The sequence below is a fragment of the Apium graveolens genome, chromosome 7 (genome assembly GCF_009905375.1).
Source record: "Apium graveolens cultivar Ventura chromosome 7, ASM990537v1, whole genome shotgun sequence".
Classification (NCBI taxonomy): Eukaryota; Viridiplantae; Streptophyta; class Magnoliopsida; order Apiales; family Apiaceae; genus Apium; species Apium graveolens.
Window position 1 is genome coordinate 228,340,471 of NC_133653.1, and position 72,089 is coordinate 228,412,559.

General features: G+C 34.7%; 2 protein-coding genes across 3 annotated transcripts; both read right to left on the minus strand.

Annotated features, from left to right (window-relative positions):
- Positions 1 to 13,880: 13,880 nt before the first annotated feature.
- LOC141673000 (putative glycosyltransferase At5g11130) lies at positions 13,881 to 18,788 on the minus strand. 2 transcript variants are annotated; one of them, XM_074479730.1, is made up of 4 exons: positions 18,534 to 18,788; positions 18,299 to 18,450; positions 14,808 to 15,168; positions 13,881 to 14,610 (listed from the first exon to the last, which is right to left on the minus strand). In XM_074479730.1, exons 1-4 carry the CDS (start codon positions 18,723 to 18,725, stop codon positions 13,942 to 13,944), a joined length of 1,374 nt encoding a protein of 457 aa, XP_074335831.1. In that variant the 5' UTR covers positions 18,726 to 18,788; the 3' UTR covers positions 13,881 to 13,941. The 2 variants fall into 2 exon arrangements, with proteins under 2 accessions (XP_074335831.1, XP_074335832.1); XM_074479731.1 differs by lacking the exons at positions 18,299 to 18,450; positions 18,534 to 18,788 and adding an exon at positions 15,507 to 15,675.
- A 103-nt stretch (positions 18,789 to 18,891) lies between these two features.
- Positions 18,892 to 19,410, minus strand: LOC141674525 (uncharacterized). The gene has a single exon (XM_074481231.1). The coding sequence runs from the start codon at positions 19,408 to 19,410 to the stop codon at positions 18,892 to 18,894; it is 519 nt and encodes a 172-aa protein (XP_074337332.1).
- Positions 19,411 to 72,089: the final 52,679 nt, after the last annotated feature.

Genomic DNA, 72,089 nt, shown 5'->3' on the forward strand with positions numbered 1-72,089 from the left:
ATCATCTCGCTTAACATAACACCACCATCCTATTCTACCCATACGATTTCGTAACCCAACTCATATTTTTATGTATTATTGAAATACACATAGCAGTTATGGTTCACATCTTCGAAACTCGGTTCGGTATTTACTTTCGGAAAATAAGTATACTCGTCGTTTTGAAAAACAGGCAATCGATTATTTATAAATTATTTTGTCTCAACCGCAATTAATTTCATATATATATAATATACTTATATATGGTTATTCGACGTCTCCAGTAATTATAGGTTACGTTCCCGTATTTTCGGAATTAATTTCCTGAAAATCGGGCAGCGTCTCCTTTGTTTATCGGCCTACCCATCGAAACAATTCGACGTCAATCACAACCAACAATCACATCCAATCCAATTTCCAATCCCAAACACCAGTACAACTTCGTTTATTTATTATTATTATCCGTACTTTTATGTTTTCATTTGTATTTTTCGTTTCAAAATTAATTTTTACCGAACTAATTTTATTAAATTAAAAAACATGGGACTCAGATAATAATCATCATCGCCCACCATCGGCTCGATGAGGCTCATCGCCGACAGCGATAAAATTTGCGGGTACAATTTATCGGCACACGAATTTTTATTATATTTTTTTTCTTAATTTTGGTAGTTGAAAATTATTTTTGAAATATGTAACATATTCGCAATTAATGATTTAACAAATGAACTTACAAGTTCAAAAAAGCCAGAAAATTACCAGAATAAATTTTAAAATTTTCAAAATATTTAAAAGTTAATGGAATAAAATTTTCATGATTTTTGAAATATTCTGGAATTAATTACTTATTTTAAAATTAAATGAAATCAGAAAATCATTTAAAAATAAATAATCAATAAAACATTAATTTCTAAATTTTATAAATTCCTAAAAATAATAAATAAAATTATAAATCAACAAAAAATTTTTAGAGGCAATTTTGGCATTTATAAGAATAATTATTCCATAAAATTACTTTAAAATGAATTACGTTCATACAACTCGATAATTGATTACAAAATTAATCTTCGCATCCAACAAATCACAAACAATAAGTAATACAGCAACACATAGCTGACAGAACCATCACATATTTTATTTACTTAATAATTTCATACTTATATTTACATATCAGATCCAAAAATAGGCTACTTAGCCGCCAAGTAACTAAAAAGACGATATGATTTTAATACCAAACTTGGGTAATTATCAAAACGGAACTTCCTATAAAACATTTTATACGAAAACAAGGTAATAATATCTCGGCTTCTGAGGATACGAATTTTTATCGGACTATAAATTGATTTGCGTATCAAAAATTTCACACCGGGACTCGTACAGGTCAAACCGTACCCCGGATCGAAAAAGTCAAAACACGAAAAGTGTTCAGAATTATCAGATTAGGTTAGAAAGGAGTTTTCGGAAGCGTTTCGGGTTGTAAAAACGCAAAAATGGTTGAAGTGGGATGATTTTTGATTCTAAAAAGTAATTTTATAATCACGTAAAAATAATCATTATTGACTCTATAAATTCTTATAAAATCATACAATAATCCAAAAATTACCAGAAAAATACCAAAATTATTTACATTTAATTCTGGATAATTAAAAATTAAAATATCTAAATTTTATCAGAAATAAACATCCAAATATTTTTATCCATCATCAAATAATTCACCAAAAATTCACATAAAAATCACATAATAATTATTTATTGATAAAAATAATTACATAATATTTCCCAGACGTTACATCCTTTCCCCCTTAAAAGGATTTTGTCCTCAGAATCATGCTAAGGAACATGCCATGATATTTTTCGGGTATCTTACTTAAAATTTCTCGAAACTCATCACTTTAATCACTATTCAACGGTCCCGTACCGTCATCAAATTTATCATCAAATTTATCAGTTGCTCATGCAACCCCTAACTTAATCTTTACTTCATACATTTGGAGCTAAATTACTCTTCATAGTCATACACACATGAATGTATTATGAACTCGTTATATCTGTGACAACAAGATCAACTCATTCATAATCTTTCTATCTATCTTACTATTTCAAAGGACTAACTTAATTTACACTAACTTTTTTTTCTTTGATTCTAATAGTTCGTGTTCATGAACTTTCTATTTTCACTGACTATCCTACTTTACTTTTCATGTCTCCTTCTGTTCGGTTAGTCTGGCCTATGATCATTTTCTAATCAAATTCGAGAACTTTTAATCGGTTTCTTGCACTTTCCATCCGTCTGCGCCCGATATACTAAGCTCAAGGCGTTTGATGCTTCAAAATGTTCTAAATCTATTCAAAAACTAAAAATTAAAGGAAAATCTTGGCAATTGCATTTAACTCACCACTTTGTGGTATATTTCAATTTCTTTTCAATTACTATCAAGTATATTCATCGAGCGAGAATCTCTTACTATCTGAAAGAAAATATATTAATTTGGGAATGGAATGAATCATAACTTCATTTAAAAACCCGGTCTCTTGGCACTAGTACTCATTTTGTTGTCATATCAAATTAGATATCAATACGAACTTTGATGCTCACAACGTCCCATATTGAAGTCAACATCAATCAGCTGTATTAATACCTCCTTTGATATCTAACAACAAAGTAAGTATCAACATAACCCAGAAGACGGATCAAAGCCTATTCTTTAATTTCTAACTTTTCCAATTCCTTTATCCACTTTCCAGTAATCTTAGTAACATTCACTCTTTCTTTTCTACTCTAGACATCTGTATCTAAATGGATCTTTCTTGGTTGGTAATTAACCATACTTCTGTAGCTCATAATCTATTATGACCAGAGTTTATACCTTTGAAGCTTATAATACAGTTGCTACTTTTCAACCCTCCGCAGGCATATCTTCCAACGCTTAACTTGGTCTTCCTTAGTCCTTGAATGGGCGAGGATGTTATCAATAAATACAATTACACTATCCAAATACTCCCGATACACTATGTTCATTTAATTCCCAGACTTACCACTTCCGATAATCAATGCGTAACTTCATACCTCTATTCCCTTTTTCCCATGATCACTTTTGTGCATAGCGCGAAACACTCTTTATCCTATTATTCTTTCATTTTATATTCCTGAAGTTTCCTTCACTCATTATTTCATTCCTACTGGGTCATATGATACATGGCTTTTGACACCAGCTCGACTCTATGCAGTAACCAATGAGAAATTTCACCGTATGTTTTGAGGTAACCTTGGTAAATCATTCGTTAGAATCTTTGAGGCTTTTTTTAATTCTAAATAATTCCGATATGAGATTCATTTTAACGTTCTTCTCTAACAGTTCACCGCCAATGCCTTTGTTTAATCTTCCCTGTTTACACGCATTCTTGGAAAGAATTCATATCTCCAATTATCGGCGTTTTACTTCATTCCCCTATCAGTTCTGGCACAACTGGCTTATATCCTGGATCATTTTATAAAATTTCTTTATCATCCTTTTGATTTCATTTCTTGTCTTAATTAGTTCTCCTTTCTCGTTGTTCATTATCTCTTTTAAACATAAGGAATTTCTTTTCTTTTTCTTGATGACAATAATATGTTCATTATTAGATAAGCCATTTTTGAAGTTAACACTGGAATGAAGGCTTTTATTTATAATATTAAATTCTTACTAACAGAATTATCAAATTTCATCCGTAGCTATTTTCTTAGCATTGCTTAACTCATCACGGATCGCGTATTTGACTTCTCTTCATTGACCAACATTTCTTTTCCCTCAGTTCACATGCGGAGTTCATCAGTCTCCGTCTTACATTAGATGCTTGAATTTGCAAGCTTTCGGTTATTTTACAGCAACTTCCATTCAATCGTCATTCAAAAGAAGTGTACATTCAAATCCTTCCTGGAAAGTCATTACGAATGATAACATCTCTTTGTTTTGTCTTACACCTTCAGTTCTTGAAAATATTCTTCTCATTCGCATGTACCAACAACTTTCTGTTCCTCTTATTTATCGAAAAGGGCGTATTCTTCTGGATAAAACCTTGCACATGTTTGCAGGAACATCTCGCTAATTCTACTAAACTTTCAATTTATGTTAATGCCATTACTTCCTCCAAATTACTAATCGCTTTCATTTCGGATCTGAAAATCATGTTATAGCTTGACTCAATCTAATTGGAATCAATCTCCATTTAACTAACCGTTAGTTGGTAAAGTTGATCAATTAACTCCTTTAACTGATCAGTTAAACCAAGTGTTGACTAGCTAACTAGAATCAAAGACCAATTATATAAAGTCGGTTTGGTCATAACAACTTTCTCAAGAACCGAGATCGCAATCATTTGGAGTACTGGCGAGAACGTTAATATACTTCTTTATCCTTAATTATAGGGTAATTTCTAAAAATTTGGGCAGCACTTCCCCTACACCATTGACTACCAGTCGGACTCAAGCCGACACCATCAATCAACCAAATCATCCACAATCATATCCACCCACTTCCATCAACCAAAATCATCAATTCACCACAATTCACATTTTATCATTTTGATCAGCATCGGACTGGCATAGCATATATCTTTTTAATTGGAATTGGGTCTTACACTAACAATGATTAATTTAACCATACATTTCTCAGTTCTTTCAAAATATTACGAATTATTATTAATGAACTTAAAATTTGATTTCGTGATTGTTTTAATTTATTTATGCCCATTATTAATCGATTTATCTTTTAATAACCACGCATGGTCTTCATTATTGTCGTCGTAATCTGGTGGAAACTTAATCATTATATCATAATTTCTTAAAAGGTTTCACAGTCGAGTCACCATTGCTTCATCTCCACTTATGGTTCCGTATCAAACTTTCGTCACTGGTCCAGTTATGGATATCCAATTCACCATAACTTATTTACTCAAATTGGAGAACCTCACAGTTCCTTGAAGAACACGTTCGAAATTTGGTTGCAATTAAGATTCCTTCTATCTTGAATCTTCACAACAAATATCTTCCTGCGAAGAAGGGATGCTTCACATATTAATTTCATATCTGAATTATTGTTCAGAATTTCCTTGATCTTTGACTGTCGTCCGATACTCGTTTGCTTTATCTGACGCACACAACTTTACTTCCTTATTTTTTAATTAATTTATTTGTTAAGGTTCACTAACGATTCATTTTTCGTCGAAATCTTCTGATTTGAAATGCATCGCGTTAACGCAATCTACCGTACTGATGAGATCCTCGTAACATGAACAACTATCTGATTTGATATCTTTACCACGACCGCGTTGTCGGTGTATCCATTCTTTCTCTACTCGCAATTGTCCACTATTTATCGGTTTGCAGTCGTATCTATGTTCATTGTATGATTCCACGTGCCACCCTATTTCATTTCCTTTGAAATCGTCCGAGAACAGACTCTACGCAGGAGGAGAGTTTGTGAATATGACTTTGATTGAAAACTGAATAAGGAATAACAATGCCACTAACGATTGGGAGAATTTATAATTCAGGAAATTGAAGGAAGAAAAATGAGTGAAGAATGAGACAACCATATTCGTACTCAAGATGGCCAGTTTTTCATACTATATGGCATACATCACATGATTAGGTGGCGTCCCACCCGACTCTTCATCATTTTGACAAAGCGTCACACCACAACACTGTTTGTCTCAATCATAAAACAATATTTTGGGAAGAGAAATAATTTGGAAGAAGTACAATAAGTTTCCTTTCGTTCTTGCATCTTATAATTTATCAACAGAAAAAGCTCATACGTATTCAAGAATCAAGAAAAACATATACTATCGTATTAGAAGAAAGAATGTCAGTGCTGATCACCTTCCATGCTTCGCCAACATATGCCTTCAGGATCGTTCGAATACAGGTTCACGATTCAAATCACATCATTGCTTCGAAATGTTGTGTGGAAATGCCTTCACATCAAATGCTTCAATAATTTGATCTTAATCGCGTCCTTTTAAAATTTATAATCACTGCTTCCGATTTCATTTATGCCGCGTAGAATAATTATTGATCACGAAATGCCACAACTTTATCGATAGGAAGACGATTCTTTTCCAATCATCCGGAAGATTCTTTCATTTCCTTCAATCATTCTCCGTCGGTTCGAATCATGAATCTTGTTAAATTTTAATAATTTTATAAATTGGGTAAATAATATTTTAACATGTTGATTCAATCATTGATATTATTAAACAAAGTTTACTTTTGTCTTTCACAACAACTTTAAACCGGACCAACAACACTAAGTCTATATCCATTCTTCTTTTTAGGCCATTTTCTGTTTATAATAACAAGAACTTAAGTAGTAAATTGACAACCAAATTGTGAAATTTATTTATGCAAAAATCTTCTAAAAGTTGATTAAGAAAATCTTTTTCAACATCTCATTCTAAAATTTTTGAAAGTCAAATATTTGGTCGTCAATACTATATAAGTTACTTGCTATTTTTATGATTTACCAATAAAATGTCTAATTAAAAGAATTCCCATATAAGGGTCTCTCCACTTTGGTACCTCTTCTACTTTTCCTTGGATTCTACTCGCACTATTAGTCGACGAAACTTCATTTACCGTCGTATATCATTTTATTCGCAATTCTACCGCAACGCTGACATTTAGTACTGTTTTTGACATTCTTGTCGTCGTCCTTGACGTTATAATTGAAACCACGCATGTGATTCGACGTTTGGTCTATAGATGGGGTCGCATTTTCTTGCTAGTCTTACATTTACCTAGTAAGGTAGATATCATTCCTTGCGCAGCTCCCGATAAGTGATAAAAATCTTCCCGCAACGGTGGTGCCTTCGAAACGTAGAACGTTGGTTCTTCATCAGCTTCCATCAACTGGTTGCCTCCGACGTGGAACTCGTCCTAAAACCTAAGTTAAATCGTACTAATACTCACTTAGCTTCCCTTACACAAGTCCTCACCAGAATCAATCACATTTTCTTCAAAACCACATGAACAATAGGGTATCCTACCCAGTCTCCGTCGATCCGTCAATTCCTCATTATTGTAAGATCAATTACCTATAGCGTTGCGATATTCGCCTTACGCTTACCTTAATAATCCTGGCTTACCAACTCCGTATCGGATCTGTTAACCCTAATCCGCACTCAAATCCACTTAACATGAATATGCCTAGGGTCTTTCCTATCTTGTACGGCCTACCACTCTCATCTTACCCTCACCTATTCTTATTTCAGTGACCAATAACCTGTAGCTCTGATACCAAGCTGTAACAACCCAAATCCGGGGTCGAGATTTAGTGTCACTAAACAATATTTACATAAAATAAAAGAATTATTACATTAACCCCCTTGAATTCGGATCGTTTACAGGTTATGGTATGAAACAAGAATCTAATCTTCTATAACTTACAACAACTAAAATACAAATGTAAATACCTTTGTACTAATGCTCTTGTCATATTCTTCTAACATCTTCGACCTCTCGCAGCGGAAATTTCTCTAACTTCTGTTGTCTATCAAAGCTATTCACTTTCAACCTTATATGTTTCTGGAAGAAATAAGAATTTACAAAGCAAGAGTGAGCCAAAAAAGCCCAACAAGTATATAATTTGAGTTTCAAACATCAATATCAAAGAAAAATTCCCGGACAATATCTTTAAACAATTTTAACAATTCTATTTGTTTGAGGGAGTTGAGCGACTAAACCTTGGCTGTTATCAGCCTCTAATTTAAATCCAAAAGTGACAAGCGATTCCCCGATCCATCTCCTGAATCAGGGTTTTGTCCGGTTTTTGGAATCATAAAACCTTTCGAGAGAGAATGCCGTTAATGGCGATCAACAACAAATTAGACTGGACACTAGTTCACACTTATACCCTGCTAATCAGTCATGATACAGTGTAGATATATACCCAACCGTATAGATCCCTTCAGGTACCTAGGCTCTATCGCCCAAGGGTCCGGTTCATCCCCGGCCCATAGGATCCAGTTCATCACTGGCCCTTACAGTAAACATCCTGCCCGTAGAGTGTTTTGATGTCAAATCATTTTGAATTCAAAACATCCCAATTCAGGGTTCGCAAATAACCCGAAAGAATGGGTATTTGCTCAAGAGAGCAATCGAATTATAGGAACAATAATGAAAAGGACATGCATAACAAGAGTAATTGCAACGAAATATAAAACATTTAACTATTCTGAACTTAGAATAGGAACGAAGAAATAATTGCAGTATTTTAAAAGAAAAATCAGGAATACTTGCCTCGATAAGCTTTAACCACTATTATCGGTTGACTTTTGGATTTCCTTGAACATTTGGCTTTATCGTCAGACCACTATCCTATTCTGGCTACGATCTCAACACACAGGTCCTTCGATTGAAACTTCGTTGATCTCGTCGTCTAATCACTAGATCGTTCCTAGTCCAACGTCAAATCTCGGGTCTTCCGACTACGATCTACAGGGTTTGAAAAACCCTAATTCAGATAATCATCTCGCTTAACATAAAACCACCATCCTATTTTACCCATACGATTTCGTAACCCAACTCGTATTTATATGTATTATTGAAATACACATAGCAGTTATGGTTCACATCTTCGAAACTCGGTTCGGTATTTACTTTTGGAAAATAAGTATACTCGTTGTTTTGAAAAACAGGCAATCGATTATTTATAAATTATTTTGTCTCAACCAAAATTAAATTCATATATATATAATATAATTATATATGGTTATTCGACGTCTCCGATAATTATAGGTTACGTTCCCGTATTTTTAGAATTAATTTCCCGAAAATCGGGCAGCGTCTCCTTTGTTTATTGGCCTACCCGTCGAAACAATTCGGCGTCAAGCACAACCAACAATCACATCCAATCCAATTTGAAATCCCAAACACCAGTACAACTTTGATTATTAATTATTATTATCCGTACTTTTATGTTTTCATTTGTATTTTTCGTTTCGCAATTAATTTTTACCGAACTAATTTTATTTAATTAATAAATGTGGGACTCAGATAATAATCATCATCGCCCAGTGTCGGCTCGTCGAGTCTCATCGCAGACGGTGGTAAAATTCGCGGGTACCCAATTAATTCGGGTTTCCAACGCGTATTTCACTGATTAAATATATAATTTCCCGCACGAAATTCATTTTTATTTCATGAATATTTATTCAATAATTTCCTGCAAAGAAACAAAATAATAAATAAATAAAAATTTCCGAAAACCAGCACAGCAACACGCGCATACGCGCAGCACAACCAGAAACAGAACACAGGCAACAGTCGGACAACCTCACACCACCAACACGCGCCACACGCGCGGGCCGCGGTGATTGTCACCGGAAGCCGAAAAGGACCGGCAACAACAAGGACAACAGGGGCAAATACACAGACATATTTCATACACACATAACACATCATATATATACCTATATATATATATATATATAGGTGAAACCAACAGAAACGTCAAGAAGCCCGAAAACAGCGAGAAGCCGGAAAAACGCCGGTAGGGAAAAGGACTTACCCAAAACAGGAGAACAAAGATGGGGAAGTAGAAGGAGAGAAAGGACACGGGAGAAGGGAAATGTAACAGGGGAGAGATCGGAATATAGTTGAGAGAAATCGAACAGAGAGGAAAGGGATGAAAATTTGAGAGAGAAGAGAAGAGGCGGCGGTACAAGGACCGGGGGGTAGAATTAGGTTTTTATTATTATTTTTTCTTTCTTTATTCTACTTCCGTTGTTATTTCTTTATGATCATCTAATCACGAATTTATCGGCACACGTAGCGGGCAAAAACTCGTTAAGATAATATCAAAATAATTTTTAAAATTTATATTTATTTCGGAGCAAATAAAACATGAATTTTTGTAGTTGAAAATTATTTTTGAAAAATGTAACATATTCGCAATTAATGATTTAACAAATGCACTTACAAGTTCATAAAAGCAAGAAAATTACCGGAATAAATTTTAAAATTTTCAAAATATTTAAAAGTTAATAGAATAAAATTTTCATGATTTTTGAAATATTCTGGAATTCATTACTGATTTTACAATTAAATGAAATAAAAAATTATTTAAAAATAAATAATCAATTAAACATTAATTTCTAAATTTTATAAATTCCTAAAAATATTAAATAAAATTATAAAGCAACAAAAATAATTTTAGAGATAATTTTGGCATTTATAAGAATAAATATTCTATAAAATTAATTTAAAATGAATTACGTTCATACAGCTCGATAATTATTTACAAAATTATCTCCGCATCCAACAAATCACAAATAATAAGTAATACAGCAACACATAGCTAATGGAACCATCACATATTTTATTTACTTAATAATTTCATACTTACCTTTACATATCGGATCCAAAATAGGCTACTTAGCCGCTAAGTAACTAAAAAAATAATATGATTTTAATACCAAACTTGGGTAATTATCAAAACGGAACTTCCTATAAAATATTTTATACGAAAACAAGGTAATAATATCTCGCCTTCTGAGGATACGAATTTTTATCGGACTATAAAATGATTTGTGGTATCGAAAATTGCATACCAGAGCTCGTACAGGTCAAACTGTACCCCGGATCGAAAAAGTCAAAACACGAAAAGTGTTTAGAATTATCATATTAAGCTAAAAGAAGTATTCGGAAGAGTTTCGGGTTGTAAAAACGCAAAAAAGGTTGAAGTGAGACGATTTCTGATTCTAAAAAGTAATTTTATAATCACGTAAAAATAATCATTATTGACTCTATAAATTCTTATAAAATCATACAATAATCCAAAAATTACCAGAAAAATATCAAAATTATTTACATTTAATTCTGGATAATTAAAAATAAAAATATCTAAAATTTTATCAAAAATAAACATCCAAATATTATTATCCATCATCAAATAATTCACCAAAAATTCACATAAAAATCACATAATAATTATTTATTGATAAAAATAATTACATAATCTTGAAAAGTAAGAGTGTTAAAACTCTGAATGGGATCAAGTCATTTGACGAGATAGAAGCAATATATCTCTGGAGATGTCCAGCTAAGCGAATGTAATTGTGTGGTCGTAATTAGAGGAAAGGATTATTCCTTGAAGCATTCGACAAACAGGATCGAGCAAGACCATTAATGTCTCAAGATTGGCACCGTAGCCGTTGGCTTGTCGTCTATGGAACATGGTTATACTAATCAGATTAAGATTCAAGGTGTAACATTCCATCTGAACCCGGTAGCCATTGAAGTAGAGGACTTAGGAGGGTTCAAACCCGAAAGGGTACTGACTCTGAAAAAAGGTCTTGATGAAAATCCTGATCGCATTTATGTATGAATTTGTGGGGGATTGTTAGAAAAAATGGATTTTAGATCATAATTTTTATTATATTCTTGATGATAATCCTAAAACCTAATGATTGGAAGTTGTTCCATGACATGTGAACTTAAATTTTTATATATGGATCTAAGTATTTTCTTAGTGAAATCCATAGAGAAATAGAGTTGAAACTAGTAGCTTGTAAAAGTTTGAAATGGAGAATGTGTCATTTGTCCCGTATTGAAAATAAATAAAGTGAGGATTTTATTTATTTATGATTTATTTTTTTAATTAAAATTAATTTATCAGTCAGGCTGGGTTATTGTTTCTATTGGGTTTGGTCACTTTATAAGTGGGCTGAGTCAGATTCAATGTATCTGGACATGTAACTGATAATATATATTCATAACTGAGAACATTACAACTGATTTAATGTGTGGATTAAATACAAAAACTGTTATATTTTATTTAAATTCAAAAATAACAGTTTTGATTTATCTATTAAATGAGCAGTTTTGATTTCTGATATTAAAGTTTATTAATGTCAGGGTGGCCTGTTACACTTAGGCTCTACTATAAATAGAGGCATAAGTTGTTGATGAAAAAAATACCACACCTACATTCTCTTCTTCTCTCTACTTTCTATTCTCTCCCAAACACAATTCCGAGCTGCTGATTTTTTCGGCGACTGAGGTGCTAGTCGAAGTAGGATTTGTTGTTTTTATGAACATCAAGTCCGGAGCTGTTTTATCCTGGAGGAGGCATTGCAAGCAACCCAACGCAGTAGGTGGGGGTAATTATCTCTTCAAGAGCAGTCAATGTTTCGAGTAAGGCCTGGCGACTCAGCTAATTTTTTTTGTTTCTTGTTGCATTGTACATGTTGGCTACCATTACTTCTCTGCTTGTTTATCACTGTGTTAAAATTATGATTACTGGTACGTTTTTTTTCTTTCTTCATTATTACGGTTACTGATATACATACTTTTTATCTACAATTTTTTATTTTGTTAATTGTTATATTGGCCTTGGCTTGTTAAATATGTTATATAAATGCCTCTATGTTATTGTAATAGTTATTATTTCCGGTAGCGTCGACATTAACATTTTAAATCCTCCTCATTTCTATAATGTCAACATGCCGGACTCTGGTAGGTTCCATGAGTGTTTATTAATGTTGACAGACTGAGCAATAGCAATAATATAACTACGAAACATTTGAATCAAGGGAGTGTTACTAACCCTAGGATCTTGCCAAAAAGAAACATTGGAATGGCCTCCTACTTCAAAAGAAATATAATTGAGAGCTTCTTCTCTTGCATTGAGCAGCTGCTTCAGACTCCAGATTGAACATGATAAGCCTCAAATATTAATAATATATACTAGCCTATAACCCGTACGATATACGGATTATTTTTAACATTCGATAGATTTTAATAATATATTTTATAATATAATTTTCAATAGTTGAAAAATAAATTGAAGAATATAATAAATTATAAAAATATATGTTTTATAATAATTTGAGACTTGACTGATAATAAATAATATAATATAATATATTGTTTAAATAAAGAATATAAAAGTTTAAATATAATAAACTGTTGAAATCGGCAGAGTGTAACTAAGATCTCTTTCAGTTAAAAACTGAGTAGTGGAAAGAACAGAATGGAGCTGAGATTGAAAACGAAGCAGATCATCTCTGGCAGCTACAACTTTATAGGTAATATTACCAACCTCTTTATGCAAACTTCTCAAAACTTATTTGGCTCTATTTTAATTTCATAGCAAGCACAAACCAAGGATTACCTGTGATATAATTGAGAATTTTATAATCCAAAATTCATTAACAAGACATGTATCAAGTTTTGTAAAAGTAGGAACAGGAATGCAACTATCTCGCCAAGTAAAGGACTGTCCAGAGCTCCTCAAATCTGTGAGCCCCTTCTGATCAACAAAGCCCCTCATTCCCATATTCCAGTCTCTGTTAGTACTTGTTCTCTCCAGATCAAGATAGGTATTAAAATCTCCAGCAAGGCACCAAGGAGCATCCTTCTCAAACGTTTCTTGTAAAGAATTCAACTCAGAAATAAGTATTGAATGCACATATGAAATGAAAGATACATAAAAAAACTTCTCCTGCAGGGTAGCTTTTTAACTAGACAAATGATTTGCTGAGCAGACTTAAATAAAACTGTACAGTTTCTTTCAGTAGGATCAAAACCTACCCAAATTCTTCCATTCTGATGAGACTCATAGTTAAAAATCCAAGACAATCTTAGAGAGATATATCTGGATACAGAAAGAGAGTTCTTCTGCTAAGAGACTTTAGCTTCTGTTTCTTCCCAAGGGTTAATGAAATTAGATTTGAGGGTAAAAAACACTATTGTCATTTTTTTTACAACTAATTTGAATATTAATTCTATTTTTTGTTGGAAAGTTGATCTTGAATATTGTTTTTCTGAATGAAAAGTTTAATAGAACTGCTGGTGTTCCTATTAAACCTCAACTTAACTTCAAAAAAAAAATGAATGTTGGATTTCGAATCTTCCATGTTGATAATAAACGAACGTTTTCTTGTTGATTCAGATATTTACACTGAAAAATAAAATAGTCAAGTTCCTAATATTTTAAAATTCAGCCTGCGGAGCCAGATGGAATGGAAAACCATGTCCAATAGATCGAATGGTTGAGCTGGTCGATGGATCGTAAAATGCCGTTGTACCTCCTTCAGTAGCTTCTGTTTTTGCAAGTACTCGTTAAATGTAACATTTTTCAGGATTTTCTTGATATGGGGCATATCAGCCACCGGAATATGAATAGAAAACCTCGTCCAATCAAGAACATCACTAAATGGCAAGATATAGTTATCAGAAATAATGACAGGAACACAACCAGCATATATGGATTCGATCACTCTAGGGCTTGCTACTTCCCATCCACTAGGGCACAAGCAAAACTTTGCACTACCCATTAACTCATAGTAATCTAAATTTTCAGGAAGGTAACTGTGAACTTGGATTTCTGTATCTTTCTTGTCGTACCAGTATTCAAAGAGTATGGATCTTACATCTCCATGATTGCCTCCAGCAAAGAAAGCAAAGATGGAACGGTTGCTAGGGCTTTGTCCAAGGGAAGGTATATCTAGAGATTGTACTGGAATTTTGATTTCTGGCAATGTTGCATCTCTTGTTGGATTGAATCCCTCTGAAGTGTTGGCATTGCAAAGTACTCTAATTACGTTTTTGTATAGTAGAGGGCTTGCTGCTGAAACATCTGGTCCCTGAAAATTCACAAGACATGGAAATGACTAAGGCACACTGAAATAAAAAAAAACATAACGATGATAGATAATGAAAGTTTTACAAACCAGCATTACAGATTAACTAGTAATTTCTATCTTAACTAAACAATGAACAATAAAAAATATGATCTTGAACAGCAGGTTTGTGAAACTGCAATTAAATAGATTCAAGTTACCCAATCATGGCAGCCAATAAAAAAATGATCAGCTCCGCTGCTTCTATTCCAATACGGATACTTGTGGGAAATTATAGAAATGTAATCAGTAACCACATTTTGGAGGTGATACCGATGATAGTGAGCACGAGGGATTGGGTAAAGATAGAGAACAGCTTTGGTGACACTAAAAGGGAGGAAAAAAACAGTGGCTTCATCGGGATGAGCAGCCGAATAAGGGCTCTTCCCACTGGTATCAAGTTCATCAATTACTTGTCCTTCAATGGAGTAGATGTCTTTCATGGGTCCGTTATGGAAGATAGGATCATCTCCTTCCCTGTATACCCATACCTTGAAGCTCTTTCTCATCTCTATGTGGCTCCTGCATGCATCATTCTTGTTTATTATACAAGAGAGAAGTAGGAGGTTGTACTACATTCATACATAAATAAAATGCAGTATATTGAATACTATCATAGGATATTAGCATTCAATAAAAAAAACAAAGATTTGTAATTACTTATTTAAGTAGTTTTTATTATAAAGATTTACCTAGTATCTTGAGATAATTAATATTCCTTTAATTATGTCCGTACAACACCCTAACAAGCTACTCCTCGGGTTACAAAACATAGTTTATACGTAGATTATGATACATATCCACATGTACTGCACGGAAGTGATACAAGTACTTTTCTAATAGTGATAAAATTTATGAACCTTTTGTAGTCGAATGCAAAAGGAGATCTGAGGTTAAAATATCTATGTTTTGGTGGCACTCTGTGAATCTGTAAAATATTCTTGATCCCTTCAGAAAGACATATATGTTACTAGCTCACCTCTTGATACCTGTCCAAAGGCCATTCCAAACCAAACCTTGTGAAAGCATAAGGTAGTATAATTAAAAAAAAAACTGTCTATTTCGGATTAGATTGTTGATCCAATCGAAGGTTTAGTCTTCTAATTTATAAACATCTAATAATAAGTGTAGTTGATACATATGGAGAAATATACAATATCTGGTACGCTCATAAGTTTCAGGTCTCAAGTTTCTAGTAGCTAAAAATGTAGCTCACTCTATATTACTTCTGACAAGTCTCTTCCACCATTCTCTATAAACCATTTGCATATCTGCATTCAATCCCTCACGGGTGTGACAATCTTAAAAATTACAATGTTCTGCTGTCCATATAATGGAAGAAAGTGTTTGTCGCAGGCTCAATTAGAATTACAAGTTCAAATAGATTTTCTCCACAATAGCCAAAGGTAGTTCGATAATTTAATATTTATTAACTAAACAAAATTTGTAAACTATTAGCCATACTCTTACGATGCTGATGTATAATTGTGAAACAGGGACAGTCAAATATAAATTTATAGGCAATGAGAAGAGCAAAGTTTAGGTTTTAGATATTTAACACTATTTGTATGGAGACAAAAATTGGTTTCTATAATCAAATTTTTCATATGGTGCGTGTACAAGTTGTAGTTTTACATAGCTTGTTGGCTTTAACGATTTTAAATTTGGGTTTTCATGTTAAAAAATAATAATTTGAAAAAAACTTTTATGTGTATCCAACAATACAAAATTTGAATTGCTTTTAATGTAAATTTATTGAAGAAAGTTCAGAAAGTTGTATTGTCCTTTCCTTCTCCTGTAAGTGAATTCAAGCTTCTAAAGGTTCTGAAGACTGATTCAAGTCAGCAGTTAAGGTTTTGTCCTTAGACATTGTAAGTGCTTCTGCAACAGACCCCTCTTCTCATAAATTGGACGATTAAAGGAAATAATAAGTATTAATGATCAGAGATTTATTAGTTAAATTAGAAAAATCCCAAGAGAGCTTAACTTTAAAGTAGAAGAATCCAAGTAATCAAACTGTGACAAAAACTATGTGTCTCTCCCTACTTTACATCCTAATAATGAAATGAACACATGATAAAGCAATTAAGAGAAAAAATCAACAATTGCCTGCAAGAGGTACATATTAGTCCACATCACCCCTGAAATTGATTCAAAAAGACAGACCACAAATCATATATATTTTCAATCAAAAGGCATGAATTCCACAAAACAAGTAGACACAATCAGATGTTGTACAAAGCAAAAAAAAATGCAGAAGATGCATGTGAAATAATATAAACAAGCAAGCTACAGAGATCTTAAAAATAGAAAATAAGCTTAGAATAGGTACACGTCATACGCTTTCTCAGGAGTGAGTCTTTATGAATTTTAACTTAGCCTAAATATCGATACTGGATATAACTTGGACAAAGTTTACACTTTTGGCGGTCTTTTGTGTTTGTTGTTGAAAGATTATGAGTAGACCCCCAGCCAGCAATTCTCGTTAACGTTATGTTTTCCTCATTAAGTTAAATTAAACTAACTTCAATTCCTGAGCATTATAGTCATTAAACATCTTATCTGCTAATATAACTCTAAACGAAACCGAAATACGTAAAAAATTGTAGTCTCAACCTCAATACCGCCTCATAGCTTTAAACAGAACACTTTATGCACTGGGAGTTCGATCAGAAAGGGAACAGGAACCAAGAAAAAATGAATGCCATAAGTTTGAGCTTCCAAACAAAATAGTGCAACCCTTAAAATTACACTTCAATTTTTCTTTAAGAGAAAAAAACATGTCAAATACAGGGCAGAGCTGTGCACAAAGTAAAGACTGCCAACTAGTATAAAATAAAAGAATTGTAAACTGACCAGAAAGTAATAACCTATGCAACTACCGTAAAAGTCAAAATTCATAAAGCCAAAACAACTTGAAATCCATTGGAATTTCTACCTTTTTTTCTAGAGCTAGAAGTTTTTCTCAGAGAAGAACATTTAATGAACATTTAACAAACATAGTTGTTTGAGCAACGGATTGGACCTATTAGTATTCACATGTTCCGCTGTGTTGCAAGGCATGGACACAAGGATCTCCACAAAAAAGACAATGGATTTGAGAAAAAGCTCTCTGATAACATTTTTTTGTTTGTTCAGCTGGCGCCTAAGATGGAAGGATGTTCAGACTCCTATAAGTATAGCCTATATAATGGCCAGGGAATTCAACGGTCTAGAGGTTTCAATTCAAAAGATAATGCCAACTTAACTCCTTCCAACATCAACCAAACAATTTCATCAGTAGACTCGATAGTTCTTGTCACAAACACGTTATCAGGGAATGCTAACAGTCAGACAGAGGCCGGTGAGGAGTGGTGCACATATTGTGGTGAGGGCTCGTAGGGGTTCTGGAATCCCAAAAGAATAGCTTTTAATTATTTTTATGCATATCTGAAAAAGATATGCAGGGATAACAGTGTAATTTTTAATCTTCTACAAGACGGTCTGTTAAATGTTGGCCAGATTTCCTAGGTATAACTTGTTCGATCAAATGTAGATTAATGAGAATTAATTGTTTACAGGAACTAAAATGTGTAAATTAAACATGCGCAACATTGGTAGCAAGTAAATTCAATTGTATACGAATATAAGAAGAAGTAACAAGGATCTTAACTGATGAAAAGCATAAACATTTCTGTAAATGGATCCTCTTGGAACAAAGCTCTCATTCTCGTTGGATAAATATCTTCGGGTTCGGACAGCTTCGCGTATGGCTGCTCGAGCTCTTGCCAATTTTTGTTCCACTCTTTCAACATTGCCTTCTCCCTAAACACATAAACAAACATAACCAAGAACCAAATATGAAAAGTACACATAAATATTTAAACATTACTAATTAAACAACTCACTTTTGTATCGGTAGAAATGTTGAATGTTGAGTCATCTTGAAGATTAATAGAAAGAGTATTAGTAGATGAAGATGATGACAAGGAAAAGAGACCAAAATGGCAGGGAGTGTTGGGGCAAGAAAATATGAGAAAGAAAAGTAGGTATCTGATATTTAACAGAAATGGAGGTTCGGAAGCTGCATGAATAATCATGTCTGTTGCAGTTCAATATTTTTTTAGGGTTTGAAGACGATGACTTATTCAGGAGAAGATATAGTAAAAGCTTTTCAACTGTTTTGGACTCCCTCCAAATGCTGCAGTTAGCTCAACTATTGATTTTTTTTTTTTTTTTTTTTTTGTCACAAAGGGAAGCATTTTATTAAACTTTCAAATCAGTCACAAGTACATGTGAAAATTCAGGGTGAGTATCTTCCTTTTTCCACATACAATCAGCTATAAAACTAGAATGTCTCGCTAAATAGTGAGCAACCTGGTTCGCGGATCGTTTCACAAAGTTCAAGACTATATTCCTCTCCTTTAATTGACTTAAGAGCTCCTTGCACTCTTCGAGAACACGACCATAATATGATAGTGTGATACTTGAGCACCTAATTGCTTGTATGACAGCAAGACAATCAGTCTCCACCACAGCTTCATACCATCCTTTGTTTTTCACCCAACTCAGGGCTTCTCTCACGCCCATTGCTTCTGCAAGAATTGGGTCGATGTTACCTTGCTTACAACTGGATCTAGCTTCCACGAGTTCCCCCTTGTGATCACGAGCGACTAATGAGTAGCTATATTTATTTGAATCTGAGAAAATTGCAGCATCAGTATTGACTTTCAATGCTCCTTCTACTGGACGTTCCCAGCGCTCCTTACCATCCGCTTGAGTCATAAAACCAAGAAAATTGTCGAATGATTTGTCTTGAGCGCTCCACCAATGATTGAAAGTGAGAAGGATTTAATTAATACTAAGATTACAAAGCAAAGAATCACTGATTGCATTCTTAAATTTTGTAAACAAAATTAAGTTGATATAAATTATAATTTTGTAATTTATAATTAATCAGTTAATAATATTTTTTACATATTTATTTATTTATATAAAAATTATTTGTCTTTAGTAATTTATCAAATTTATATTAACTCAATCTGAAAATTAATGTATATTCAAATCTTATCTCGCGGTAGAGACATTCATCAAACATACAAACAATAAAATTGGTAACAATACAAAAAATAGGGGACCGCTAAATCGGTCAATTATAATGCTAAAATCGTTCATTTTTAGTGAATAACTACCAACACAATAACAGTTGGATTAATCATGGGATCAGTATTTAATTTTTTGATCGAATTTTATGTTGTTGGACTATAACTACTACCACGTTGGCGTGACATGTGTCGGGGCCCATCCGACATATCACGGGTCACCGCCTGACATGTTAGTGCCACATGTTAGCGAGATCCGTAGACACGTGGCCTTACATGTTAATAAAGAAGGATAACTCCGACCATCTATTACTATTATGACCAAAAAATCGGTCGGTGTAACATACGACGCATTAATAAAAAAAGGAGAACTCCAACTGTTTATTACGACTGTTGTTTGCTCATTTTTTTATTACGACCAAATACTCGGTCAATAAGTCGGTCAGTATATTATATGACCGAATTGGTCGTTATACTCTCAGAAACTTTTTTGGGTTAGCCTTGTACCGACCAATTAATAAGGAGACGATCTTTTTTCTTATGAATATATATGTTCACCATTTTATGAAACCGGTTGTAATATCTCATATTTTCAAATATTATTATTATTATTATTTGGATTGGTTTATGTTATTTTTATGTGAATTTTGGTGAATTATCTGATATTGGAATTGGTGTTTGGGTGTTTATATGTGATATTATTTGAGTATTTTAATTTTTATGTGCCCAGAATAAAATATAGATAATTGTTATATTTTTTCTGGTAATTTTTGGACTGTTAGATGATTTTATAATGATTTATGGATTAATTAATTATTTTCTGAATAGTTACAAAACTATTTTATAAAGCCGGGAATCTTCCAACCTCAACCGTTTTTGCGTTTTTACAACCCGAAACTCTTCGGAAAACTCTTTTCTAACCTAATCTGGTAATTCCGGACATTTTCCGTGTTTTGACTTTTTCAATCCGGATTACGGTTTGACCCGTGCGCGGCCCGGCGCAAGATTTTCGGTACGATAACCATTTCGATAAATCAGTAAAACCCTTATTCTCGAGAGACGGGATATTTTTACATTATTTTCGTATATGGTATTTTCTAAAAAGCTCGGTTTTGATGATTATCCAAATATGGTATTAAATTGTATCGTTTTTATAGTTACTTAGCGGCTAAGTAATCTATTTTCGGATATTTATTTGCATAAATATTTGGATTGTCTCTAAAATTGTTTTTATGATTTTATAATTACAATAATTATTTTTGGGGATTTATAAAATTTAGAAATCAATATTTCATCAATTATTTACCCATATATGATTTTCTGATTGCATTTATTTGTAAAATCCGTATTTAATTCCAAAATTCTTCAAAAATTACGAAACTCATAGTTATTTAAGTTTGGAATATTCTTAGAATTTTAAAATTATTTAGGGAATTTTTGGGATTAATTTCACCCGCGCGTTGATTCTTTTATTTCTTAAAAACGGGTATAAATTACGTTTCAAGAATTATTTTAAAATTTCGAAATTTATGTTTTTATAAACTTCGGGATATTTGTAATATTTTAAGACTATTTTCGTGATTTTATGAATTCGTTTTAAGTTCAGCTCGGTTCGTTAATTGTTAAATGCAGGTACGAATTGCGTTTCAAAAATGCTTTAAAAATTATGAAAATTTTATTTAATTAGTTTTTAAATATTCTGAGAATTTTAAAATTATTTCGGTAATTTTTCGAGTTAAGCTTAACAGCAAATTGATTCGCTAAAAAAAAGAAAATACGGAACAAAACCTGGAAATCAGGAGAGGTAATATACATGTCCAATTTCTGTGAATTACACAGAAACGTGGCAAGTGTTCAGGAATTTTGTGTGTTATGTGTTGAGTTAAAAAAAAACAAAAAACAAAATAAAAGCCACCCCACTCGCGTTAACCCCCTGCCCCCTTTCCTTTCCTTAGTTTTATTGTTTTACACAGATGGCTCTCTCTTCCCCCCGTCTCTCTTCTGTCTCTCTCTCTTATATATTTTTATACTTTTAAATTTCAAAAATTCATATCTTACAAACCGTTTGTCCAAATTTCAATTATTATATATATAAACGATCAGCGCTTCGATACCTACGCATAGGTATATATTGCAAAGTTTGGAGAAGAAAATTTGCGGAGCATATTTTCCGTTTTAATTTATTTTCGGGGCGTAGGAAAAGAGTTTGGAGGAGGTGATTACTCCACATGGCATCTCAGCGTGTATATGTCTATGGCCATTAATTTCGGATTTTTCTGGAGATATTTTCCGGACATCAGATTTTCTCTTCGGGTTGATCAAAATTTATTTTGGATGCGGATCATCCGAGTTGATCAGGACAAGACGTTGGATAAAGAATAGAATGGAATGGTATTGGATATCAGGCTTCTAGCAATCGCAGGAGCAACATATCAGTAAAGTGTTGAAAAGAAGGACGGAGATGTTTTGAGACAGAATGTCAGGATAGATGCGTCATTGCAAGTGTGACTAACTACTAAATCCCAAAGGCAAGTATCCCTGTCATCACTTATTGTTCAAGTGATGTTTATTTTAAATCCTATTATGCAAGTATTGCTTTTCCTACTTTCAGTTCAGAATAGATAAATGTTTTACATATCACTGAGTTAAATGTTTATTATGCAAGTACTCTTCTGCTATTCTAGGTTCAGAATAGTTAAGTGATTTTACTTATCAAATTAATGGATTTATAAATGTTTTTGGATTTTGAGAAAAATGAGTTGGTTTTGCGAGTATTTCTGCCCAAGTAAATGGGGGAATAAAAGTTTATAAGGGTGTCGAGTATTATGACCCCTTTCAATAAAATATTTTTAAGATTGGATGGTTGCGTAAGAGGCCGTGGCGGCAGTCCAGCGTGAGCTATGTGTTATACAGGATATAACACCTTGCTAGGCCAATATGTTCCTTGGGTACCCCTTTGTTTAGTTGGATATGCTTCGGCATACCGGTGTTGCTTCGCGGCTGATCACCGGCGGCAACACACCGTCGTTTGAGGATTCCAATCTAAATTATGATATTGTTTTGAGAATCATAGAATAAATGTTTTATCAACTGTTTTGGTTTTGAATAAAGGTGGAATACATTTTTGATTCAGTTTCTGATTGATGTTGATATTTAAGTTGTTGTTAAATATCAAAGGTGGTATTAGTATAGATGATTGATGTTGACTTCAGTATGGAAGGTTGTTAGCATCAAAGTTCGTATTGATATCTAATTTGATATGACAACAAAATAAGTATTAATTTCAAGAGTTCGGTTTTGAGTAAAGTTTATGATTCATTCCATAATCATTGCTTTTTGTTGTGGTGGTTTACGATATTTCCGTAAACACTGTTTTACGAGTTTTATCCTCGTCAAGATTCAAAGTATTGTTGAAGTCTTTCACTTGAAAATATCAAAAAGAGTTTTATGATTCAGCAATTATGATTTTAAATGTTCTGCTCTGATGCAGATGTCGGTTTTATATCAAATGACCCGATATTTACTATAATGAACTTGCTGAGCATTTCTTCCGCTCATACTTGCCTGTTTTTAAATTTAACCTCCAGTGAGGATTAGCTTGCGCTGTTTAGCTGCGTAATTCGAGGAAGCAAAGACGAAGCTTTTTGAAAGGTGGCTGGTCCAGGGTTGGCGGGCTAGTGTAAGTTTTATTGTATAAAGTTGTTTATAGTATATTATATTATAGTTGGGCCTAGTATACTTCTTTTCGAAGTTATACTAACGGGTTATTATTGAATTGGAATTTGTTGAAAAAAGTGTTAAAAGGAAGTGAAAATTATTTATGGAATTTGGAATTCTTGTTTCTAGAACTGTAACCTTAAAAGATCTTGGATTAGTTTGGGGTCATAAATGATAAATATCTTCCGCTGGCATTTATTTATTGATTTAACAGGTTATTTTGGATTGAGGTTTCATCGTGATGACCAAATCCCTTGACCCCGGATTTGGGGGCGTTACAGGTTGGTATCAGAGCTGAGGTTATAGTAAACTAGAAACGAGAGTGCGTAGGAGTGTTTATAGCTATGTGAGGACGTTTGAGCTCATATCGAGTTCCTGTTGGACTATTGGATATAGTACCAACGAGTAAGTTAAGATAGACGCATTCGTTCGAGATGGTTTCGCTGAGCTGGATGGAACTCCAGGAAGCTGCAAATTCTATTGTGGAATCTTCCGAGACTATGATTCGACGACGATGAAGATTATCGATATCCTTAGAATATGAAGAAGTGTCTAGAATCGGACGACGAGTCAATAGAAGAGTTCAAATAGAAGATAAGTATTAAGACTTTGGCAATACCTTCTCTTTCTATAATTTCTTTTGACCTCTCTCAAAAGAGGTATCTGTTAGAGGATATATTCCCTAACACTCGTTTAATCATTTTGTTCCAGAATCTTGTTTTCTGGAATTTCATTTTTCTCCAGAAATATAACCTTTGAAATCTTTTCAGTTTTATTCATTTGATTTTGGATTCCTTTGATATTCTTTTATTCTGACTGAGATGAACAACCCTAACTATAGGGGACACAAGGTATACCTGTCTGTGTGATATGAGTTGGATGGGACGCCATCACTTGTGTGTATTGTGAATACATGAAGGTTAACAACCTTTAGTAGTGTCTTAATTTGGACACACAATACCAAGTTCATTTGATCATATTGATCTCTCAGTTATTCTTTTATTTCAACAATATTTTTTCTTAAATTCAGATTCTATCCTGTTATGATATGAAATTCTTTTCTCTTTGAAATTCCATGATTTTATCATCTCAAATATTCAAAGGTATGTCAATCAAGTTAAGCTGAGTTATCTTGGTCAAGTCAAAGTAAAGCGATGTGATGGAATTACCAAGGACGACAGTGGAATGCAATGCGATTAAAATATCAGTGGCGTATAATGAAGTCAGTCTGTTTCTTATTTCTTTCTCCACTTATCTCTCCCTCTCTCTTTCTTTTTCTTTCTCTTTATCTTTCTCTCTATTATTCTTTCTTGCAATCAGTAAAAGCGATTCTATTGAGAAATTGGTCAAAGAATGTGGATGGAACAATAATGCAAAGTGAAGCTCACGTGGTAACTGTGTGGTATAAGGAATTGTAGAGTTATTAGAAATTTTGAGAAAAGTTGCGTTTGCAGGATTTGGAAAGTTGGTAATAAGACCCTTAGTGCTTTCTTCTGCTGATTCCGAGGACGGAATCCTTATAAGGGGGTAGATTGTAATATCCCATATTTTCAAATATTATTATTATAATTATTTGGATTAGTTTATGTTATTTTTATGTGAATTTTGGTGAATTATCTGATATTGGAATTGGTGTTTGGATGTTATATGTGATATTATTTGAGTATTTTAATTTTTATGTGCCCAGAATAAAATATAGATAATTGTGATATTTTTCTGGTAATTTTTGGACTGTTAGATGATTTTATAATGATTTATGGATTAATAAATTATTTTTTGAATAATTATAAAACTATTTTATAAAGCCGGGAATCTTCCAACCTCAACCGTTTTTGCGTTTTTACAACCCGAAACTCTTCGGAAAACTCCTTTCTAACCTAATTTGGTAATTCCGGACATTTTCCGTGTTTTGACTTTTTCAATCCGGATTACGGTTTGACCCGTGCGCGGCCCGACGCAAGATTTTCGGTACGATAACCATTTCGATAAATCAATAAAACCCTTATTCTCGAGAGACGGGATATTTTTACATTATTTTCGTATATGGTGTTTTATAAAAAGCTCGGTTTTGATGATTATCCAAATATGGTATTAAATTGTATCGTTTTTATAGTTACTTAGCGGCTAAGTAATCTATTTTCGGATATTTATTTGCATAAATACTTGAATTGTCTCTAAAATAATTTTTATGGTTTTATAATTACAATAATTATTTTTGGGGATTCATAAAATTTAGAAATCAATATTTCATCAATTATTTAGCCATGTATGATTTTCTCATTGTATTTATTTGTAAAATCCGTATTTAATTCCAAAATTCTTCAAAAATTATGAAACTCATAGTTATTTAAGTTTGGAATATTCTGAGAATTTTAAAATTATTTAGGGAATTTTTGAGATTAATTTCACCCGCGCGTTGATTCATTTATTTGTTAAAAGCGGGTATAAATTACGTTTTAAAAATTATTTTAAAATTTCGAAATTTATGTTTTTATAAACTTCGGGATATTTTTAATATTTTAAGACTATTTTCGTGATTTTATGAATTCGTTTTAGGTTCAGCTCGGTTTGTTAATTGTTAAATGCAGGTACGAGTTGCGTTTCAAAAATGCTTTAAAAATTATGAAAATTTTATTTTATTAGTTTTTAAATATTCTGAGAATTTTAAAATTATTTCGGTAATTTTTCGAGTTAAGCTTAACAGCAAATTGATTCCCTAAAAAAAAGAAAATACGGAACAAAACCTGGAAATCAGGAGAGGTAATATACGTGTCCAATTTCTATGAATTACACAGAAACGTGGCAAGTGTTCAGGAATTTTGTGTGTTACGTGTTGAGTAAAAAAAAACAAAAGAAAAGCCACCCCACTCGCGTTAACCTCCTGCCCCCTTTCCTTTAGTTTTATTGTTTTACACAGATGGCTCTCTCTTCCCCCTGTCTCTCTTCTGTCTCTCTCTCTCTCTTATATATTTTTATACTTTTAATTTTCAAAAATTCATATTTTACAAACCGTTTGTCCAAATTTTAATTATTATATATATAAACGATCAGTACTTCGATACCTACGCATAGGTATATATATTGCAAGGTTTTGAGAAGAAAATTTGTGGAGCATATTATTCGTTTTAATTTATTTTCGGGGCGTAGGAAAAGAGTTTGGAGGCGGTGATTACTCCACATGGCATCTCAGCGTGTATATGTCTATGGCCATTAATTTCTGATTTTTCTGGAGATATTTTCCGGACATCAGATTTTCTCTTCGGGTTGATCAGAATTTATTTTGGATGCGTATCATCCGAGTTGATCAGGACAAGACATTGGATAAAGAATAGAATGGAATGGTATTGGATATCAGGCTTCTAGCAATCGCAGGAGCAACATATCAGTAAAGTGTTGAAAAGAAGGACGGAGATGTTTTGAGACAGAATATCAGGATAGATGCGTCATTGCAAGTGTGACTAACTACTAAATCCAAAAGGCAAGTATCCCTGTCATCACTTATTGTTCAAGTGATGTTTATTTTAAATACTATTATGCAAGTATTGCTTTCCCTACTTTCAGTTCAGAATAGATAAATGTTTTACATATCGCTGAGTTAAATGTTTATTATGCAAGTACTCTTCTGCTATTCTAGGTTCAGAATAGTTAAGTGATTTTACTTATCAAATTAATGGATTTATAAATATTTTTGGATTTTGAGAAAAATGAGTTGGTTTTGCGAGTATTCATGCCCAAATAAATGGGGGAATAAAAGTTTATAAGGGTGTCGAGTATTATGACCCTTTTTAATAAAATGTTTTTAAGATTGGATGGTTGCGTAAGAGGCCGTGGCGGCGGTCCAGCGTGAGCTATGTGTTATACAGGATATAACACCTTGCTAGGCCAATATGTGCCTTGGGTACCCCTTTGTTTAGTTGGATATGCTTTGGCATACCGGTGTTGCTCCGCGGCTGATCACCGGCGACAACACACCGTCGTTCGAGGATTCCAATCTAAATTATGATATTGTTTTGAGAATCATAGAATAAATTTTTTATCAACTGTTTTGGTTTTGAATAAAGGTGGAATACATTTTTGATTCAGTTTCTGATTGATGTTGATATTTAAGTTGTTTTTAAATATCAAAGGTGGTATTAGTATAGATGATTGATGTTGACTTCAGTATGGAAGGTTGTTAGCATCAAAGTTCGTATTGATATCTAATTTGATATGACAACAAAATAAGTATTAATTTCAAGAGTTCGGTTTTGAGTAAAGTTTATGATTCATTCCATAATCATTGCTTCTTGTTGTGGTGGTTTACGATATTTCTGTAAACACTGTTTTACGAGTTTTATCCTCGTTAAGATTCAAAGTATTGCTGAAGTCTTTCGCTTGAAAATATCAAAAAGATTTTATGATTCAGCAATTATGATTTTAAATGTTCTGCTCTGATGCAGATGTCGGTTTTATATCAAATGACCCGATATTTACTATAATGAACTTGCTGAGCATTTCTTCCGCTCATACTTGTCTGTTTTTAAATTTAACCTCCAGTGAGGATTAGCTTGCGCTGTTTAGCTGCGTAATTCGAGGAAGCAAAGACGAAGCTTTTTGAAAGGTGGCTGGTCCAGGGTTGGCGGGCTAGTGTAAGTTTTATTGTATAAAGTTGTTTATATTATATTATATTATAGTTGTGTATTATAGTTGGGCCTAGTATACTTCTTTTCGAAGTTATACTAGCGGGTTATTATTGAATTGGAATTTGTTGAAAAGAGTTTTAAAAGGAAGTGAAAATTATTTATGGAATTTGTAATTCTTGTTTCTAGAACTGTAACCTTAAAAGATCTTGGATTAGTTTGGGGTCATAAATGATAAATATCTTCCGCTGGCATTTATTTATTGATTTAACAGGTTATTTTGGATTGAGGTTTCATCGTGACGAGCAAATCCCTTGACCCCGGATTTGGGGGCGTTACACCGGTCGGTATTTTTGCCCAAAAATTGTTACTTTTAGTTATTACTTGTTCTATTCGGTCGGTATTTATGTGTTTTTTTTCTAAATATGCTTGTTGTTGGTTTCCCCCGTACGCAATAACATTACAATCATAACTCCACGTAAAATACTAACTTCAATCATATTACAATCTAGACCAACAATTTTAAAAAAATCTACAATCATAAATAACAAAGCAAATACAATAAGCAATAGATTTTTATACAATCATAGCATAGTTCGAATACAACAAAATCAAATATACGTTCAAACCAAATACATGAACAACCATATGTTCAACAAACAACCAAACCCTACTTAAAAACAACCAAAATATTAGCCACTGTTTCTCTCTATATCGTCATTGCCGCCGTCTTGTTGAGCCTTTTTTATTTCCTAAAATATAAACGATGTTAAAATACTTTAAAATAACATACAATAAAATATAAGTAGCCTAAGTTTAGAAGTTTTAAATTTTAACCAAAACCAAATTGTCCATTCATAATTTTGTTAACCGACAAACCCTACATCAAATAAAAATCAAATTGTTAACATATAAAATCAAAATGTATAATTATAGCGTTAAAACAAATATCACAAGTAATTAACAAAAAAAAAACTAAAAAATACAGTATTATAAAAGGTCAAAAACATACATAAACTCCGCATAACAAGTCAAATACAACGATGATAGGTACATATTTCTCTGAATTTAGTGTCCTTGAATGAAAAATAAGTGTAATCAACACAAAAACCTTCCCCTAATAACAAGGTTGATTGAATTGGGTAAGCATAGAAAAAAAAGGAAAGAATGCCCGCAAGGGTTGGCTCAATTGGTTAAAGAGAGGAAAACTAACCTCTTGGTCACAAGTTCGAATCGTACAGGAGGAGAATTTATGATTATGCCCCTTGAGCCAGAGTCTGTCGCGCCTTTCGCTTAAATGCAGTTTACCTTGGTTCACGTGGTTTGCAGGCTATTACGTGAACCCATAGGGTTTACCCAGTGCACACCCGAAGGGTAGCGGCTGCGGGTTACCTACGATAAAAAAATAAAGGAAAGAATAGGTTTATCATAAGTTATAGGGCGGATATCGACCGCTAAATTCAATTGCGGTAGTTATCATCGGTCGATAACTATTATCGCACCCAAATTATTTAATTTTTTTGATTGGGCGCTACAATTTGACAATTTGGACGAAAATGAAAATTTTGAAATATCTGTCGTGATATTATGACCGATTCAGTTGTTATTTTCCAAAATCAGTTTTTAAATAATTAATTTACTCGTAAAAAATATCTAAATTATATTGAGTTATTATTAATCATCTACCATGAAATTATGATTAAAAAATATAATTTGATTTAAAGAATAGATCTACTATATATCCGAAATAATCTAGTCGATCAACACAATATAATCATATTAAAAAATGTATGTTGCATTTTTTATGATGAGTTTTTAATATACGTCGATAGTACCATCATCCGTAATTAAATTGAATAGTCAAAACAAATCGTTGAAATGTAACATAAGAAAAAAAGTATTCAAATGAAACTGCAGGGTTTATAAACAATGCGCATAATATATTAAACATCATATATGTTATATAAGATAATCTTATCCTATTTCTTTTTTCATTAAAAAATTTAATAACATTATTCATACCATTCATAATAGTCTATTAATATTATCTTATAAATTTACAAGAATTATATAACTACAATACTAAACCCTAAACTCTAAACCCTAAACATATACCCTAAATGAATAGGATAATAAAATCTACAGGTTTTACATATTAATTATATTATTTATATAAAATTATATGGTAAAACTAAATTTGGATGAATAATGAATATACAGTTTTTTATTACAAAATAAATATAAATAAATAAAATACCGCTAATACCGACCGGTTTTTCAGTAATCGATGGGCATAAGTACAGTTGTTATACGTACTAGCTGGCGTCACCTTTATCGCGCCCAAATTATTTAATTTTATTTGATTAGGAGCCATAATTTGACAATTTGGGCGGATTTTTTTTTGAAATACCCGTCATGATATTACAACCTATTCAATTGGTATTTGCAAAAAATAGTTTTGAAATAAATAATTTACCTGTAAAAAAAATAAATCTAAATTTAAATTATTTTGAGTATTATTAATCATCTACCATGAAAAGATGATTAAAAAATAATAAGTTAATATTTCAAAGTTTAGATCTAATATATATATATATATATTCGAAATAATCTAGTCGATCGACACGAGATAATCATATTATAAAATATATATTGCGTTCTTCATGATGAGTTGAATTTTCACATATTTTAATATAAACCGATAATACCACCATTCATAATTAAGTTGAATAGTGAAAACAATTATTTGAAGTGTGACGTTAAAAAAAGACTATTCAATTGAAAATGTAAAGTTTATAAACAACGCGTATAATATTAAACATCGCATATGTTAAATGAGATAATCTTATCATATTTATTTTTTCATTAAAACATTTAATAACATTATTCATATCATTCATAATAATTTATTAATATTATCTTATTAATATACAAGAATTATATAACCACAACCCATAACCCTAAACCCTAAATCCTAAATCATAAACCCTAAACATATACCTTAAATGAATAAGATAATAAAATTTACAAGTTTTACATTTTAATTAGATTATTTTTATAAAATTACATAGTAAAATTAAATTTAGATAAACAAATAATGAATATACAATTTTTTCAAATTACAAAAAAAATATAAATAAAATATCATTATACCGACCGGTTTTTCAGTAATCGGTCGTTATACATGTCGACTAACGCCGCCTTTATTGCGCCCAAATAATTTAATTTTTTATTGACTTCCATAAATTGACAATTTGGACGAAAATGAAAATTTTGAAATATCCGCCATGATATTAAAACTGATTCAGTCGGTATTTGCAAAAATCAGTTTTTAAATAATTAATTTACACTTAAAAAAATTAATCTAAATTTATATTATTTTGAGTTATTATTAATCACCTACTATGAAAATTATGATTAAAAATATATAATTTGGTATTTTAAAGATTAGATCTAATATATATATATATTCACACACGAAATAATCTAGTTGATCGACACAATATAACCATATTATAAAACATTATGCTGCATTTTTTATGACGAGTTGAGTTTTCACATATTTAAATATAAGCCGATGATACCATCTTTCGTAATTAAGTTGAATAGTCAAAAAAAGTTATTGAAATGTAACATGAGAAAAAATAGTATTCAATTAGAATTGCAGAAGTTTTAAACAACACGTATAATATATTAATATAACATCCCCCACTTAACAGAAGTCCTAAATCTCTTTGATGTGGGACTCGGGCATAATATAACGACTCGTATATTTTGTATTATTTTAAAAGTGTAATTGTTAAATAATTAAGTAAATAAAATATATGTACTGGTTTTGACAATTGTGTGTCGTTCTCTATTATATATGTGTGATTTATTGGTGTATGGTGTAATTAATTATTGAGTTGTATTATTTTGTTTCACTTTTAAAAGTAATTTTATTACAGTTTTATTTTTATAAATATTTGGATTATCTCTAGAATTGTTTTTATGATTTTACAATTTCAATAAATATTTTTGGGATTTTATAAAATTGAGAAATCAATATTTCATTAATTATTTATCCTTAAATGATTTTTTGATTGCATTTATTCGTAAAATCAGTATTTAATTTCAGGATTCTTCAAAAATTACTAGACTCGTATTTTATGAAGTTTATAATATTCTGAGAATTTTAAAATTGTTTTGGAAATTTTTGGGATTAATTTCACCCGCGCGTTAATTCGTTTATAGTTAACTACGGATAAAAATTGTGTTCCAAAAATTGTTTAAAAACTCCGAAATTTTTATTTTGTTAATACTTCATTATTCTAATAATTTTAAAACTTGTTTGGTAATTCTTCGGTTTATTTTTAACCGCAATTCTGTCCGATAAATTACAAAGTTCGAGATAAAAATTTGGTCCTCAGGTATTTCAGGGATACGTGTCAACATTTTATAAAAAGAAATTGACACGTATCCGTTGATTCATCTATCTCAAATAGGGAAAAACTCAACAGCAGTTGATTCACAAACACACACACCCGAACATTACACAGTCTCTCTCTCTCTCTTCTTCTCTCTCTCTCTCTCTCTCTCTCTCTCTCTCTCTCTCTCTCTCTCTCTCTCTCTCTCTCTCTCTCTCTCTCGTTTCCCTCACTCTCTCTCTCTGTTCTCTCTCTGTTTTCTCTCTGTTCTCTCTCTTTTTTTCTTCTCTTCTTCGCCGGTTTCTTGCTCCTATTCTGTCGCCATTTCCGTGTTCCTACAGTGGCTTGGTCTCGTTTCTGGTTCTGATTTCTTGGTATATATATATACACGGTAGTGTATATATGTGTGTGAAATTATGTGTGTTGTGTGTAAGTTGGTGTGTGTGGTGTGTACGGTGGTGGTCGTGTTTGTTGGCCGTGTTTGTGGTCGTGTTTTGTGCTTCATGTTTTGCTCAGTTGGGTTGTGCTTTGGGCCTGTTAATTCGGGCCCTGTTGTTGTTGGGCCTCCAACAATGAGGCTGGTTGTGTGCAGTTGGACTGATTATTTTAATTCTTTTCATTGCAAGAATTATTTGAATATATATTTGTGATGTTATAATTTGTGCGGAAAAATTATATTTTTAATCGGTGAAATTTACGTTGGAACCCGAAATTTATCGGGTACCCATAAATTTTACCTCCGTTGACGATGAACTCCGGTGAGTCAACGGTGGACGGTGATGATCGTCATCTGAGTCCTAAATTTATAAAAAATAAAATGATTCGTATAAACTATTTTCGAAACTAAATAAATGTTTGTGTTACGAGTCGTATCGAAATGCGAATTATGGATTGTGATTTGTTAGATATTGACGTCGATTATGTTTCGACGGGTAGGCTTATAAATAGAAGAGTCGCTGTCAAAATTTTCTAAAATTTATTTTAAAATACGAGGAACGTACTTTACGATATACAATGTTTTACCCTTATATGAATACTGATTACATGATTATGTGTATATACATTATACGAGTCGGGTTATCGAATTGGGTTGTTAGGTTTGAGGATATCAAGCATGTCGATATAACTAATTAGGATATTCTGTTACTGTAGATCCCAGTCAAGTCTCGCCAGGACTGAAGTCAGCGTAAAAGCTACTTAGGTATCCGTAAAACATTGCAAGGCAAGTACCTCTGACCATTCTTTTATGGTTCAGTACATATGAATAAACTGTTACTTTATTCTCGTACAGGAACAAAAACGTTTTAAGTTACGTATCCCCTGTAGTTATAAATAACTGTTTTTAAACCTGTTTTGGGGGAAAAGTAACTTCGAAAGGTACCTATCCCGAATGAAATGATTTGAGAACCAGATTTTATGTGTGCTATTAAATAAATGATTTTAAAATGGGATAGGTACAAGTGTTTTGAAAACTGGATAAAATGATCAGATATGGGATACATAGGGGGCCAGGGTGGCCTAGTGAGGTTGCGTAAGAGGCTAACTCGGTTGCGCGCATTACATAACCGATTAGTCCAGTAGGTCAGAGACCTAGTTAGTCTCTGAGTTCAAGAACAGGTGTATGGGATGGCTGTTGAAGCCGTCTGGTGTTGATAGCCTGATCATCTGTCTTCAAATATCCGTTACGTATCTGATTTGGCTTTGTGATTCCCGTAGGGGAATAAGTGATTGATACAGTTGAATAAAAAATGTGAATAACATGCTAAAATTGGACTCTGGGATTTATACATCACATAACTACGTTGTTTTATTAAGAGCATACTAGTTAGTCATATCCAGTTTCTTTTATTTACTGTTGTTCGGAATGATTTACAGATTACAGATTTCTTGTTGATTTATAGTTTTGTTCCTATAACTGTTTACTTGACTATTTTTATCTTGATATTCATATGTTGGTACTACTGAGCGATTATATGCTCACCCTTGCAACCTGTTATATATATATATCACGGATGCCTAGAAGACCAGTCAGACCTTGGCAGAACCGTGTCTCAGCCCCTTCTGGACCTGGCTCCTCAGAGGTAGTTAGTATCAGACCATGTGCGGCCTGATGAGTTGCTGAATAAGTTTAGTGAGTTAGGTTTTAATAAGTGGTTTGTATTAATTAGTAACTTGAATCTTGAACCTGGATCGGATCTTGGTTTGGGGTCGTGTTAGTATAATATTAATATTAATCTTGTAGTTATATTGTGGTTTGTCGTGTTTAGTGACGTCAACTTCTGACCTCGGGGTTGAGGCCGTCACAGTTGGTATTAGAGCTACAGGTTCAAGTCCCTGATTCAGGTTAGGGATTGAGTCAAAAAGGTATAGAATCTGTGTCTTAAGGTGTGAGTCAGCAACTTATGTAGAGGAGGAAACCTTAGAGTCAGTCGAGGGTTTCGACGGCGTTACCCTGACATCTCTTGATATTTTGATAGAACTATCGTAACCTTGTTATGTCTATCCTGTATATTTATATTGTTGGCAGTGGCCCATTGTGATCTCCAGTTCTCCATCCCGGGAGAACATATCAGACTCAAATAGTTCAGACTCAGAGAGGACCTTAGACGTGGTAGCTGAGGAGACTCATTTGCCTCCCCCGCCAGTGCCCCCATTTGTACCGAGGGATATGTCAGGACCTAGTGACCATCCCCGTTGGGTTCGGAGATCAGTATATGCTATTAGGGACTTTCCACCAGTATCTGGTCTTAGTTCTTCTTCCTCGAGACCTCCGGTTCCTCCATCTGCTCCTATAGGTACCTCTTCCCCGATTCCCTATCATGTTCACCTAGCGGTGAACAGATCCTTCATTAGAGAGTAAAGCCCGAAGCTGGCCGCGCACCTCGATGGAGTGCCAGTTGGACATTTTCAGGGCATCCCTATCTCTTCACTTGATATTCAGGCCCGAGTGAGGACTTTGACTCAGACTGCTGTTGAGAGATCTAGGTTTATTGACCCTTTTATTAGCTCTGAGTTCAGGGCCATTCAGTACCAGGACCTGGTTAACTAGTTGGTGTTTGAGTTAGGCTCTATTGGTGGCAGTGGCAGTGGTTAGAGCAGAGTGATGGCAGAGTTAGACAGAGCTCAGAGTTGGTTTTCAGGAGTTCTGTAGTTGTTTTTCTTTATATATATACATTATGTTGTTGTAGTTTGTAGTAGGCGGAGGCTGTTATGACAACCAATTTTGTTGTGTACTCGGATGGTTTTTAGTTGGATATCAGTTGTATCACTTGGATTTTTTTGGTTTTTATATAGTAGCTGCTCTATTATGTTGTTCAGTTTTCTCATATACTTGTGCGTTGTTATTATTATTGTTACTATTATTATTGCTTCTGTTGCTGGAATTTCTAGAATATAATCATTCACTCAGGATGGATCCAATTAACCGAGAATGAGGATATTATCTTAGTGGCAACACTCTCCTGATACATATATATAAACTGTTGGAGCAATCCATTTTCTTATATATGACTACTATGTTTCAGGAGAATGCCACTTAAGAAAAATTCTCAACCCAACAACGGATCTGTTGAGGATCCCTCCATGAGTGAATTGATAGATTTTTTGTGTTAGCAGTCTACTCAGCTGGCCCAACAGCAACAGCAATTCCAGCAGCAACAACAATAATTTAAGTAGCAACAACAACAACAACATTAGCTCATACAGCAACAATAGCAGCAAATCCAACAGCAGCAACTGCAGATCCAACACCAGCACCAGATGAGGGGGACTGTTAGTGTTTGTGCCCTAGAGACAACACTATGATGTTTTAGTTTAAGACATTAGGATTATTAATATTTATGTTCTATCTATTATTCTCTTTATAATTTATTAATTCTTAATTTATTGCGATATAAATGTTAGACTAATAAATGTCCTTGGAATATGATATGCAATTCTATATCTCTAAGTACGTGACTTAGAAATGAGATTATGAGAATAGTATCAATATTCCTAAAGGTCCCTAGTCGAGTATTATTATTAAGGGACAATAATAATGCATTAAGACTGGCGTATTTGTTGACTAATGATCACATCTTATTGATCATAGGTATAGTAATACTAAAGTTAAAAACACAGGCAGATGTATATGTACATGGTGCTGGACAGACCCAGTGTGAGATTCTACATGTCTGTTGTGTCATAAGTAATTCTCACAGTGATAATGATGTAATGGCCCTTAGACCTGAAGTCATTATATTTCTATACGAGAAATAATATACATTGATTCCATTGAAAGTTATCCTTGACCGGGTAATGATAAAAGTGGATATTGGTATATTATGAATCGTATGAGAAATATGAATGATCTAGATGTGATTTAACCCTCCTATTTTAGGAGTGATATTATTGGCCTCTTGTGTGAGCTAGACTATGAAATGCGTGGCCACGCTCAAATATTGATTTGATATGATAGTCTACTCATTGTTCAAGGAAACTTGGATTAAACTATGATGAGGATGACACATTACATGCCTCTAGTTTAATCTATAATATTTGGTTAAAGGGATTATATTACATTGTATATTATTCATAAAAGGTTTAATCGATCACCGATTCAATTATTATTACTTGGGTAACAATGATGTATTACTAGATGCCGCTCATTGTTTACGATTTCAAATTAGATTTAAAATTCGTTGCCAATATAATAATAACATATAGGGTTACACACTAAGAATGCTTGAAGGATTATTTAATTTAAATTGGATTTAAATTATATTAAAGTAATTTGAATTATTTATAATATTAATTAAGTTTGACTTAATTAATTAGATTAGATAAATAATGATATTCAAATTTACTAATATTAATTATGAAATTTATTTGTTAAATAATTAAGTGAGACTTAATTATAATACAAATAGGAATTTCGAATTAATAGTAACTCCTGATTAGTTAATAGTTATAATTTGTTTTTCTACTCTCTATATAATATCTCTTATGTGGCTGATTATTTGTGTGTGCAAAAGACTTTTACTAAAACCCTAGCCACCAAGGGAGAAGATGGAGAGAGCAAGAAGAAACGAGTTTGTGCTAGTACACATTCAATCCTTGAGTTCAAGCATTCGTGTTGATACCGATAGAGCGTAGATCACAAGAGCGGGATGCGTGGTGATTGAACAAGCTTTGAATCTCCATTAGTCAACCAATTGGTAAAGTTTCTTAAGGTAAACAATCTGATCTACGAATTAAATATATATTTTTCGCATGGATCTTGCGGTGGGTTTCGAAATTCTGATTTTTTTACGTTTTTAATTACTGTTTCTGTTGCGTTGATGTGCTCGAAACCCAACAATGGCATTAGAGCTACTTGCGAAAAGTGTTTAATTCGTTTATGTGTTTACTTGTTTTATGATGATAACATGTATACAATATTCCATGACTGTTATGTATGCGATTTTGTATGTTTTACATGTTGTTATGTTTATATATGCGTATGTATATATATGTTTTGAATATATGATATTAATGAGAATTGTATAATCATATGATGATTATATAATCTATATATATACTGATATATACATGTTTTGTGTTTGTTCTTATTATAAGAATCATATTTGATACGATTCTGAATCGGATGCAGCGGACTTGTTAAAAATTTATGTCTGGTGTCCGATTTTGGAAAACGAATATGCTATTTTATATGGAATCAAGCGTCTGAACGTAACTAATAGCAAAAGCTATCATCGACTGGTCTGTAAGGCATTTGACATTGTTTAGGCCCTGTAATCTGCGATTTAATGTTATCAAATTTAATTTCGAATTTTCTTATTTTTTCAATATTTGGTTTTTCTGATTTTTTCAATATTTGGTTTTTATGATTAGATCATGATGGGTATGATATGTTAAGATCAGATTATGTGTTTTAACATGTTATTTTGTGTTAATTGAGCATGGTATATGGTTATGGCTTATGACCTTAGGTTAATGGTTTTGGTTTTTCAAATACTTGCATGTCGTTTAATCTTGTAATTATTAAATCTCGAATGTAACTCGAGTTCTTCTTGTAAGTTCACTAGATTAGTTTTCATATTTCATTCTTGTAATGTACATGAAGACATGAAGATTTGAAGATCAAGGGTAATCCCACACGGAGGCCATCCAAGGAAGCAATACAAGAAAGAAGACATGTAATAGTTAGCCTGTATTTATTTTCCACCTTAGATTGACCTAGATTTTTGTCATGAGCTTGATAAAGATCACATAGGATAAAGCCATAACCAACCACGTTTATTTATTGCACTTTATATATATATGCGTATATGATGAATGTATGTGTAGAGTAGTTTATAAAGATGCATGCTTAATTAAATTAAGGGTGTATGTATTAGATACGACACCTGTGCCTTGCTTTCTAAACAAGATAAAATCTGTAATGATTCAAGATTTTAAAATGAATAAATGATTATGAGATTCTCGTGTTTATGAAACATGGAATAAAATACAAATTTTCTTTATTTCTGACATGTGACGATTTTGTCAAAAGCGAGTTCTTTGAACTTGTAAGGTTGTGGGTTTTAAGCGAGACCGTTGTGACTCCCTCACTACCTGGAAATCAAACCATTGACGAATATTGATTTGAAGTATTTTATTCAAGGAAAAATTAGAAATCTCTTTATGATGGGATCATGATCGTTTTAAAATTAACAAAACCCTAAAGTTAATATTAAGTTGATCGGATGCCTTCTAATAAGTCTAATGCGTTAACCCTAGATCGATAAGGAGTGGGTTCGCCAAAGTGAAGTACTCCCATCTATCGCGGGAGATGTGTTGACGTATATTGATACTTTTGACTATTGAGTTTGACTTAACTAAGTTACCACAATAGGATTTTGAATTTAGAGGCATAGAGTTTGGCGAGATTTATTAGATAAATATGAACAAATGTTGTTCCACCAAGCTATCCAAGAGTTATATAGTTGATATAATTGACAAATGTTGTCTACCTAAATAATCATGTTTTAGGAGAAAAGCCAAAGCTGACCTAACGCATGGTGAAATATGGATCTTGGCTCACTAGAAAAGATATATAAGATATTCTTTCCGAATTAATAGTTAGGGCTATTAATTTGATAAAAATAGTGGGAGATATATATTATGTATATATATATATATGAAGAATCAGTTGAACATAATTTAATGATCATCTGTAGACTAAGTCATTTTATGTACTTTAATATTATAGATATCAAATGACATATAACACAAATAACTTCTCTATGTAATAGTCCTTGAGAAGGACAAGCTGACATGAAATAATTTCCTCGATTGACATGGGAACTTGAGGATTGTCCTCGGGTTCAAGAATGTCACTCAAACCCCTCCCTTATTTCTTCTAGCTAAGAATGAAACATGTGTAGAACAAAATACTTACCGGAAGCAAATTAATTATGCAACTGATGTTTCATGTCTCATGCTTGTAATTATGAGTGCTGAGCTTTAGAAGCAACAAGAGCATAATGATACTTATGATATGGTTGAGCACCTTCAAAAGATGTTTGAAGGATAGGCTCGTCAGAAAGATTTGAGAATAATAAGGCACCATACTTTTGCATTAATGGGAGAATCATATCCGGTTGGACCACATGTTCTAAAGGTGATAGGCATATGTACCTTGATATTTTAGGTTTGAAGAATGGTCTAGAGACTAAGCTTGATTTAATCAAATGATCTTTGAATAACTTCTATTCTCAGTTTGTGAAGAACAAAAGGAATGAGATAGATAGAATACTCACTAAGTTGTTAGGCATGTTTAGAACTGCTGAAAATAAAATGGTAAAGGCATGAATTACGTCCATATTGATGATGTACACATGGAATGCAAATGGGAAATGAAAGTGGACAGGCAAGGTGAAGATTTGATCTTATTCGGTGCCAAACCAAAGTCCAATCCCAAAGAGCTTTTGAAGCCTAATAGTGGTGTTGCTAAAGGAGATGATTGTCATTTATGTGGAAATAACTGGATGAATGGAAGTTAAATTGTCGAGCTTATTTGGAAGATCTAAAGAAGAAGACTAGCAATGGTCAAGCTTCAGGTATAGGGTTAGAATTGGAGCAAAAGTTGTTGCTCTAGTTGAAGGAACTCGATACCTAATTTTGCCCATAAGGCGAGATTGAGAACTTGATAAATTGTTATTACGTGCCTACCTTTAGCGAATACATTAAGTCAATTTCTTGTCAGGATAATTAAGGTTTTCATTTTAATTAAATAAATAATAGTTGTTTATTTTATTTCAATGATAAGACTTATAATGTTGCATAATTAGTTAACAATTTATATGTTATAAGTTGACTCAAATCAAACATTACCTCTAGCATTGTCGTTAAGACATATTAATGAGAAACGCAATTCTGAGTTACATATAGATGAATACTTGGATAAATTTGATTTTGAATCATACGGAAGATGCGAACTTTGTCTCATTGGCAAAATGACTAAAGCTTTTTTTACTTGATCAGGTGAAAGGGCCACCGAACGATTATGATTTATACATAATGAAGTATGTGGTTGAATGCGTCTGATGGCAAGGGGGCTTATACTACTTCATAACATTTACTGATGATTTCAGTAGATATGGATATGTGGTTCTTATGAAGAACAAATCCGATTCTTTTGAAATGTTCAAAGAATATAAGGCCAAAGTAGAAAAGAAAATAAGGGAAAAGTATAAAAGTTTTACGATCAGATCATGGAGGAGAATACTTAAACCTCAATTTCAAGAGTTTCTTGAAGGACTGTGATAGTGTATCATAACTTACTCCTTCTGGAACACCTCAGTGGAATAGAGATTTTGAGAGGAGAAATCTTACCTTGATGGATATAGTGCGATCGATGATGAGTCAAGCGGATCTTCCATTCAGTTTCTGGGGTTATGCTCTAGAAACGACTGCATATACACTTAACCAAATTCCGACTAAAGCGGTTCAAAAGACTCCATATGAGATATGGACTGATAAACGTCATAGCATGTCATTTATGAAAATTTGGGGATGTGAAGCGTTTGTAAAACGTTTAGCCTCTGACAAGCTTGGACCAAAATTAGATAGATGCTATTTTGTGGGATATCCAAGTGAGACTAGGGTATAGTTTTATAATCCTTTCGAGAACAAAGTGTTTGTTGCTCGGGCCGCTGTATTTCTTGAGGGACAACTACTTTCTAAGAAAATCAGTGGGATGATAATACATCTCGATGAAGATCGAGAACCACATGATAACATTGAATCAAAGTTGGAATAAGATCAGGATGTACATCAAAATGTTGAAAGTAATACTGTTTAGGAAAAACAGGTTATTCGTAGATCTAGTAGGATTCACCATGAGTCCGGGAGAAATTATAGATTTCTTTTGACTCAAGATGGTGATGTGATGCTTATGGACAAGGATAAGCCTCACACCTACCAAGATGTTATGAACAGTCCAGACTCCGAGAGATGGTTGGAGGCCAAGAAATCCGTGATGGAATCCATGTATCAAAATAAAGTATTGACTTTAGTTGATCCACTCGAAGGGGTAAAACCTATAGGGTGCAAGTGAATTTTCAAGAAGAAAACTGACATGGATGGTAAAGTACAGACCTATAAGGTGCGACCAGTGGCAAAAGGTTTCAAAAAAATTCATGATATAGACTATGATGAGACTTTTTCACTAGTTTCTATGGTCAAGTCCATCAGGATTTTGTTAGAAATAGTTGCTTACTTTGACAATGAGATTTGGCAAAAGGATGTGTTTGCAAGAAGGTTAGTGGGAGCCATGTGACATTCCTAGTATTATATGTAGATGACATATAACAGATATGGAATGTCATACCTTCTCTACAGGCTGTTAATACTTGGTTGAGAAATAGTTTCTCGATGAAAGACTTAGGCGATGCTACCTAGATATTAGGGATTAAGATCTATAGAGATAGATTGAGGAGATTAATCGATCTAGTCGCAATACATACATTGATAAATTATTGCATCATTTTAAGATGCAGGAGGCAAAGAGTGGATTGCAATGCAGGAGTGGACGGGTGGAGAGCCCGAGGAGCATGGTTTGGGATATCGTCTCTCAGGGGGACGTCCAGCAGCTGGTGCTATGATGGCTAGGCCCAGTCAGGCTCATGGCGAGGCAGGTTCTTCTAGAGCCCAGGGAGGTGATGGTTCAGGGATGGCTGATGCCCAGTACAGGAGGCAATCCAGGAGGATGGATGCGATGAAATCTCCCTGAATTCGCAAGTTATACCCTGAAATGCAAAGACACTCGAAAGCGCATCAAATACACAAAATACTTGATTTCAAGACATCAATTCAAGCCATTATAAGACGTTTTAAGTGGTATAAAATGCCACTTATCACACCCCTAAATTTAAATCGATGCTTGTCCTCAAGCGTCACATACTCAAAAAAAACATGCATGAATGCAAACTACATGAAATACAGCGATCCCCATCATAATGACTAAACCAACCAACACATGACATCTCAACAAATGCAATTAGGCGACTAAAGATCAATCAAATCATGCAAGCTAACATACAACTAGAAACGTGGTGTGTGCGAATGGTTAACAGATATGCTTCGAAACGAGATCAATTATCATAACTCAATTATCATCAAGGCAATCACATGATTATACGAAGAATAAATTCTAGACATAAAATGACTTATAACACTTCAAGATCACTGGAGCTTATTACGGAATCATGCTTTTATTCAACACAATAAACACATGCTTATTTGATCGTGCAATGAGGGAGGTCCACAAAAGACTTATGCAATGGCATCCATTTAATGAGCGTTAGGTTAGCGGATCCCCGACTATAAAAGCCTTCGGTCACTAGGCACAAAGTCCCCCAAGAACTTAATAACTCGAATACCAAAGAGCTCACTCGTGATCAATTATGCATTAAACCATATTTTTTTCTTTCTTTTTTTTCTTTTTTTTCTTTTTTTCCTATTTCTGAGCAAGTGCGTTTCGCTCCATCTTGCTCAACCCTAGACTACTCGCATACAATACGAGCTGGCTACTAGCCATTTGACGCCTAGCCCCGACTATCAATGAATTCCAATTTTCACTCCAATTTTATCTTTTCATTCCTTTTATCATTAAGAGCCTATCATACATTATAAGCATAATCAATAGATTAACCTCAAAAACCATCAAACCATGACAACAATCTAGTCCTTAAGCATACTCTAAGACTTAGTGAAATTACAAGTGTTTCTAGCATTCATGTCAACCTAACAAGATTCAACATCACTCTACCGCTATCACTACACTCGCATCAATATCACATATCAATTGGTAAAGCAACACAAAAGGGATCATGGTATACGCATGAGCTAAATGATATGATAAATAAAGCTATAAAATAACAAAAAAAACTATATGGCAAAAATATGCAACTATATGAACTAAACTATCATGAATATGCAACTACATGACACATACACAAATATGCTCCTTAACTACCACCCCCAAACTTAAAATCTTCACTGTCCCCAGTGAAGGTAATAGAAAGGAACACAGGGTATACCTACTCAGAGAAATCATCATCATCATCCTTAGAGGGTGGAGTGTCAAGAGGCGGATAAGCAGAGTCCTCACCAAAAACGGGCCACTGGATATCAGCTCCAAGGCCTCTGAAAGCAGTCCCAAGTGCTAGGGTGAGCTCCTGTACAAACCTACTCTGCGTCTCATACATCGCATCCATCCTCCTGGATAGCCTCTTGTACTGTGCATCAGCCATCCCTAAACCATCACCTCCCTCGGCTCTAGAAGAACCTGCCTCGCCATGAGCCTGACTGGGCCTAGCCATCGTAGCACCAGCTACTGGACGTCCCCCTGGGAGACGATATTCCAAACCATGATCCTCGGGATTTCTACCCATCCACTCCTGCATCGCATTCAGCATCGATGAATCAATAGGAGCGACCGACATTTGTAGCTGCTCATAAGAAGGCCAGTGGACTCCAACTGCCTTGCACAACTTTGTGACGATAGAGGCATACGGGATGTTATTGTGCGTCCTCCCCCTCAAAAACTTCAAAATCCCTTGGTAGATGAACTCACCAAGGTCCACATAAAACTCCTCATTCAAATTCCCCCATAACAACCTGGCTCTCTCAATTGTAACCTCATGTGCATGCGAAGAAGGCAAAATATTAGCACAAATAAAGGCATTCCATGCACGGGCATACCTGTTCATCGCAACAGCCGGAAAAAAACGATACTCGTTAGATCCCGTCTTAAACTTCCACACCGTGCCCGGCTGACAGAGAGTAGTAATAATCAAATCCGAATAAAAATCCTCGGGGTCTTCTCGTTCCAATTCTCCTCATTGGGCTTCCTTTGTCGCTGCCTAATAACACGGCGAATTGCCTCGGGCTGATAATCAACCGTAAGCCCCCTAACAACAGTATACCCATTCTTGTCGGCCTTGGCGTTTGCATAAAACTCGCGAATTACACTCATCAGGACTGCCTTCGGTGACTCACAAAAAGTAATCCATCCTTTCTCTGCAATCATCGGCAATAACTCACCATCCCTCCCCGATGGAAAAAATCCCATCTCCTTCAGAATTGGCTTAGTCAGAAGCCTAGCATACTCCTCCTCAGCAGCCCTATCCACCAATCGGGGCCTCGCAGCAGTACCCCTCGAAGAATCAGCAGTAGGAATGGTGCTGCTGCTATCGACAGTACGAGATCTCTTTGGAGCCATTGAAACTAAGAATAAGTGTTGAGAGTTCGTGTTTTGTGTGTAGGAGAGAGTTTGTAAGTTGAAAGTATATGGGAGTGTATATGGAAAGGTTGTGTGTATATATAGGGTAGGATTTAGGTTTAGAATTAGAGTAGGAGTGGGGTTTCTGGCTTGTTTGTAGGAGGAAATTCGTGGGTTAATGGGGTTATGGCTGTGGTATTTTATTTTTGTGTTTTTTCTATTTTTTTAAGGTCGAAAAAAATTTCCAACAGTGGGGCTCCAGGCGGTCGCCCAGGAATACCAGGCGGGCGCCTCAGCTTCCAAGCAGCCACCCGGGACAGCCGGCGGGCGCCCGGGAGCTTTCGGAATTTTTTTTTTCTGCCTTTTTCTTTTCTGATTTTTTTGGGTTTTTGGATAGAGTACTGACTTCTAAAGGTTCCTATAGTCTCAAATCTTGGGTTTCCTCCCAAGAAGCGCTTTTTTTACGTCATTAGCTTGACGTAGAGTAGTTCGATCAAGTTGACAATAAAACGGCACTAACCACTTCCCGGTTTGCCGTGTCCCCATAATAGTGCTTCAATCTCTAACCATTAACCTTGAATGCTTGGCCCGGATCATTCTCAAAAATCTCCACCGCTCCATGTGGAAACACAGTTTTGACGATAAATGGTCCAGACCACCTTGATTTTAACTTTCCAGGAAAAAGTCGAAAATAAGAGTTGAATAAAAGAACTTGTTGCCCCGTCATGAATTACTTAGGAGATAGCTTCCTGTCATGCCACCTTTTTACTTTTTCCTTGTACATTTTGTTGTTCTCGTATGCTTGCAGTCAAAATTCATCAAGTTCATTTAACTGAAGCATTCGCTTCTTCCCAGCTACATCTAGATCAAGGTTTAACTTCTTTAATGCCCAATAAGCCTTATGCTCAAGCTCCGCAGGTAAATGACATCCCTTACCATAGACAAGTTGAAACGGGGACATCCCAAGTGGAGTCTTGTATGCTGTTCTATAAGCCCAAACAGCTTCATCGAGCTTCAAAGACCAATCTTTCCTTGACGGACAAACAACTTTCTCTAGAATGCGCTTGATCTCTCTATTAGACACTTCAGATTGACCATTAGTTTGCGGATGATAGGCAGTAGCAATACGATGATTCACATTGTAGCGCTGCATCATAAAAGTGAACTTACGATTGCAGAAATGCGACCCCTCATCACTTATGATTACTCGTGGCGTTCCAAACCTTGTGAATATCTGCTTATGAAGAAAACTCAACACTACCTTTACATCATTTGTCGGTAGAGCCTTGACTTCTACCCATTTCGAGACATAATCGACTGCCAGCAAGATGTACTGATTATTACAGGATGAGATAAATGGTCCCATGAAATCGATTCCCCAAACATCGAAGACCTCAACTTCAAGCATCACATTTAAAGGCATCTCATCCTTTCTAGTAAGATTCCCAACTCGTTGGTAACGATCACACCTTAAACCGAACTTATGTGCATCCTTAAACAACGTAGGCCAGAAAAAACCTGCTTGTAGAATACGAGCTGATGTCTTTTCACCACCATAATGTCCACCATAAACTGTGGAATGGAAGTCTCGTAATATCCCCTCCGTCTCACAGAATGGGATACATCTCCTGATGATCTGGTCAGCTCCTTGTCTAAACAAATATGGTTCATCCCATATGTACCACTTCACCTCATGCAGAAACTTCTTCTTTTGAGCTACATTCATATTAGGAGGCATTATATTGCTGACAAGATAGTTCACAATATCTGCGAACCATGGCTCTTTCTTCTGAACTGCGAACAACTGCTCATCCGGAAAAATTCGTTAATCAATGTCTTATCATGTGAAGTAGAATCGGGATTCTCCAGTCTAGAGAGATGGTCAGCTACTTGATTCTCAGTACCTTTTTGATCCTTGATCTCTAACTCAAATTCTTGTAGTAAGAGCACCCAACGAATAAGTCTAGGTTTCGAATCCTTCTTTGAGACCAGATAGCGAATGGCAGCGTGATTAGTGAATACTGTCACCTTTGTCCCAAGTAGATAAGATCAAAATTTTTCGAAACCAAAAACTATAACAAAGAGCTCCTTCTCAGTAGTGGTGTAGTTCATTTGAGCTCCATTAAGCGTCTTACTAGCATAGTAGACCACAAGAAAGATATTATTCTTGCGCTGCCCAAGAACTGCTCCCACTGCATTATCACTTGCATCACACATCATCTCAAAAGGTTATGTCAAATCAGGTGCCTTTATAACTGGTGCAGTTATTAAACTCTTCTTGAGAGTCTCGAATGCTTCCAAGCATTCATCATCAAATTTGAAAGGCACATCTTTCTCGAGCAAGTTGCACAACGGCTTAGATATCTTAGAGAAGTCCTTGATGAAATGCCGATAAAAACCCGCATGACCGAGAAACCTACGGATTCCTTTCACATAAATAGGTGGCGGAAGATTTTCAATGACTCCCACCTTGGCTTTATTCACCTCAAGGCCTTTGCTAGAGACTTTATGCCCAAGAATGATGCCCTGTTGCACCATAAAGTGACATTTTTCCCAATTGAGCACCAAATTAGTTTCCACACACCTTTTAAGCACCAAACGAAGATTATGCAAACATTCATCGAATAAATGTCCAAAGACGGAGAAGTCGTCCATGAACACTTCGACATTATTTCCAATCATATCAGAGAATATAGCCATCATGCATCTTTGAAAAGTGGCAGGTGCACCACATAAGCCGAAAGAAACTCTGCGAAAAGCAAACGTTCCAAATGGACAAGTGAAAGTAGTATTTTCTTGATCTTCTGGTGCAATGCAAATCTGATTATAACCCGAATAGCCATCCAGAAGACAATAATACTCATGACCAGCCAACCTGTCGAGCATCTGATCAATAAATGGAAGATGGAAGTGATCCTTCCTTGTGGCTTTGTTCAACTTTCTGTAGTCCATGCATACCCTCCATCCTGTGACTGTTCGAGTGGGGATGAGCTCGTTCTTCTCATTTGCTACCACAGTAATACCTCCTTTCTTAGGTACACATTGCACTGGGCTCACCCAGGACCTGTGAGAAATAGGATATATGATTCCTACATCCAGCTTAAAATTTCTTTCTTCACCACTTCTTTCATAATAAGATTAAGTCTTCGATGTTGCTCAATAGTCGGCTTACTACCTTCCTCTAGCAGAATTTTATGCATGCAATACGAAGGGCTGATCCTTTTTTATATCTTCTATAGTCCATCCGATGGCCGATTTGAATTCTCTCAAGATCCTCAAGAGCTTGCCCGCATCACTACCTGAAAGGTCAGATGTAATAATAACAGGCAAAGTAGATGCATCACCTAAAAAAGCATACCTCAAGTGTTCAGGCAATGGTTTAAGCTCCAAAGTAGGTGCTTCCTCAATAGATGGTTTGAGCTTTACCTCAGCATTTTTAAGATCAGTAGTACTAAGAGATTCAAATGGCATGTCTAGCTTTCGCCTCTAAGAAGAAGCATTTAGATATTATAGTTGCTCATTGCCTTCCTCATCTTCACTGTCAAATTCCCCCACTAAGGCTTTTTCTAAGGCATCAGACCTTAGCACATGATCAAGTTCTGAAGTTACCGCAGAATCAATCAAATCCACCTTGAAGACTCCTCATCTTCTGTAGGGAATTTCATCGCATTGAATACATTGAATGTCACATCCTGATCTTGCACCTTCATAGTAAGTTCACCTTTTTGCACATCTATCAAGGTACGACCTATAGCCAAGAAAGGTCTTCCCAAGATTATGGGTATCTTCTTATCTTCCTCGATATCCAGAATGACAAAGTCTGCAGGGAAGATGAGCTTATCCACCTTTACTAACACGTCCTCCACGATGCCTCGTAGGTATGTAATAGAACGATCAGCCAATTGTAGAGACATGTAGGTGGGATTTGGATCAGGCAAATTCAGCTTTTTGAAGATAGACAACGGCATCAGATTGGTGCTTTCTCCCAAATTGCAAAGGCACTTGTCGAATGACAACTTGCCAATGGTGCAAGGAATGGTGAAGCTACCTGGATCCTTAAGCTTTGGAGGTAATTTTTGTTGCAGCACATGACTGCACTCTTTCGTTAGATCAACGGTATCAAGATCATCCAGTTTCACCTTCCTTGAAAGAATACCCTTCATGAATTTTGCATAACTAGGCATTTGATTCAGAGCCTCAGCGAAAGGTATGTTGATGTGAAGTTTCTTGAACACCTCCATAAACTTACCAAATTGCTTATCCAGCTTTTGTTTTTGCAATCTCTTAGGAAAAGGTGGTGGAGAATAGAGTTGTTTCTCACTTGTATTACCCTCAGGCAGAGTGTATTCAACAGTAGTCTTCCTTGGTTCCACCTCTTTCTCCTTTTGCTTTTCTTCTTCATCTACAACTTTAGCTTCTCCATCTTTTACTTTTTCAGCATCAGCAACTTTTCCAGACCTTAAGGTAATAGCTTTGAATTGCTCTTTAGCTTCCTTCCTACCTGGCACTTCAGTATCGCTGGGAAGTGTGCCAGGTTGACGATTGAGCACGACATTGGCTATTTGACCGATTTGATTCTCCAAGGTCTTGATAGACACAGCCTGACTTCTGCACAACAGCTTTAACTCCTCGAAATCATCACTAGAAGGTGGAACAACACCTCCTTGTTGAGGATATGATTGCCTTTGAGCATATTGCTGAGGTTGCGGGAATCCAGGTGGATTAAACAGTTTACTCACACCTTACTGATATGGTTGCTGAACAGTATTCTGAGAATTGCTCCAGCTGAAATTGTGATTATTTCTGTTATTAGGATGATAAGTAGCTGGCACAGGCTGCTGCGGTCGCTGATAATTGTTCACATACTGAATAGATTCATTAACAAGAAAACACTGATCCGTAGCATGAGAGCTTGCACAAAGCTCACAGACCATAGCTATCTGATTGACTCCATAGTTGGCTAAATAATCGACCTTCATAGACATCACTTGAAGCTGCACTGCAATAGCTGTAGATGCATCAACTTCCAGTATACCTGCTACTTTCCCAGGCATCATCCTTTGAGTTGGGTTTTGATGCTCATTTGCAGCCATCATTTCAATAAGATTATAGGCTTCAGTATAGTTTTTGGCCCACAAGGCGCCTCCAGCTGCTGCATCGAGCATGGGCCGAGATTGGGTCCCTAAACCATTGTAGAACCCAGTGATCACCATCCAGTCAGGCATACCATGATGTGGACACTTTCTCAACATCTCCTTATAGCGCTCCCAGGCTTCGCACATAGATTCTGTTGGTTGCTGCGCAAACTGAGTAAGAGCACTCCTCATAACTGCAGTCTTGGCCATTGGATAAAACTTCACTAGAAACTTTTGCGCAAGATCTTCCCAAGTAGTGATGGACCCAGCTGGTAAAGAATGTAACCAGTCCTTAGCTTTATCCCTCGGAGAGAATGGGAAAAGCCTCAGCTTGATAGCCTCATCAGTAACACCATTATATTTGAAAGTACTACAGATCTTGACAAAATTCCTGATATGCATGTTGGGATCTTCAGTCGCAGCACCTCCGAAAGAAACAGAATTATGCACCATCTGAATAGTGCCCGGCTTGATTTTAAAAGTATTAGCCTGAATAGCCGGATGAATGATGCTTGACTGAATGTCATCAATTTTAGGCCGAGAAAAGTCCATAAGAGCTGGATCTGCTGGAACTATATGATCACCCATGATTACCGGTTCTTTCTGCTCACTCTCCTTATCTGAATCTTCAAAATCTATTTCTCCGGAATATCAAGAACTGAGTCTATCTCCTCTGCCGTGTCTAGAGTCCTCTTGCGAGTGCGAGAACATGTTTGCATAAACGCTCGCTAGAGTACCTGAAACACAACCGGAAACAATAAGTAACAAGTCTTAATCAATGAGTCCTAATGACCACTGATGGCAAGTACTTAAACTAAACAAATTAACACCGAGTCCCCGGCAGCGGCGCCAAAAACTTGTTAGGCACAAAGCATGCGCTAATAATTCACGCAAGTATACGCGTTCGCAAGTAATATAGAATGATTTCTAGTTCGTTCCCAGAGAGACTCAGACTAATTATATTTAATTAACACTTACTCACCAATGTATGATTACTTATCAATGTCAAGACACTAACACTTAAGGTTGATTGACTAATTATTAACTACGATTAACTATGAGAATAGAACACTTAAATTAACACTTGAATAAACAATATTAAACACACATGAGATCATAACTTCATTACTACTTCCTTCAATATTTATCGGTATTACCCTTAGCATGTAACGGTGATGATATTAATCGAACAATACGAAACTGATAAAATCCAACTTTCGTTGTACAAGTACCATTCTACCAAGCATCCACAATTAAGATAGAATTTTAATAGGCATCAATTATGTTGAGACCCTATATGTCTACAGAATTTGACAACATAACAATTTAAGCGCAAGTTATTCATTATGATTACACAGGGCAAGTAAAACGGTTAGAGTTACCCACTAATCATGCATACAAATACATGAACCTATGCTAGCATGGCAAGTTCTAAATCTCAAGATTATTGTCGCTTCACAAGGGATTAACAGGCTATCTTATATGTTCGTGACGCACATAAGACGAATAAGCACAACCTATACTAGATATTATACAATCATCACATACCAAGGTATTAAACAATTAACTAAAGAAATCCATAGTAAATCCGCTACAACCCCATGATCACGATTAGCCCATGATAGAACTCATCGTCACCATGGGTTCATATAAAAACATGATAATAACACGACAATATAAACTAATAAAATACTTATTAAAACCAGAGTACGTCACAAGAGTATTAAGGTTCAAAGTAAAGAAAACTAGCATCCACTGTTACAACGAATAAAAGAATCATAAGATATCGTATGCTTCCTCTTCTTCGTTGTGGTGTGCTAAAATGGTCTTCTTAATCTTCTCTCCTTGCTCCTTACTTGATTAATACTTGTTGCTTCTTATTGTGAAACGTCTCTCAATATTACTTATATAGAAGTCCACAAGAATCAGCAGTCTCAGAAGTCCAATAGGATACGAATTAATAAAAAGAAGAATCAGAAAATCTGACTCCAAGCGGCTGCACCAGCTTCCAGGCGGGTGCCTCAGCTCCCAAGCGGCCGCCCCAGATCACAGGCAGGCGCCTGGCATGCTTCTGGAAAAATAAACTTCTTGCTCCTGTTTTTGCTGATTTCTTCGCACATCTCCCCGAGACTGATCCCAAGTACTTCCCTAGGCTTATTTTGATGAAATCTCCCTGAATTCGCAAGTTATACCCTGAAATGCAAAAACACTCGAAAGCGCATCAAATACACAAAATACTTGATTTCAAGAAATCAATTCAAGCCATTATAAGATGTTCTAAGTGGTATAAAATGCCACTTATCAGTGATCTCATTGAATAACTGCCCTAAATCATTAGATGACAAGGGCCATCTTAGAAAAGCTTCATATGCTTCAGCAATTGGATCTATAATGTATTCAATGATATGTACTTGTCCTGATATTTTGTATGCTTTGAGCATGACGAGCAGATACCAGTCTAATCCAGGTAGGGTCACTGGATAATTTTCAAGAATATTCTTAAGTACTTAAAGAGGACTAAAGATTTATTTTTGGTGTATGGAGAAGATAGGGAACTGGTTTTAAAGGGTTATACTGGTACTAGTTTCTAAACCTAATTTTTTGGATAGACAAGGATGATTATGTATTTATGTATGGTTTTTATTTTGTCTAAATATAAGTTATGTTAGCTGAAATGGTTCACAGTAAGAACATTGATGATTCCATAATGGAAGCTGAATATATTGATACTTTTCGAAACAACCAAGGAGACTGTTTAGGCATGTCCTTAGGCGATATCACCTTATTAATGAGATTAATAATCAAGGAGATATAAATGTAAAGTGCATAGCAATGATAATGTTGCAGACCCACTGACTAAGGCTTATCGCAATAGAAGCACGATGGTCATACTAGTTCCATGAGTATTAGATACATGGGTTATTGGCTCTAGTGCAAGTGGGAGATTGTTAGTGTTTGTGCCCTAGAGACAACACTATGATGTTTTAATTTAAGACATTAGGATTATTAATGTTTATGTTCTATCAATTATTCTCTTTATAATTTATTAATTCTTAATTTACTGCGATATAAATGTTAGATTAATAAATGTCCTTGGAATATGATATGCAATTCTATATCTCTAAGTATGTGACTTAGAAATGAGATTATGAGAATAATATCAATATTCCTAAAGGTCCCTAGTCGATTATTATTATTAGGGGACAATAATAATGCATTAAGACTGGTGTGTTTGTTGACTGATGATCACATCTCATTGATCATAGGTATAGTGATACTAAAGTGAAAAACACAGGCAGATGTATATGTACATGGTGCTGGACAGACCCAGTATGAGATTCTATATGCCTGTTGTGTCATAAGTAATTCTCACAGTGATAATGATGTAATGGTCCTTAGACCTGAAGTCATTATATTTCTATATGAGAATTAATATACATTGATTCCATTAAAAGTTATCCTTGACCGGGTAATGATAAAAGTGGACATTGGGTATATTATGAATCGTATGAGAAATATGAATGATCTAGATGAGATTTAACCCTCCTATTTTAGGAGTGATATTATTGGCCTCTTGTGTGAGCTAGACTATGAAATGTGTGGCCACGCTTAAATGTTGATTTGATATGATAGTCTACTCATTGATCAAGGAAACTTGGATTAAACTATGATGAGGATGACACATTACATGCCTCTAGTTTAATCTATAATATTTGGTTAAAGGGATTATATTATATTGTACATTATTCACAAAAGGTTTAATCGATCACTGATTCAATTATTATTACTTGGGTAGCAATGATGTATTACTAGATGCCGCTCATTGTTTATGATTTTAAATTAGATTTAAAATTCTTTGCCAACGTAATAATAACCTATAGGGTCACACACTAAGAATGCTTGAAGGATTATTTAATTTAAATTCGATTTAAATTATATTAAAGTAATTTGAATTATTTATAATATTAATTAAGTTTGACTTAATTAATTAGATAAATAATGATATTCAAATTTACTAATATTAATTATGTAATTTATTTGTTAAATAATTAAGTGAGACTTAATTATAATACAAATAGGAATTTTGAATTAATAATAACTCCTAATTAGTTAAGAGTTATAATTCATTTTTCTACTCTCTATATAATATCCCTTATGTGGCTGATTTTTTTTTGTGTGCAAAAGACTTTTACTAAAACCCTAGCTACCAAGGGAGAAGATGGAGAGAGCAAGAAGAAACGAGTTTGTACTAGTACACATTCAATCCTTGAGTTCAAGCATTCGTGTGGATACCGATAGAGCGTAGATCACGAGAGCGGGATGCGTGGTGATTGAACAAGCTTTGGATCTCCATTAGTCAACTAATTGGTAAAGCTTCTTAAGGTAAACAATCTGATCTACGAATTAAATATATATTTTTCGAATGAATCCTGCGGTGGGTTTTGAAATTCTGATTTTTTTACGTTTTTAATAACTGTTTTCGTTGCGTTTATGTGCTCGAAATCCAACAGGGACAATCCAAGCTGTTAGTTTTAAGTCTTTCCAGACTGTGAAACCCCCATATTTAAAGGTCAAATGGATCATGTTGCTTCCAGGATCTGGTTGAAGGAAATGGAGAAGGATTTTGCACTCACCAAGGTGAGTGAGAATTTAAAGACATATTATGCTAGTTATTTCCTGAGAAATGACTCACATTATTGGTGGGAGTCTACACGAGCGTTAGAAGGAGAAGGTCCTATTCCCTGGACCCGATTTACAGAACTGTTCTTGGAAAAATATTTTCCAGATTGTCTCCAGAGCTAGATGGAGATAGAGTTCTTAGAATTGAAGCAAGGGGACAGAAGTGTCACAGAGTATGAAGCCAAGTTCACGGAGTTTGCTCGTATAGCACCAAAGTATGTGAGTTCGGAAAGCTCAGAGAGTGAAGCGGTTTCAACAAGGATTGAAGCCAGAGATTAGGAGTGGAGTTGTAGCTTTACAACTCAAGACGTATACTTCGGTAGTTCAGGCTGCCTTAGTAATAGAAAGTGACCAGAGGTTAGCTGCTAAGGAAAAAGGTGAGAAGAAAAGAAAGTTTGAGGGTAGGCCTGCAAAGTCAGAACAAGAAGGAGTAAGTCAGAAGTCTCAGCGATGGTTCGGAAGGAATAGAGACAGGAAGTTGAGGAGACAGAACTTCCCACAAGCTAGGCCCAGTACTACCTCAGTCAGTTCTACTCCGACAAAGTTCAACAAGCCGGTGATCGACTGTAAGACATGTGGAAAGAAGCACAGTGGTCAGTGCTGAGAGAACGTTAACTGTTTCAAGTGTGGCCAGAAGGGTCATTATTTCACTGAGTGCAAATCCGAGAACCAAGGAGTAACATGTTTCAGCTGCGGCAAATTAGGGCATATTGCTAGAAATTGCAGATTAGTTACCCAGGGCAGTGTAGGAAGAAGTGCATCCCAAGGACCAGCAACAAATACCGCCAGAGCTAGAACCTTTTTTAGATGACTAAGAAACCTATGGCTCAGGATTTCGATGTAGTTGCAGGTACACTTTCTCTTAATTATGTGCATGTTAATGTTATATTTGATTCGGGAGCGTCCAAATCTTTTATAACCATGAAATGTGTGAATAAAATACAATTAATGTTGGAAGAATTAGATGAACCTTTGACCATAGAGGTGGCTAATAAGGATAAAGTTCCTGTAAGTCAATTTTGTCCTAAGTGCTCCATAGAGATTTCAGGACATTTTTTTCACGTTGACCTAATACCTTTTGAGTTAGGAGAATTCAATGTTATTTTAGGCATTGATTGGTTGCCTTTGTATAAGGCGAATATTGACTGCAAGAAAAAGAGAGTTGTTATGTATACAACAGATAATGTAAGGATAAGTTATCAAGGAAAAAAGCAGGATAAGTAGTTTCTTTCAGTATTGCAAATAAAGAAATTGTTGAGGCAAGGGTGTGAAGCATATTTGGCTCATGTGGTGGACACTAAGAAAGAGACCCCTACTTTGGATGAGATTCCCATAGTAAGAGAATATCCCGATGTCTTTTCAGAAGAATTTCCAGGATTACCACCTGATCGAGATATAGAGTTCTCCGTTGATTTGATACCAGGAGTCGAACCAGTTTTTAAAGCTCCATATCGAATGGCATCAGTGGAAATGAAGGAATTGGCCAAGCAACTCCAGGAACTATTAGATAAAGGAGTTATCTGACCAAGTGTTTCTCCGTGAGGTGCTCCAGTGTTATTCTTAAAGAAGAAGGATAGAAGTATGAGGTTATGCATTGATTATAGGGAGCTGAACAAGTTGACGATAAAGAACAAATATCCTTTACCGAGAATTGACGATTTATTTGATCAGCTTAAATGAGCATGCTATTTTTCAAAGATCGACTTAAGATCTGGCTACCACCAACAGAAGATAAAACCTGAAGATATACCCAATACTGCATTAAGAACAAGGTATGGCCATTATGAGTTCTTAGTGATTTCGTTTGGATTGACCAATGCACCAGCAGCTTTTATGGATTTAATGAATCAGGTGTATAAGGAGTACTTGGATACGTTTGTTATTGTATTTATTGATGACATCCTCATCTATTTAAAGACTCCAGAAGATCACGCAATGCACCTAAGGATTGCCCTTCAAAGGTTAAAAGAAAAACAACTGTACGCAAAATTTTCCAAGTGTGAATTTTGGTTGACAGAGGTACAGTTTCTTGGACAGGTGGTAAGCAAGGAAGGTATCAAGGTAGACCCTGTAAAGATTGAAGCCGTATCCAAGTGGGAGCAACAAAAGACTCCGACGGAAGTGAGAAGTTTTCTTGGGCTAACAGGATATTATCGAAGATTTGTAAAGGATTTCTCTAAGATCGCATCTCCATTAACCAAGATAACCAGGAAGAACGGGAGATTCATTTGGATAGAGAAGTGTGAAGAAAGCTTCTAGGAACTGAAGAAGAGACTAGTGTCAGCTCCAGTACTAGCATTGCCAGATGAGACGGGAAACTTTGTGATTTATAGCGACGCTTCTTTGAAAGGTTTATGTTGTGTACTAATGCAACATGATAAAGTCATTGGTTATGCCTCCATACAATTGAAACCTCATGAGCAGAAGTATCCAGTCCATGATCTCGAGTTGGAAGCTATAATTTTTGCTTTGAAACTGTGGAGACATTACTTGTATGGAGAAAAGTGTGATATTTACACGGATCACAAGAATTTAAAGTATATATTCACTCAGAAGGATTTGAACATGAGACAGAGAAGATGGCTGGAGTTAATCAAGGACTATGACTGTTCCATTAACTATCACCCAGGTAAGGCCAGTGTGGTGGCTGATACCTTGAGCAGAAAAGAGAAACTGAATATGGTTCAAATTGCGGAAGAATTAGCGTGAGACTTAGAAAATATGGAAATTGAAGTTCGAGTACCAAGAAAAAGTAAAGAGCAACTGTACGAGATTACCTTTCAACTAGCATTGATGGATAAGATTAAAATATGTCAAGAGGGATTTATGGAACAAGAATTGGATAATCTGACAGGAGAAGAACTATGCACCCAAAAGGATAACCAAGGTATGTTTAGATCCTCTTCCAAGATTTGGATTCCCAATATGACAGAACTGAAGAATGAAGTGCAACACGAAGCGCACAACTCTTAGTTTTCTATCCAACCTGGTAGCACTAAGATGTACCAAGATTTGAAGAAAAACTTCTGGTGGCTAGGAATGAAGAAGGATATTGTAAATTGGGTTAGAAAATGTCATGTGTGCCAAACTGTGAAAGCAGAACATCAAAGGCCAAGTGTATTGTTACAACCTTTGAAGATTCCCCAGTGGAAGTTGTAAGAGATTGCAATGGATTTTGTGGTAGGATTTCCAAAGACGAGAGCTAATCACGACGCTATTTCGGTAATCATTGATAGATTGACAAAGTCAGCACATTTCCTCCTAATCAATGAAAGGTATTCTTTGGAAAAGCTAGTTAAGTTGTATTTGGATGAAATAGTGACCAAGCATGGAGTTCTCGTGTCCATCGTGTCAAATCGAGACCAAAGATTCAATTCAAGGTTTTGGACCAAGTTCCAAGAATGTCTAGGAACCAAACTGAATATGAGTACCGCCTATCATTCTCAGACGGACGGTTAAAGTGAGAGAACAATCCAAACAATAGAAGATATGTTAAGAATTTGTGTTTTGGATTTTAAGGGAAATTGGGACGAATACTTACCTTTAATTGAATTCTCGTACAACAATAGCTATCATGCCAGCATTGGAATGCCACCTTATGAAGTCTTGTATGGACGCAAGTGTAGATCACCATTGTATTGGGATGAAGTAGGAGAGAAAAATATGTTAGGTCCTGCGCTGGTTCAGCAAACTAAAGATGCAGCGGTATTGATTCGGAAAAGGATAGAAGCAGCCCAGGATAGACAGAGAAGGAATGCGGATTTGCATCAAAAAGACATGAACTTCGAAATAGGGTCAGTAGTATTGTTGAAAGTATCACCCTGAAAAGGATTAGTGCAATTTGGTCAGAAAAGTAAGCTTAGCCCCAGGTTTATAGGACCATTTGAGGTATTGAAGAAAATAGGGAAAGTCGCTTACGAGATAGTGTTGCCGCCGCAGTTGCAGCATATTCATAATGTGTTCCACGTATCTATGTTGAAGCCATATATTCCTGATTCAAATTAAGTTATAGAATACGAACCACTTGAGCTTCATCCAGATTTGTCCTATGTGTAACAGCTAATCCAAATTCTAGATCGTAAAGAGCGAGTCCTTAGAAATAAGTCAATCCCGATAATGAAAGTAATTTGGAGAAATCCTCGAGTAGAAGAGTCTACTTGGGAGTTAGAGTCAGACATGCTTGAAAAATATCCTCAATTATTTAGTTGAGTCAGATTCTGGGGACAAAATCTTTTTAAGGGGGGAGGGATTTAACAACTCGAATATTTTGTATTATTTTAAAAGTGTAATTGTTGAATAATTAAATAAATAAAATATATGTATTGATTTTGATAGTTGTGTGTTGTTCTTTATTATATATGTGTGATTTATTGGTGTATAGGGTTGAATGGTGTAATTAATTATTGAGTTGTATTATTTTGTTTCACTTTTAAAAGTGATTTTATTGCAGTTTTATTTTTATAAATATTTGGGTTGTCTCTAAAATTGTTTTTAAGATTGTATAATTTCAATAATTATTTTTGGAATTTTATAAAATTGAGAAATCAATATTTCATTAATTATTTATCCTTAAATAATTTTCTGATTGCATTTATTCGTAAAATCAGTATTTAATTCCAGGATTCTTCAAAAATCACGAGACTCATATTTTATGAAGTTTATAATATTATGAGAATTTTAATTTTTTTTGGAAATTTTTGGGATTAATTTCCCCCGCGCGTTGATTCGTTTAATCGTTAACTGCGGATAAAAATTGCGTTCCAAAAATTGTTTAAAAAATCCGATTTTTTTTATTAATACTTCATTATTTTGATAATTTTAAAACTCGTTTGGTAATTCTTCAGTTTATTTTTAACCACAATTCTGTTCGATAAATTACAAAGTTTGAGATAAAAATTTGGTCCCCGAGTATTTCAGGGACACATGTCAGCATCTTATAAAAAGAAATTGACACGTATACATTTAATTCGATATGTGTTAACAACAATTGATTCACAAACACACACACCTGAGCATTACACAGTCTCTCTCTCTCTCTCTCTCTCTCTCTCTCTCTCTCTCTCTCTCTCTCTCTCTCTCTCTTTCGTTTCCCTCACGATTTCTCTCTGTTCTCTCTCTTATTTTCTTCTCTTCTTCGCCGGTTTCTTGCTCCTGTTCCGTCGTCGTTGCCTTGTTCCTCCGGTGGCTTGGTCTCGGTTTTGGTTCAGATTTCTTGGTATATATATATGTACAACAATGTATATATGTGTGTGAAATCATATGTGTTGTGTGTGTGTTGGTGTGTGTGGTGTGTGCAGCGGTGGCCATGTTTATTGGACGTATTTGTGGCCGTGTTCTGTGCTTCCTGTTTTGCTCAGTTGGGCTGTGCTTTGGGCCTGTTAATTTGGGCCCTATTGTTGTTATTGGGCCTCCAACAGTGAGGCTGGTTGTGTGCAGTTGGACTGATTATTTTAATTCTAATTTAATTCTTTTCGTTGCAGGAATTATTTGAATAAATATTCGTGATGTTATAATTCGTGCGGGAAAATTATTTTTGTAATTAGTGAAATTTACGTTGGAAACCCGAAATTTATGTGGTACCCGTAAATTTTACCGCCGTTGACGATGAACTCCGGTGAGTCAACGGTGGACGGTGATGATCGTTATCTGAGTCCTAAATTTATAAATAAATAAAATGATTCGTATAAACTATTTTTAAAACTAAAAAAATGTTTGTGTTACGAGTCGTATCGAAATGCGAATTGTGGATTGTAATTTGTTAGATATTGACGTCGATTATGTTTCGACATGTAGGCTTATAAATAGAAGAGTCGCTATCAATTTTTTTTTAAATTTATTTTAAAATATGAGGAACGTACTTTACGATATAAAAAGTTTTACGCTTATATGAATACAGATTACGTGATTATGTGTATGTACATTATACGAGTCGGGTTATCGAATTGGGTTGTTAGGTTTGAGGATATCAAGCATGTCGGATAACTAATTAGGGTATTCTGTAACTGTAGATCCCAATCAAGTTTCGCCAGGACCTAAGTCAGCGTAAAAGCTACTTAGGTTTTCCGTAAAGCATTGTAAGACAAGTACCCCTGACCATTCTTTTATGGTTCAGTACATATGAATAAACTGTTATTTAATTTCGTACAGGAACAGAAACATTTTTTACGTATCCCCTGTAGTTATAAATAACTGTTTTTAAACCTGTTTTGGGGGAAAAGTAACTTCGAAAGGTAACTATCCCGAATGAAGATTTGAGAACCAGATTTTACGTGTGCTGTTAAATGAATGATTTTAAAATGGGATAGGTACAAGTGTTTTGAAAACTGGATAAAACGATCATATATGGGATACATAGGGGCCAGAGTGGCCTAGGGAGGTTGCGTAAGAGGCTAACTCGGTTGTGCGCATTACATAACCGATTAGTCCGGAAGGTCAGAGACCTAGCTAGTCTCTGAGTTCCAGAACAGGTGTATGGGATGGAAGTTGGAGCCATCTGGCGTTGATAGCCTGATCAGCTGTCTTCACATATCCGTTACGTATCTGATTTGGCTTTGTGATTCCCGTAAGGGAATAAGTGATTGATATAGTTGAATAATAAATGTGAATAACATGCTAAAATTGGACTCTGGTATTTACACAACAAACAACTACGTTATTTTATTAAGAACATGCTAGTCAGTGATATCCAGTTTCTTTTATTTACTGTTGTTCGGAATATTTACAGATTACAGATTTCTTGTTATAGTTCCGTTCCTATAACTATTTACTTTACTGTTTTTATCTTAATATTCATATGTTGGTATTGCTGAGCGATTATATGCTCACCCTTGCAACCTATATATATATCGCAGATGCCTAGAATACCAGTCAGACCTTGGCAGAACTGTGTCTCAGCCCCTTCTGGACCTGGATCCTCAGAGGTAGTTAGTATCAGACCATGTGCAGTCTAATGAGTTGCTGAATAAGTTTAGTGAGTTAGGTTTTAATAAGTGGTTTATATTAATGAGTAACTTGAATCATACTTGAACCTGGATCGGATCTTGGTTTAGGGTCGTGTTAGTGTAATATTAAAAATAATCTTGTAGTTATATTGTGGTTTGTCGTGTTTAGCGACGTTAACTCTTGACCCCGGGGTTGAGGCCGTCACACATAACACACTTCCACATTTAAACTCGTGACTCCACTCCAGGCCAAACAGACAGCCTAGAGGTCCGAATCATTCTATGTAGTGGGATAATACCACCAGTCAGCGTGTCCTCACCTCCGACAATTTGACGAATCAAGCTTTCGAGTGTCGGCTCTGATACCATTAAAACATCCAAGCCCACAACCGAATGTAAACCAGACCCAACAACCCACCACAGGCCAACCCAAAAAGCTTGTGATTTGGTACAAATTAGTTGTTGACATGTATCTATAAAGGTCCCAAATGCTCTAATTCTTATCGATGTGGGATATTAAAAACACCACCTCTTATAAGATCGATGTCCTCGTCGATCTAACAAACACATAAACGAAACCCGGGCAATGCCTCTGCACTTCCGGGTGGGTAGAACTCTGATACCATTTACACGACAACCCGGATCAAATCTTGAGCTTCTTTTGAAAATCGGGTCAAGTCCCAAATCTGAGTCTATAAGCTGAATCATATTTGTTGTGCAAGACATGACTATATCATAACAAGACTAAGTCAAATTGACTGCCCTACGAATTAGTTGTATGATAATCTAAATTTGTATTTTGTACTGTATTACTTGAGTTTGTAAAAATGTCAAAGATTAGTATGGAGTATTTTTCTGTAAACAGTCTCAAGCCTAAGAATAAACTCTGGAAGAAGATCAAGAAGAACCTGCCTCAGAGAAATTGTGAAGAAGCTTGGAATTGAATAAATCTGTTTTGGGAAAAATAATCCAAGTCAAAATATCTACAAGTCACAGATCAAGTCATATAGAGAAGTCATTCGAGAACTCCAGAATGACTTATCGAGAAGTCCAAATTGGCCTATCGAGAAGTCCCAGAGATATCGACAAGTCAAATGAAGATATGAAGATTGGAGATATCGACAAGTCATTTCTGCATATCGAGAACTAAGAGATATCGACAAGGTAAATGAGATGTGAAGATTAGAGATATCGACAAGTTATTTCTATATGCAGAGATTTGGAGACCTCGACAAGTCAAGTTCACCTATCAAGAACTCAGAGACCTCGATAAGCCAAGTTCACCTATCGAGAACTCAGAGACCTCGACAAGCCAAGTTCACTTAGAGAGAGCTCAGAGACCTCGACAAGTCAAAGTTATCTATCGAGAACTCAAAGACCTCGACAAGCCAAATTCACTTATAGAGAACTTGGAGACCTCGACAAATCAAAACACTAATAGAGAACTAAGAGATAACCATTATATTTATCGAGATGTCAGTCCTCTATACACCAAACAGGAGATCTCAACATGAAGCTCAAGTACAGAATGCATACCAGTTAAATATTCAATATTATCAATCAAAAAATGATCTAATCACTTAGATTGAAAAGTCTACAAAAGCATCTTGAAGAGTACAAGATCAAAGGCCAAGATTAGCTGACAAAGGAAATTCACGGATCCAAAGGATTTGCAAAGATACACTAATCCATAAATGGAAAGCTTTAGAGATAACTTAAAGTAGGGTTTAGTACATCTTATTGCATGCTTTGTAAACCTATGTTTACTAATCTATATAGTAAATACTGGTCCTTTGCTTTTAAATAGTATCAAACAGATCTAGTTTTTCTTGTATCTCTCTCAAGGAAGAATGTGAGTTCTTTACTTACAAAGAACCCAGGATTTGTAGCAAAACACTAGCTTGATTTTAATACAAAATTAAGTGAGTTTTAAAATATTATGTGCTCTGTTTAATTTCAGTTAACATAATATTACTGCATTTCTAATCTGTTTTATTCACCAAGTAACAAATATTGAAAAAGCCTTAAAAATATCCAAAACACATTCACCCCCCTGTGTTGTATTCATTACCTAATAAGTGGTATCAGAGCAAAATATGAAAGAAAATAGATTAAAGATCTTGGAGGAATGAATACACAGAATATTAGCGGTATCAAGATTCTTGCCTTTGATAGAGCTAACTACACATTATGGAAAAAGAAGATGTTGCTGTTTATAAAGATGGCCAACCCATTATATGTTCAAATTCTCAAGAATGGCCCTTTCACCCTCATGGAAAGAGCTGAGGAATTTACAGATGGAGACATGGTCATTCCAGCTCATTATGCCCCTAAAGATCCCTTAAAGTATACTGAACCTGAAAAAGAGAAAGTCTCTCTGGATAGTTGCTTGCAACTGATTTTAATATAATGTAATGTACAATAACATTACCAATTGTGACACAACCAAACATATCTGGGAGAAGATAGAAATTCTATGTGAGGGAACAGAGGAAGTTAGGTCAAACCAAAGGAGGATTTTGGTATCTCAGTATGGGGGTTTTATGGCTAAACCAAAGGAGTGTATAACTGATGTCTTTGAAAGATTCAATAAGCTGATAAATGACTTGAAGCTTCATTACAAATACTATGAAGCTGAGGAGGTTAACTTGAAATTTTTGCTCACCCTTCCAGATCATCTAGAACAGAAAATCTCAACTATTAGAGAAGGGAGAGACTTAAGCAGAATGACATTGGAAGTTTTAAATGGTATTTTAAAACCTATGAACTGGAAATAATTTAAAGAAAATCTTTAAGAGCTGGTCAAGGGCATATTGTTGATGGATCAAGTGCTTTAGTTGTTAATGACAACTAGTCATTTGATGATGAACAAGAAATCTAGACTCCAGTTATTTCAAGCAATGAGCAAAAGAACAAGGAACCACAGAAGCAAGTTATTCTTGAACTTGAAGAGGATGAATTCTATACCTTGGATGAACTGGATGAGTTAGATCAGTCCATGGCTTACTTAGTAAGGATATTCTCTATCATTAGATTCAAGAAGCCAAAGTTCTTCAAAATCAAGGGACAAACATTCAACAAGGACAACAACTGGAAGGAAAAGGCACAGTATAACTTTGACAGCAAAAATGGCTACAAAATAGGATCTGTTGACAGGTCAAAGATCAGGTGCTTCAATTGTGATGAATTGGGCCAATTTTCCACAGAATGTAGAAAGCCTAAAAAGGTGAAAAAGGATATGGTATGTCTTGAATTGGAGGCAAAGTATGAGGCTCTTCTAAGAAAACAACAGGGTAAAGCTTATATTGCAGAAGGAAAGAGTTGGGATAATTAAGACAATGATGAAGATGAGGAGTTTGGAAACTATGCACTCATGGCCTTGGAGCAAGAAGAGCCATCCTCATCAAAAATAAAGGTACCAACTCTTACTACTATTGATTTAAATGCTATTCTATATAAAGAGACTATTGAAAAGATGAGCGTGGAAATGTTCCATATCCTACTAGCTTGGTAGCAGCTACTGAAAAGGTCAGTAGGTTATCAAAAGCTAATGAGAAGCTTGAGATTCAGAAACAAGATCTAGAACTGCAGCTTGTTGAGCTTGAAACTGTCAAACAAGAAAATTAATATCTAAAAAACAAGCTAAAGTGTGCTACTGAGATAGAAGCTATGTTGAGGGAGAAGCTAGAGAAGAATGAAGTGAAACTGAAATTATTCAGAAATGCATCTCAGTTAGTTGGTTAGTACCATGAGAAGAAAAAGCCATGTGCTAACATAGCTATTGGCTTGGATTATGATGCATTGAACAGCTACAGGAAAGTTGAAGATGACAAGGGAAAAGCAACTGTAAGTGAAAATGTCCCAATAAAAAGAAATGTACAGAAACAACTCCAACTTCTAAAGCTGAGAAGAAGCCCATGGTTGATCAAATCCCCAAGAAGCCAATCAAGGAAGTTAAAACTGAAAATGCAGGAAAGAAGAAGAAAAACAGAATTGGAAAGATTGGGATAAACAAAAGTAATAACTTTGAATTTATTGCAGATGCTCCTAGATAATAGTATCAGAAATGTGTCTCTACAAATTATCTAACTCATCTTTGTAAAAAGGCTGTTAGTGAGCCAAGATTAGGAGCATGCAAATATAGTGAAGCAAAGACTGAAGATCCCTATTCCTTCTGTGATAAGTTTGATTGCATTCCTTGCAACATGAAAGTAATGACAAGTTGCCACAAGCTGAGAGTAGACCTCAAAAAATCAATATTGGGTCTACAGCTAAAAAAACATGCAAATCAAGCAATGAACACCATTTTTTCTAAATTAACTCATTCTAATTCTACACATTCTGTTAACAAGAAGAAAGTACCCAACACTGCTTGGGTAGCTAAAAACACTTAATCCTCATTGTGTGCAGGGTAAAATGAAGAAAGTCATATGGATCATAGACAGTGGATGCTCAAGACATATGACAGGTGATAAAGCCCTGCTATCACAATTTGAGGAGATGGCTGGCCCATTAATGACTTTTAGAGAAAACAGCAAAGGTTTCAAAATGGGATATGGCAAATTGATTTCTGTAAATATTGTCATTGAAGATGTAGCATTGGTTGATGGTTTGAAAGTAAATCTCCTAAGTGTCAGTCAATTCACTGATAGAGGATTCAATGTTAAATTTGACAAAGGAGAATGCTTAATCATCAGCAAAAAGAGTAATGAAGTTACTCTGAAAGGAGCAAGAAATTGAAGCTTATTTGTTGCAGACCTGGACTCAACAAATGAGGATGGAATTTGTTGCTTTTATACCAAGGCATCTGAAGAACAAAGCAAGATGTGGCATAAAAAGCTCTCTCACTTGAATTATAAGGCAATCAATACTCTAGTCAAAAAGGAGTTAGTGAGAGACATGCCAAATCTGGAGTTTGCTCAGAATGAGGTCTGTGAGACTTGTCAAAAAGGAAAAATGAAGAAATCAAGTCACAAGAGTAAAACAGTGGATTCCATAACTGCACATCTGTAACTTACTCACATGGTCTTATTTGGACCAGTGAATGTCTTATCAATTTCAAGAAAGAATTATGCACTTGTGATGGTGGATGACTACTCAAGGTATACATGGGTATAATATATGAATTCTATGAATGAAACTCCACACATCATAATTGAACACATCAAGAAGATTGAGAAGCAGGATGAAGATCAGAACTGTGTGAAATAATTGAGGAATGACAATGGCACATAATTCAGAAATGCAACTTTAAAAGAATTCTGTAAAAATAAAGGTATTGTTCAAGAATTTTCAGAAGCTAGGACACCTCAGAAGAATGGTGTTGTCGAAAGGAAAAATAGAACATTAGTGGAGGCTGCTAGAACAATGTTGCAAGATGCCAAACTGTCAACAAGTTTTTGGGAAGAAGCCGTCTATACTGCACGCTACTCAAAAAAGATATCTCATTAACAAGAATCTTGGAAAAACTCACCCTACTCAATCTTATCTAAAAGAAAGCCTATTGTGAAGCATCTTCATGTGTTTGGAAGCAAGTGTTATATTTTGAAAGACAACTCTACATATGTGGGAAAATTTGACTCTAAAGTTTTTGAAGCAATTTTTCTGGGATATTCATTGGAGAGAACTGCCTACAAAGTCTATGTGCTTGAGCAAAAGAAAATTGTAGAAAGTAGATATGTAACTTTTGATGATGACAAGTGTCCAGGCTTGAAATTCCTTGATGAAAATGAAGTCGGGGCCCTGAAATTTGAAAATCTCAACATTGATAGTAATTTTGAGGATGAAGCTGAAATCAACATAAATCACAGAATATATAAAGAGTCAACTGAACAAGTGAATCATGAGAATTGAAACTCATCTCAAACACCTGAATTTGATAGCACAAACTCAGGGGAGAAAGAGAAGAAGGTTCTGCAAGTCATGCCAATAGTGAAGAAAATGCAGAAAACTCAAGTCAAAAAACTCACACCAGGAATTAGGATAGGAGTTGCACAAGAGAAGTAATTATTGGTGATCCAATTGTTGGAGTGAGGACTAGAAGTGCAACTGCAAATGAATGTCTTCATGCATATTTTCTTTTATAAGTTGAGCCTAAGAAAACTGAGGAAGCTCTACTTGATCCTGATTGGATATCTGCTATGCAAAAAGAGCTAAATCAATTAGAAAGAAACAACATTTGGGAATTGGTTCCTTCACCAAAGAACAGAAGTGTAATTGGAACAAAGTGGGTGTTCAGGAACAAGGTGGAAAAATGGTATTGTAACAAGAAACAAAGTAAGGTTGGTTGCAAAAGGCTACTCACAGGAAGAAAGAATTGATTATGATGAAACTTTTGCTCCACTTGCAAGACTTGAAGCAATAAGGATATTTCTTGCATTTGATGCACACTCAAATTTGAAGGTGTATCAATGGATGTAAAGAGTGCATTCCTTAATGGGGAGTTGGAAAAAGAAGTTTATGTGCAACAGCCACATGGATTTGAAGATCCAGAATTTCTAAATTTTGTATACAAATTACTCAAGGCTCTCTATGGACTGAAGCAAGCACCTAGAGTTTGGTATGACACTCTGTCAGAAATCTTGATCAAACATGAATTTACTAGAGGAACAATAGACAAGACTCTCTTCTACAAGCAGCATGGTGATGATTTGATCCTATTCTAATCTATGTGGATGATATCATTTTTGTAACTAAAAATGAAAAGTTATGTCAAAGATTCTCAAAACTCATGCAGAGTGAATATGAAATTGTGCAAGACATTCCTGTATCATAACAAGACTAAGTCAAATTGACAGCCCTAAAAATTAGTTATAAAAAATATAAATTTGTATTTTGTACTGTATTACTTGAGTCTGTAAAAATGTCAAAGATTAGACTGGAGTATTTTTCAGTAAACAGTCTCAAGCCTAAGAATAAACTCTGGAAGAAGATCAAGAAGATCATGCCTCAGAGAAATTGTGAAGAAGCTTGGAGTTGAATAAATCTGTTTTGGGAAAAATATATTAAGTCAAGATATCTACAAGTCACAGATCAAGTCATATAGAGAAGTCATTCGAGAACTCCAGAATGACTTATCGAGAAGTCCAAATTGGCCTATCGAGAAGTCCCAGAGATATCGACAAGTCAAATGAAGATATGAAGACTGGAGATATCAAAAAGTCATTTATGCATATTGAAAACTAAGAGATATTGACAAGGAAAATGAAGATGTGAAGATTAGAGATATCAACAAGTTATTTCTACATGTAGTGATTTGGAGACCTCGACAAGCCAAGTTCACCCATCGAGAACTTAGAGACCTCGACAAGCCAAGTTCACTTAACTCAAAGACCTCGACAAGTCAAAGTTATCTATCAAAAACTCAGAGACCTTGACAAGACAAATTTAATTATAGAGAACTTGGAGACCTTGACAAGTAAAAACACTTATAGAGAACTAAGAGATCTCGATAAGCCATTATACTTATCGAGATGTTAGTTCTCTATACACCAAACTGGAGATCTCGACATGAAGCTCAAGTACAGAATGCAGACAAGTTAAATATTCAAGACTACAATCAACAAACGATCTAATCAGTTTGATTGAAAAGTCTACAAAAGCATCTTGAAGAGTACAAGATCAAAGGCCAAGATGAACTGATAAAGGAAATTCACAGATCTACAGAATTTGCAAAAATACACTAATCCAGAAATGGAAAGCTTTAGAAATAACTTAAAGTAGGGTTTAGTACATCTTATTACATGCTATATAAAACTGTGTTTACTAATTTATTAAGTAAACACTGGTCCTTTACTTTTAAATAGTATCAAACAGATCTAGTTTTTCTTGTACCTCTCTCAAGGAAGAAGCTGCGTTCTTTACGTACAAAGAACCCAGGATTTGTAGCAAAATACTATCTTGATTTTAATACAAAATTAAGTGAGTTCTGAAATATTGTGTGCACTGTCTAATTTCAGTTAACATAATATTACTGCATTTCTAATCTGCTTTGTTCACCAAGTAACAAACATTCAAAAAGCCTTAAAAATATCCAAAACACATTCACCCCCTGTGTTGTATTCATTACCTAACAATATTATCCTAAATGCAGCCAACTTGGGTAATGATTATCCTACCATAGGCTCCCAAAAGATCATGATTTGTTGGTGCTCATAGTAGTAATAGTATATTTCCTTATAAACTGAACAGAAGTCCTAAATTTCCTCGAAGTGGGACTCAGGTGTTATGAACTCCCTCACTTAAACTCTTGACGTCCTTGTCATGCCAAACAGACAGCTCATAGCTCCGTATCATTCATCTCTAACCATTATGGGATAAAATCGGCTAGCTTTATGTCCCCACCTCCGGATCCCTGCCCATTATGAAATAATATTGTAAGCCTTCATGTCCCCACCTCCGACAATTTAACGAATTAAGCTTTTGAGAGTCGGCTCTGATACCAAATGATAACATCCACGCCCACAACGGAATGTAAACCGGACCCAACAACCCACCACAGGCCAGTCCAAAAAGGTAGCAATTTGATACGCATTAGTTGTTGACATATATCTATAAAGTATCCAAACACTCTTATTCTCATCGGTGTGGGTTATTACAAACACCCCCTCTTATAAGATCGATGTCCTCGTCGATCTTACAAAAATATAAACGGAACTCGGTAGTGCCTCTGCACTTCCGGCCGGGCAGAGCTCTGATTTATACCATTTATGTGACAACCCAGGTCAAATCCCGAGCCTTTTTCGAAAACCGGGTTAAGTACCGATTCCGAGTCCGAAATAAGCCGAATATTTGTCCCAAATGCAACAAACTTTATGAAAGCTTTTGAGGTATAAAATGCAACAAAAATTGTAATTAAAATTATAAAAACCAGAATTTTTAAAACCCTACACAGGATCCATGCGGAAAACATATATTTAATTTGTAGATCAGATTGTTTATCTTAAAAAGCTTTACAAATTGGTTGACTAATGGAGATCCAAAACTTGTTCAATCACCACACATCCCGCTCTCGCGATCTACGCTCTATCGGTATCCAGAATGTTCGAATTTAAGGATCGAATGTGTACGAGCACAAGATAATTTATTCTTGCTCTATCTTCTCTCTTGGTGGCTAGGGTTTTTAATTAAAGTCTTATCCATAAAATCAGCCACACGAGATTTTATATAGAGAGTAGAAAAATGAATCATAACTCTTAACTAATTAGGAGTTATTATTAATTCAAAATTCCTATTTGTATAATAATTAAGTCTCACTTAATTATTTAATAACTTAATTTCATAATTAATATTAGTAAATTCAAATATCATTATTTATCTAATTAATTAAGTCAGACTTAATTAATATTATAAATAATTCAAATTACTTTAAATTAATTTAAATCCAATTTAAATTAAATAATTCTTCAAGCATTCTTTGTGTGTGATCCTATAGATTATTATTATGTTGGAAACAAATTTTAAATATAATTTAAAACCGTAAACAATGAGCGACATCTAGTAATACACCATTGCTACCCAAGTAATAATAATCAAATCAGTGATCAAATAAACCTTTCGTGAAAAATGTACAATGTAATATAATCCTTTTAAGCATATAAATAGATTAAACTAGAGACATGTAACGTATCATCCTCGTCAATGTTTAATCCAGATTTCCTTGATTAATGAGTAGACTATCTTATCAAATTAATATTTGAGCGTGCCACGCATTTCATTGTCTAGCTCACACAAGAGGCCAATAATATCAATCCTAAAATTAGGAGGGTTAAATCATTTCTAGATCATTCATATTTCTTATATAATTCATAATATACCCGAAATACACTTTTATCATTACCCGATCAAAGGTAACTTTTAATGTAATCAAATTACATTAACTCTCATATAGAAATATAATGAATTCAAGTCTAAGGACCATTACATCATTATCCTTGTGAGAACTACTTATGAGATAACAGACATGTAGAATCTCACATTGGGTCTGTCCATCACCATGTACGTTTACATCTGCCTGTATTTTTTACTTTAGTATTACTATACTTATGATCAATGAGATATGATCATCAATCAACAAACACACTAGTCTTAAAGTCACTACGCCATATATGGCCTATC

Coding starts and splice junctions, on each gene's coding strand:
- LOC141674525 (XM_074481231.1), bottom strand. CDS start 19,410: ATGACTCAAGCGGATGGTAAGGAGCGCTGGGAACGTCCAGTAGAAGGA.
- LOC141673000 (XM_074479730.1), bottom strand. CDS start 18,725: ATGATTATTCATGCAGCTTCCGAACCTCCATTTCTGTTAAATATCAGA. Junction 15,169..18,298: donor AATGTTTATGCTTTTCATCA/GTTAAGATCCTT, acceptor TGATGCATGCAG/GAGCCACATAGAGATGAGAA. Junction 14,611..14,807: donor TTATTGGCTGCCATGATTGG/GTAACTTGAATC, acceptor GTGAATTTTCAG/GGACCAGATGTTTCAGCAGC.